Source organism: Chlorocebus sabaeus, chromosome X, assembly GCF_047675955.1.
Source record: "Chlorocebus sabaeus isolate Y175 chromosome X, mChlSab1.0.hap1, whole genome shotgun sequence".
NCBI lineage: Eukaryota > Metazoa > Chordata > Mammalia > Primates > Cercopithecidae > Chlorocebus > Chlorocebus sabaeus.
This window is the reverse complement of record NC_132933.1, coordinates 59,703,558-59,775,646: the sequence shown is the minus strand read 5'-3', so window position 1 is coordinate 59,775,646 and position 72,089 is coordinate 59,703,558. Positions and strand designations below refer to the sequence as shown.

The following is a 72,089-nucleotide window of genomic DNA, read 5'->3' as shown; positions in this document are numbered from 1 at the left end:
CAATAACTATTGAAGATATGCAATGGGTTAGACCTTCTGGAAAGTACAAAGCAATTAGAAGGTATTGTCTTTGCTTTTTAAAAACTGATAATTTAATTCATGGAGCAGGTCTAAAACACTTAAAATAAAATATGTAATGCAAGATTATAAGGGATCAAGGACTTAAATCATGTAAAAAAGGCTAGGTGTTACAGAAGTTTGGAAAAGGAACACTGAGTTACTCAAAGGAAACTCCACAGAGGAAAAGGGTGTTGCTACGGTCTGAATGCTGGTGTCTCCCTCAAATCCATGTGTTGGAATCTAATACCCAATATGGAAGAATTAATAGATGGAGACTTTGATAAATGATTGAGTCATAAGGGCTCCATTGTCATGAATGCGATTAATGCCCTTATAAAAAAGGCTCAAGCATGCCCTCTTGTCACTCCTGTCATGTGGAGACACAGCTAGAAGGCACCCTCCATAAAAGAGAGACCAAGTCCTAACCAGACACCAAATTTGTTTTTTGTTTTTTTTTTTTAAATTTATTTATTATTATTATACTTTAAGTTGTAGGGTACATGTGCATAACGTGCAGGTTTGTTACATATGTATACTTGTGCCATGTTGGTGTGCTGCACCCATCAACTCGTCATTTACATCAGGTATAACTCTCAATGCAATCCCTCCCCCCTCCCCCCTCCCCATGATAGGCCCCGGTGTGTGATGTTCCCCTTCCCGAGTCCAAGTGATCTCATTGTTCAGTTCCCACCTATGAGTGAGAACATGCGGTGTTTGGTTTTCTGTTCTTGTGATAGTTTGCTAAGAATGATGGTTTCCAGCTGCATCCATGTCCCTACAAAGGACACAAACTCATCCTTTTTTATGGCTGCATAGTATTCCATGGTGTATATGTGCCACATTTTCTTAATCCAATCTGTCACTGATGGACATTTGGGTTGATTCCAAGTCTTTGCTATTGTGAATAGTGCTGCGATAAACATACATGTGCATGTGTCTTTATAGCAGCATAATTTATAATCCTTTGGGTATATACCCAGTAATGGGATGGCTGGGTCATATGGTACATCTAGTTCTAGATCCTTGAGGAATCGCCATACTGTTTTCCATAATGGTTGAACTAGTTTACAATCCCACCAACAGTGTAAAAGTGTTCCTATTTCTCCACATCCTCTCCAGCACCTGTTGTTTCCTGACTTTTGAATGATCGCCATTCTAACTGGTGTGAGATGGTATCTCATTGTGGTTTTGATTTGCATTTCTCTGATGGCCAGTGATGATGAGCATTTTTTCATGTGTCTGTTGGCTGTATGAATGTCTTCTTTTGAGAAATGTCTGTTCATATCCTTTGCCCACTTTTTGATGGGGTTGTTTGTTTTTTTCTTGTAAATTTGTTTGAGTTCTTTGTAGGTTCTGGATATTAGCCCTTTGTCAGATGAGTAGATTGCAAAAATTTTCTCCCATTCTGTAGGTTGCCTGTTCACTCTGATGGTAGTTTCTTTTGCTGTGCAGAAGCTCTTTAGTTTAATGAGATCCCATTATGCCTTGATATTTGACTTTCCAGCCTCAAGAACTATGAGCAATAAATTTCCGTTGTTTACAAATTACCAAGTTTATAGTATTTTATTAGAGCAGAATGGAGTAAGGCAGTTGTTAGCTGGTGCTTTTAAAAATGGGCAGATTTGTAGTGTTGAGAAAAAGATGCATGACCAATCTTGCTGAAGCAAATGACGTTAGAAAATACAATGAAAATAGGAATAAGTGAATTATTTTAAGGAAAAAGTGACTCTGGCTTTTCCCTTTCTAGACAAAGGCATTCTATGCCAAGACATTGAGTTAAAGAAGACCTTTTCTTGCTATTCTTTAGTAAAGCCTTGTGCACACTTTGGATGTTGGTATCATAAAATCTTCTGGAAAGTGAAACTTGGATTCCAAAAAGAGAAAAGAAAAAACCTTTAGAATCAACAAAGGCACTGTGCAGGTCATTTAATTGGCAATTTGAAAATAAGAGTATGAGTACAAAATGTAATTTTATTCCTCCACTCCATTAATGAGAAAGCACCTTACTAGTTAGGGTTCTAATATAATTTTTTTAAAAATGACTTAATGGGTACAGTGTACATTATTCAGATGATGGATATACTAAAAGCCAAGACTTCACCGTTATACTATATATACATGTAATAAAATTGCACCTGCACCCCTTAAATTTATACAAACAAAAAATACCAGTCTATTTGTATAGGGATGGGTAATGATAGCTAATATTTAAAGATTGCACGCTATGTGCTGAGTTCTGCTCTTCTAAGTATGATTTGTAGATTATCTCATTTAATGCACACAGTCTTACAAGTAGATAGTATTATTAATATATTGTACAATAGTAGAAACAGATTGAGACTGCTTTTCCTTCAGTGACAGAAAATGTTTCCTTGTTATAATTTGAACTTGCTTTAATATAATTTCTACCAGCATTAGACTTGGCATATTTACATGAAGTCCATAGGTAGAATGCAAAGGATCATTGTGTTCTTCTTTCTTCACTTCTAGAAGACATGTCTTGTAAGTGAGCGTGTTCCTCACCAAATGATTGCTCAGTTTTTCTTAGGGATAGCTTGAACTTTACATTGATGACAGACATTATGTGTAAAGTGCCTAAATATTATGGAAGGATAGTTGAGAACTTTTCCAGTATTATGTTTCCCTTTTTGTTTCTAAGCATTTAATCCATAAGAAATCAGCTATACACATATTTAAGAGCTGAATCACAGCTTTATTAAGAATACATTATATTATCTATTGTTTCCTGGAAGTAAGAATAATATAATCAAGATGTTTTCAAAAAATTTATTAGATTCATGGAGTTATTTTTAGACTAAGCAGTCTCTCCGTGAAACATTGTATGTACAATTTTATAAATTAATAAAGAATAAACTATAAAACAAAATGTAATGTTATTTGTTATTATCTTGTTGAAAGTCAAAAGTCCCTTCTCTGAATATGTATCAAAATTGAATTTCACCAAGGTAAGTTGTTAGTTTAACATTATAGAAATATCAAGAAAGAGTGTGCTATCTTCAAGCATACTATCTTTCCACAAATAAATTTATCTGGGTATATCTACGGAATCAGATGCAAAGCAGACTGTACATACACATTCAGGTATATTGCCTACATGATATCCAATTGCTGTAAGCATCTAATTATTTCTTATCTAGAGGTTTGCTGTTACTTACACAAATTTAAAATGTTCTTTTAAAATGGGGAAAGAAACTAAATTTGTCTATGTCCATTCAGTACCATCTAATTGTCAACTCTTTGACAACTTCATTGAAGGCAGCAGAGTTGAATCACAAGAAACCTTCTGTCTATGGCTTATTTTGAAATACTTATGAAAGACAGCAGAAACAAACAGAAATCCTGAACAGACCAACATTGAGTAATGAAATTGAATCTGTAATTTAGAAATTTCCCAAGGGGTCGCGGGGGAAAGTCCAGCACCCGACAGACTCACAGCTGAATTCTACCAGACATACAAAGAAGAACTGGTACCAATCCTACTGTAACTGTTCCAAAAAATCAAGGAGGAAGGAATCCTCCCTAACTCATTCTATGAAGCTAGTAACAACCTAATACCAAAGCCAGGCAAGAACACAACAACAAAACTACAGACCAATATCCCTGAAGAACATAGATACAAAAATTCTCAACAAAATACTAGCAAACTGAATTGAATAGCACATCAAAAAGATAATACACCACAAGCAAGTGGAACTTATATCAGGGATGCAAGGATGGCTCAGCATATGCAAATCAATAAATGTGATTCACCACATAAAGAGAATTAAAAACAAAACCATACGGATATCTCAATAGATGCAGAAAAGCATTTGATAAAACTTAGCATTACTTCATGATAAAAACCCTAAACAAACTAGGCATAGAATTAACACACCTCAAAATAATAAAAGGCATATGTGACAAACCCATAGCCAACATCATACTGAACCTGGAAAAGTTGAAAGTATTCCCCTAAACAACTGGATTAATACGAAACAAAGATGTTCACTCTTAGCACTCCTATTCAACATAGTAACGGAAATCCTAGACAGATCAATTAGGAAAGAGAAAGAAATAAAAGGCATCCAAATTAGAAAACAGGAAGTCAAATTATCTCTATTCACCAGTGACATGATCTTATACATAATAACCCTAAAGACTCTTCCAAAAGACTCCTATACTTGAGAAATGAATTCAATGAAGTATCAGGATACAAAAGCAATGTATGCAAATCAGTGGCATTTCTATACACCAATAAAGGCCAAGCTTAGAAACAGTCAAGAGCTCAATCCCATTTATAATATCTACATCTTAAAAACTTAGGAATCCATTTAACTAAGAAGGTAAAATATTTCTACAAAGGAAACTACAAAATACTGAATTAAGAAATAACAGACACAAACAAATGTAAGAAACATTCCATGCTCATGGATCGGAAAAATCAATGTCATTAAAATGACCATACTGCCAAAAACAATCTATAGATTCAATGCAATTTTTATTAAAACACTGTTGGTTTTCACTGAATTAGAAAACACAATCCTAAAATTCATATCGAACCAAAAAGAGCCTGAATATCCAAAGCAATCCTAAGCAAACGAACAAAACTGGGCACATCACATTACCTGACTTCAATTTATACTACAAGGCTAGAATAACCAGAACCATATGGTACTGATACAAAAATAGACACATAGTTTAATGGAAAAGAATAGAGAACCCAAAAACAAAGTCACATACCTACAGCATACTGTTCTTTGACAAAGTTGACAAAAATAAACACTGGGGAAAGGACACCCTCTTCAATAAATGGTGCTGGCATAATTGGGTAGCCACATGCAGAAGAATAAAACTAAATCCCTATTTTTCAATATATACAAATTAAATAAAAATGGACTAAAAACTTAAATGTAAGACCTGAAACTAGAAAATTTCTAGAAGTAAACCTAAGAAAAAACTATTTTGGACATTGGCCTACGCAAAAAAATTATGACAAAGTCCTCAAGAGCAAATGCAACAGAACCAAAAATAGACAAATGAAACTTATTGAAAATGAATATCCTCTTCATAGCAAAAGAAATAATTAACAACGTGAAAAGGCAACCTACAGAATAGGAGAAAATATTCACAAACTATGCATCCGACAAAAGAGTAATATCTAGTATCTTCAAGGAACTCAAACAACTCAAGGAAAAAACCCACTAAAAAGTGGGCAAAGGATATAAACAGATATTTTTCAAAAGAAGGCATGTGAATGACCAAAAATCCTCAACATTACTATTCATCCTATAAATGCAAATTAAAACCACACTGAGATACCATCTTATACCAGTCAGAATGGCTGTTATTAAAAAGTCAAAAACCAATTTGTGTTGGTGAAGATGCAGAGAAAAGGAAATACTTATGCCTGGTTGGTGGAAATTTAAACTTGTAGAAACTTTCAAAAACAATATGGAGATTTTTCAAAAACTAAAAATAGAAATACCATTCAGTCCAGCAATTCTACTGCTAGGTATCTACCTGAAAGACAAAGGAAAATAAACAATCATATCAAAAAGTTACTTGCACTTAGATATTTGTCACAGTACTATTTACAGTAACAAAGATATGGAATCAAACTAAGTGTCTATTAATGGATAATTGGATAAACAAAATGTGGACTGTGTGTGTGTGCGTGTGTGTGTGCCTCTGTGTGTGTGTGTGTGTGTGTGTGTATACCTGAGTAGTGCCGTGGAGTACTACTCAGCTCTAAAAGATAATAAAATTATGTATTTTTGAGTAACATGAATGGAACTGGAAGCCATTATTTTCAGTGAAATACCTCAGAAACAGAATGTCAAATATTGCGCGTTCTCACTTAGAAGCAGGATCTAAATAATGTGTACACAAGGACAATAGAGAGTGAAATAATAGACATTGGAAACTTGGAAAGATGGGAGGGTGGGAGAGTAGTTAGGAATGAGAAATTAACTAATGGGCACAATGTACACTAGACAGTGATGGTTACACTAAAAGCCTAGACTTCACCACCATACAATATATTCATGTAACAAAATTGCACTTGTGCCCCATAAATATATAAAAAGAAAAATTTAAAATATCTTCACAAAGACTTCTTGTATCCAAATATTAACAATGGATATTTCAAGGTGGTAGTATTTTAGAGAGAGTTTGAGTTACTTATTTGTAATTGCCTATGATTTTTGATTTGTGATGTGGAATGATCTGTAAGAGTCTTTATTCCTTACAAACAACACCCACGAACCTAGCAGAAAGGAAAGAATCCTTGGCAATGCCTTCAAGAAGTAATGAAAAGTAAGGCTGTGCCAGATTCTGGTAACATTTTTTTTGCAATATTCCAAATTGGTGTAAGTGATTATGAAGCCTCTTATATCAATAAAAAAGGTGGGGGTGGGGAAATACAAATGGACAACAAACAAGTAATTATATACTCAAATTCACTATTACAATGAAATATCAGTTCTCGCTTATTGCACTGATATTAATTAAGTTAGAGTAGAATGCAGACACATTCTTTGTTAAAGTAACCAAGTTTATTAAAGAAAAAGTATACATATAGGAGAAGACTTATATTCCTTCACTGACTTATGCTTATATTATTCTTTTCTTTGAAGTATCAAACTGATAAATATTTTCTAGTCTAATGATTAGTTCAGTTTATTCTATTCTCATAATCTTCATATACAATGATGTTTTCTTTTATTAAATCTCTGTGACTTTGGTTTTAATTTTTAATTTTAGTGAAGGCTGATTTAAACAAGGTGGGAATTAATGATATTTAGAGAATTTACATTCTTACCAACAGTGTATAAGAGTTCCCTTTTCTCCACATTCTCAGCAGCATTTGTTATTACTTGACTTTTGGATATAAACTATTTTAACTGGGGTGAGATAATATCTCATTGTAGTTTTTAATTTTCATTTCTCTGATAGTCAATGATGTTGAGCACCTTTTCATATGTCTGTTTGACATTTGTATGGCTTCTTTTGAGAAATGTGTATTTAACGCTTTTGCCCATTTTAAAAATCAGATTATTGGATTTTTTTCCTATAGAGTTATTTGAGCTCCTTATATATTCTGGTTGTGAATCCCTTGTCAGATGGATAGTTAGCAAATATTTTCTCTCCTTCTGTGGGTTGTATCTTCATGTTGTTGACTGTCTCCTTCGCTGTGCAGAAGTTTTTAACTTGATATGATCCCATTTGTTCATTTCTGCTTTGGTTGCCTGTGCTTATGGGGTATTACTCAATAAAATTTTGCTCAGACCAATGTCCTGGAGAGGTTCCCCAAAGATTTTTTTTTTTTTTTTTTTGGTAATTTCATAGTTTGAAGTTTTATACTTTAGTCTTCAATCAATTTTGATTAGATTTTTGTATATGGTGAGAAATAATGGTTTAGTTTTATTCTTCTGCATATGACTATCCAGTTTTCCCACCACCATTTATTGAAGTAATTGTGTTTTCCCCAAGGGATGTTCTTGGCACTTTTGTTGAAAATGAGTTCATTACAGACATGTGGATTTGTTTCTGGATTCTCTATTCTGTTTCATTGGTCTAGGTGCCTGCTTTTATGCCAGTACTAAAATTTATATGAAACCACAAAAGACTCAGAATAGCTAAAGCTAGCCAAAACAAAACAAAACAAAACAAAACAAAACAAACAAAAAAAATCCCTGAAGTCATCACATTACTGCTGTATTATAACTTGAATTCAGGTAATGTGATTACTTCAGTTTCCCCATACTCCTCCCCACCCTCTTAGGCTAGCTTTAACTATTCTGCATCTTTCGTGGTTTCATATAAATTTTAGAGTAGTTTTTTCTATCTCTGGATGAATGTCCTTAGTATTTTGAGAAAGTTTGCACTGAATCTGTAATTTCTTTGGGTAGTATAGACAGTTTGAAAAATACTCATCCTTCCAATCCATGTACATGAAATATTATTTCATTTTTTGTTGTCCTCTTCAATTTTTTAATCAATATTTTATAGTTTCCATTTTAGAGATCTTTCCCTTCTTTGGTTAAGTTAGTTCCTAGATAGTTAATTTTATTTGTGGCTATTGTAAACAAGTTTACTTTTGATTTCATTTGAAGATTGTTCATTGTTGGCATATAGAAATGTTATTAATTTTTGTACACTGATTTTGTATCCTGCAACTTTATGGATTTTATCAGTTTTAATACTGTTTTGGTAGCGTCTTTAGGTTTCTTCAAACATAAGATCAGTTCATTTGCGAACGAGAATAATTTCACTTCTTTCTTTCGGATTTGGATGTCCTTTATATCTTTCTCTTGCCTGGTTGATGTAGGTAGGATTTCTATTACTGTATTAGCATGTTCACACACTGTAAATAAAGACATACCTGAGACTGAGTAATTTATAAAAAGAAAGAGGTTTAATAAACTCACAGTTCCATGTGGCTGGGGAAGCCTCATAATCATAGCCGAAGGCAAAGGAGGAGAAAACACGTCTTACATGGTGGCAAGCAAGAGAATGTGTGCAGGGGAACTATCTCTTATAAAACCATCAGAACTCATGAGACTTATTTACTATCACAATAACACCATGGGAAAAACCAACCTTCATGATTCAATTTCTTCCCACCAGACCCTTCCCACGACACATGGGGATTATGGAAACTACAATTCATGATGAGATTTGGGTGGGGACACAGCCAAACCATATAAATCTGCCTTTGGCCCATCCCAAATCTCAGGTCATCACATTTCAAAACACAATCATGCCTTCTCAACAAGTCTTCCAAAGTCTTAACTCATTCTAACATTAACCTAAAAGTCCAAATTCGAAGTCTCATCTGAGACAAGGCAAGTCCCTTCTGCCTGTGAGCCTGTAAATTCGAAAGCAAGTTAGTTACTTCCTGGACATGATGAGGGTACAGGCATTGGGTAAATATACCCATTCCAAATGGGAGAAATTGGCCAAAACAAAAGGAGCTAAAGGCCCCATGTAAGCCCAAAATCTAGCAGAGAAGACAAATCTTAAAGTCCTAAAATGATCTCCTTTGACTCTATGTCTCACATGTAGGTCACACTGATACAAGAGGTGGGCCCCCACAGCCTTGAGCAGCTTCACCCCTGTGACTTTTCTGGGTACAGCCCCCCTTCTGGCTGCTTTGAGTGTCTCTGACTGGCATTGAGTGTCTATGACTATAGGTGGATCTACGATTCTGGGGGTCTGGAGGGTGGTGGCCCTCTTCTCACAGCTTCGCTAGGCAGTGCCCCAGTGGGGACTCTGTGTGTGAGCTCCCACCCCATATTTTCCTTCTGCACTGGCCTACCAGAGGTTCTCCATGAGAGTGTTGCCCCTGCAGCACACCTCTGCCTGAATATTCAGGCATTTTCATGCATCTTCTGAAGTCTAGGCAGAGGTTTCCAAATCTCAATTTTTGATTTATGTGCACCTGCAGGCCCAACACCATATGTAAGCCACCAAGAATTGGGACTTCTGCCCTCTGAAGCAACAGCCTGAGCTGTATGTTGGCCTCTTTTAGCCACAGCTGAGATTCAGGGGACTAAGTACCAAGACTGCACAAAGCAGAAAAGCCATGGGTCCGGTCCAGAAAAAAGATATTTTCTCCTAGGTCTCTGAGTTTGTGATGGGAGGGAATGCTGTGAAGATCTCTAGCATGCCCTGGAGACATTTTCTTCATTGTCTTGTTAATTAACATTTGGCTCCTCCTTACTTCTGCAAATTTCTGCAGCTTGCTTGAATTTCTCCTCAGAAAATGGGTTTTTCTTTTCTATCACATTGTCAGGATGAAAAATTTCCAAACCTCTACTCTTCGCTTCCCTTTTAAACATAAGTTCCAATAACAAACCATCTTTCTCAAGTATAAAGTTCCACAGATCTCTAGGGCAGGGGCAAAATGCCACCAGATTTTTTTTTTTTTCCCTAAAGCTTAACAAGGGTCACCTCTGCTGCATTTCCCAGCAACTTTCTCACCTTCATTTGAGACCACCTCAACCTGGACTTATTGTCCATATCACTATCATCATTTTGGTCAACACGATTCAACAGGTTTCTAGGAAGTTCCAAAGTTTTTCATATTTTCCTGTCTTCTTCTGAGCCCTCCAAACTGTTCCAACCTCTGCCTGCTACCCAGTTCTAAAGTCACTTCCACATTTTTGGGTATTTTTACAATAGCTTTACACTCCACTCTACTGGTACCAATTTGCTGTATTAGTCTGTTCAAATGCTGCTAATGAAGACATAAGTGAGACTGAGTAATTTATAGAGGAAAAAAATGTTTAATGGACTTACAGTTCCACATGGCTGGGGTGGTCTCACAATCATAGTGGAAGGTGAAGGAGGAGCAAAAACATGTTTTGCATGGTGGCAGGCAAGAGAGCACGTGCAGGGGAATTGCCCTTTATAAAACCATCAGATCTCCTGACACTTATTCACTATCATGAAAACAGCACAGGAAAGATTCACCACCGGGTCCCTACCAGGACATGTGGGGATTGTGGAAACTACCATTCAAGATGAGATTTGGGTGGGGACACAGCGAAACCATATCAAGTATTATGTGAATAACAGTTGTGAAATTAGGCTTTCTTTTCATTTTCCAGATCTTAGAGGAAACATTTTCAGTTTCTCCCCATTCAGTATGATACTATCTGTGGGTCTTTCATATATGGCTTTTATTATGTCATGGTATGTTTCTTCTAAATTGATGTTTTGTCATTTTTTTAATCAGTAAGTAATGTTGAATTTCACCAAATGCTTTTTCAGCATCAACTGAAATAATCTTATGGGATTTTTCAAGGAAAGCGTCTTATTTTTAAAATAAATAAATTATTTAAAGTGTACTTGAGATAGCATCTTTCATTTATTCCTGAGTTAATTGCGTACAATCACTATAATATTGCAATGACATTCTGGAAATAAGTTCCAAGTACATCACCATATGCTTATTAGTAGCTATTACATGAATCTACTGACTTTGAGGGAAAGATTTTACTAATTTTTCACTGACTCTGAGATATTCATCTCACAGTATAACTGTGATTTATTTGAACATTTACAAATTTTGGCAAAATTCTTTTCTTTCCATTGCAGGCATCAATACGTTAAATTATATACTACAATTCAAGTAAAATAATGATGGTTATCAGTGTGCTTTCTGATACTGCCCATGATAGATAGAGTGAAATTACAGCATAAAGAGTAACCAGAAACCTATATTGTAAACTTTATTTGGCTGCAAATATCTTGCAGCAAATAAATACTAATGTGACAAATAGTTACTAATATAAGTAACACATGGAACATAACAGTCCTGGATTGTAGTATACCTGTAAAACCCTTTATAGCAGTTTTTTTTTTCCACCTTTTTTTTTTTTTTAAAATCAACCTTTGTTTCCAACGAGAAAAATTAAATTCAAATTAAATTAATTTAATTAAATAGCTTTAACTATAAATTTATTCCTAATAGAAATTAATACTAAGGAATAAGATTTTGTTGGCTAGTTTTGGAAGGTCAAATGCCATTGTATTGTCTAAAGTTTTTATCACTCTGTGAACCTAGAAAATCTGAGGCAGGTCTAAGTTAATTTAGAAAGTTTATTTTGCCAAGGTTTAGGACATGTCCATGACACAGCCTCAGGAAGCCCTGATGACATGTGCCCGAGGTGGCTGGGGCACAGCTTGGTTTTATACATTTTAGAGAGACATGAAACATCAATCAGCATGTGTAAGAAGTACATTGATTCCATCTACAAAGGTGGAGACAACCCAAAGCAAGCCCCTGCCCCCACGCTCGCCACTGGGGCTTCCAGGTCATAGGTAGGTGAGAGACAGATGATTAAATTTTTTTTAGTTTCTGGTAAGTCTTTCTAAAGGAGGCAATCAAATATGCATCTATCTGAGTGTTCAGAGGGATAACTTTGAATAGAATAGGAGGCAGGATTGCCCTAAGCAGTTCCCACCTTAGTTTTTCCTTTGTGATTTTGGAGGCCCAAGATTGGGTCTCTAATACGTTTTTCTTTCATAACCAATTTTTGTCTCCATTGAATATGTATGGCTTAAAGTTGATGAAAATACATTAAATAGCCTTTAACATTATTAGAGGGGAAAAAACCTAATGAGTAACAATGGAATTTGAGATAGTTGACTTCTAGATTATCACTGTTCTATGCTGGCTGAGTGATCTCAGAAGAAATCACGTCTCTTTATTTTCTTGTTTTGGAAAACACAGGAATAGCATAAAACCTAATTTCTTGGAAAAATTACTTAATCTCACTGGATTCAGAGTTCTCAGTTATTACTTGAAGGAATTGGTATAGACGAGTTGCTGTCAATTCTGGATGCACTTTCCTGGGACATATAAGAGATATCAATGCTCAGTTATATTTACCCAAATCAATTAAACCAGTCTCTGTAGGATGTGGTCTAATCAGTGGTTCTACAACTGTAATGTGAATCAGAATCACCTGAAGAGTTTGTTAAAACACAGATTGGTAGACCTCACTCTCAGAGCTTCTGATTCAGTAGGTTTGGGAGGGTGAGGCCCGCAAAGTTGTATTATCAAGTTCTCAGGTAACACTATGCTATTGGTCTGTGGACCACACTTTGAGAATGATTGGACTAGGCATATGTGTAAATGTGTCTTTCTTTCTTTCTTTCTTTCTTTCTTTCTTTCTTTCTTTCTTTCTTTCTTTCTTTCTTTCTTTTCTTTTTCTTTTTCTTTCTTTCTTTCTTTCCTTTCTCTCTCTCTCTCTCTCTCTCTTTCTGTGTGTGTGTGTGTGTGTGTATGTGTGTGTGTGTATCTAATCAGGTGAATTCTAATCTCAAAACTCATGGTATAGAAAACACCAATAAGGTTGCTTAAGTTCTAAGATACAGAGATTTTAACATAATAAGAGTTGCTAAACATCAAGATGATTTATATAGAAAAGAGACCTGTGGACAAATATCAACTTATTGGTGACTTTTCATTAAAAACTTGTTCTTATAAAGCCTTTTACAGTATTTTTTGAAAACTTTTTTTTTTTTTTTTTTTTTTTTACTGCATATATTGTTCTTCTTTTCTCCATAGATAGTTTAGTTGATAATCAGTGTCTCATCATTTGATAAGACCAATGGAAGATTTGAATAGTAGTCAGGTGCTTTCAAATTGCTTGAAGAGAATCTTATAAATTAGTAGTTCAGAGGCAATTCTGCAATAGTTTCAATACGTGGAATTGCAATAGTGCTGTAAGTACTGATTCTTTTACATGACCATGTATAAACCAAGGAGTATTCTGTATTTTTCAGTATCAATAAAGAGCCCAATTTTTTAGATGAACTATTTAAAGGCTTTTCCTTTGGTCCCTTATATTTTCGTTCCTTTCCTAGAGGCCCTCACTCCTCAGGCCTCTCACACCTCATGCCTTCATCCCCTCTCAGTTCCTCCAGCATGAGGACTGTCTCCCATTGTAGTGATGAGCCACTTCATCCCCTCTGAGTTCCTCCAGGATAAGGACTGTCTCCCATTAGTGATGAACCAGGAAAACATCTGAATGCATGCTGTCCCCAAAATAAACAACCTTGGGCTCAGGTTTGCCAGTCATTTTCTTCAGAACTTTATAGAGGTGGATAGCATTCCCTTGGGGGTAGCAGCCAGGTATACAGAGATGGCAGTACCTGCTGCTCTTCATTATTCTCGAGTCTCTGGAAAGGCCTCTGATGTAGTAAATGAAAGAAGAAAACAAGCTTCAACACATTTGTAATCACAATGTCAAAAAGGGCTTCAAAATCATTCTCAATGACATCGTCACAGAGAAATCTATCATAATCACTGTGAGAACTGGTAATTAACATAATCTTTTTCCCAGCATTCTTTAGCTGTTGAAGCCATTTTTCTAACAGATTCAGGACAACCATGTAAATATCTGCCGGGATCTCTTTTTATTTCTGGAAAATATATACTACAGTTTTCCTTAAAAGCTGACATTTTGTAATTGTGTTGAATACCAGCAAATATATCCTTCCAAAAATAAAAGGGTTTTTGACCACTGTTTGGTTTTGTTAAATAGTCCACCACTCTGGCACATTAAAAAGTTACTGGAAGGTCAAAGTAGTTATCATAAAACAATACTCTCCTGAGTGGCAAGCAATTCCAGTGTCCAACAAGAACTGCTTCTGTTCCTTCTTGTCATATGCCTTTGCCAGCACCTCTGGAGTCAGCATATTGGTGCCATGGCTTTCGCTGAGAAGAGTGCCATTATCTACAAATTTAATGAAATTCTCGTCTTCTAAATCCAGTGCCAAACCCTTGAAACAGAAAGACCAATCCTCTGGGGTCACATTGAGCATTTCCTTATCATACCTTTTCTCCTAAACTAGAAACTGGGCAAAGTTTTGTAAATGAGCAGGGTGCTTTGGAGCAGGTTGTAGTGACACAGACTGTAGTCTGAGTTTTAGCTGGCAGAGTCACTGGTGACTGGGAGAAACAGCTGAACCATGGCTGCACGGGGAGAAATGGGGAGTGTCTCAACCTGGCAGGGTGTGAGGAGCAGACAGGTGGGACACTGCCAATCAATCCTACGATTTTTGTCCTTCATTCTATTAAAATGATGTATCACATTAATTGATTTGTGCATATTGAACCATCCTTGCATCACATAGATAAATCTCACTATGTCATGATGGATGATCTTTATAATGTATTTTTGAATTTGGTTTCCCAATATTTTCTTTAAGATTTTTGCTTCATTATTTGTCAGAGATATTGCCTGTATTTTTCTTTTATTCACATGTCTTTGTCTGGTTTTGTTATAAGGGCAATACTAGGTTCATAGATGAGTTTGGAAATATTCTCTCCTCCTCTATTTTTCAGAATAGTTCAAGCAAAATTGCTATTTATTCTTTAAATGTTTGACAGAATTCAGCATTGAAGCCATTGGGTCCCAGATTTTTTTTTTAACTTCTATTTATTTATTTATTTATTTATTTACTTACTTATTTATTACTGGGAGATTTTTTAGCATGGCTTCAATCTCATTACTTGTTATTGGTCTGTTCAGGTTTTGGATTTCTTCCTGATTCAGTCTTGGTAGTGTGTATGGGTCTAAGAAGTTGTCCATTTTTCTAGATTTTCCAATTTATGGGCACATAGTTGCTTATAGTAGCCATTAATGATCCTTTGAATTTCTTCAGTACCAGTTGTAATGTCTTCTTTTTCATTTCCGATTTTACTTATTTGTATCCTCTCTCAGTCCGGGTAAAAGTTTGTCAATTTTGTTTAAATTTCAAACAAGCAACTTCTTGTTTTATTGATCTCTTGTATTGTTATTTTTAATTTCAATTTTATTTCTCCACTTATTATTTCTTTTGCACTACTAATTTTGGGTTTGGTTTGCTCTTGCTTTTATAGTTCTTTAACATGCATCACTACATTTTCTATTTGAAGCTTTCCTTTGTGTTTGATGTAGGCACTTCTATCTATAAACTTCGCTCTTAGTACTGCTTTTGCTGTATATCATAGGTGTTGGTGTGTTTTCTTTCCATTATCATCTGTATCAATAATTTTTAAAAGTTTTTTTCTTAATTTTTTTATTGGCCCCCTGGTCATTCCAGGAGCATATTGTTCAATTTCCATATATTTGTATAATTTCCAAAATTTCTCTTCTAATTGATTTTTGGTTCTATTCCAATGTGGTCAGAGAAGATGCTTGATATTATTTCAATATTTTGAATGTTTTCACACTTGTTTTATGACCTAACATATGGTCTATCCTTGAGAATAATCCATGTGCTGAGAAGAATAATGTGTATTCTGCATTCATTGGATGAAATGTTCTGTAAATACCTATTGATTTATTTGATCTATAATGACAATTAAATCCCATGTTTTCCTGTTGATTTTCTGTCAGGATGATCTGTCTATTGGTGAAAGTGGGGTGTTGAAGTATCCAGCTATTGAAGACCCCAGAGATTGGAGTCCATCTCTCCCTTTAGCTCTAATAATATTTTTTGTGTATATTTGTGCGTTCCAATATCAGGTACATATATATTTAAAATTGTTATATATTCTTGCTGCATTGACACCTTTATCATTATATAGTGTCCTTCTTTATTTCTTTTTATAGTTTTAATCTTGAAATCTGTTTTGTCTGATATAAGTTTAGGTACTGCAGCCCTTTTTTGGTTTCCAATGACATGGAATAGCTATTTCAATTTTTTAAATTTTCAATCTCGGTGTTTTTTTAATAGGTGAAGTATGTTTCTCGTAGGTAATAAATCAATGGGTGTTGCCTTTTTACCTATTCAGCAATTCTGTGTTCATTTGCATTCAGTGATATTATTGAAAAGTAAGAACTTACCCTGCCATTTTATTATTTGCTTTCTGCTTGTTTTGTGGTCTTCTCTTTTTTATTTCTTTCCTGCCTTTCTTTTAGTGAGGTGATTTTCTCTGGTGATATGATTTAATTTCTTCCTTTTTATTTTTGATGTATTTATTGTATTTTCTTGGTTTGATGTTACCAGGAGCCTTGCTATAATTAATATCTTATAAGCTATTATTTTAAGGTAAAAACAACACTTTTTGCATGAATAAACCACAAACAAACAAAAATAAAATTAATAAACACTCTATGCCTTAACTTCATCCTGTCACTTTGTAACTTTTTGTTGTTGCAATTTATATCTTATTGTGCTACTGTGTCTTGAAAAGTTGCTGAAGTTACTACTTTTTATTGGTTCATTATTTAGTCTTTCTACTTAAAAGTAGTTTACACACCACACTTATGGTGTTATATTTTGTGTTTTTCTGTGTACCTTCTATTACCAGTGATCTTTTTACCTTCAAATGATTTCTTATTGCTCATTAACATTCTTTTCTTCCTGAATTATGTACTCCATTTAGTATTACTTGTAGGACATATCTTGTGTTGATAAAAATGCCTCAGTTTTGTTTGTCTGGGGAAGTCTTTATTTCTCTTTAATGTTTGAAGGATAATTTCACCAGATATACTACTCTAGGGTGAAAGATTTTCCTTCAGCATTTTTAATATTTCATGCCACTCTCTCATAGCCTGTAAGGTTTCTAAAAAGGTCTGCTACCAGACATATTGATGTACCATTGTGTGTGTGTGTGTGTGTGTGTGTGTGTGTGTTTTCATGCTTCTTTTAGAATCCTTTCTCTATACTTGACCTTTGGGAGTTGTGTTATTACATGCCTTGAGGAAGTCTTCTTTAGGTTAAATCTGCATGGTGTTCCATAACCTTCTTGTACTTGAATATTACTACATTTCTCTAGGTTTGGAAAGGTCTCTGCTTTTATCATTTTGAATAAACTTTCTACTTCTATCTCTTTCTGTGCCTCACTTTCAAGGCCAATAACTCAGAGATTTGCCCTTTTGAGGATCTTTTCCAGATCCCCCTGGTGTGCCTCACTGTTTTTTATTCTTTTCTTTTTTGTGTGTCTCCTCTGACTGTGTATTATCAAATTGCCTGTCTTCGTGCTCACTAATTCTTCTCTTGACAATTTTGCTATTAGAAGCCTCTGATGGACCTAAGAAATAACACTACGCATATACAACCATCAGGTATTTGAGAAACCTGACAAAAAAAAAAAAAAAGCAATATGGGAACAATTCTGTATTTAATTAATGGTGCTGGGAAAACTGGCTAGCCATATGTAGAAAGCTGAAATTGGACCTTTTCCTTACACCTTATACAAAAATTAGCCCAAGATGGATTAAAGACTTAAATGTAAAACCCAAAACCACAAAAACCCTAGAAGAAAACCTGGGCAATATCATTCATGACATTGGCATGGGCAAAGACTTTATGACTAAAACACCAAAAGCAATGGCAACAAAAGCCAAAATTGACAAATGTGATCTAATCAAACTAAAGAGTTTCTGCACAGCAAAAGAAGTTATCATCAGAATAAACAGGCAACCTACAGATTGGGAGAAAATTTTTGCAACCTACCCATCTGACAAAGGGCTAATATCCAGAATCTACAAGAAACTTGAACAAATTTACAAGAAAAAAACAACCCCATCAAAAAGCGGATGAAGGATGTGAATGGACTCTTCTCAAAAGAAGACATTTATGCGGTCAACAAACATATGAAAAAGAGCTCATAATCACTGGTCATTAGAAAAATGCAAATCAAAACCACAATGAGATACCATGTCATGCCAGTTAGAACGGCAATCATTAACAAGTTAAGAGGGATGGGTGCAGTGGCTCACGCCTATAATCCCACCACTTTGGGAGTCCAAGGTGGGTGGATCACAAGGTCAAGAGATCAAGACCATCCTGGCCAACATGGTGAAACCCTGTCTCTACTAAAAACACAAAAATTAGCTGGGCGTGGTTGTACGTGTCTGTAGTCCAAGCTACTCGGGAGGCTAAGGGAGGAGAATCACTTGTACCCAGGAGGTGGAGGTTGCAGTGAGCTGGGATCACACCACTGCACTCCAGCAGGGCAACAGAGTGAGACTCTGTCCCCCCCCCCCCAAAAAAAATAATAAAATCGGGAAACAACAGATGCTGGTGAGGCTGTGGAGAAATAGGAACGCTTTTACACTGATGGTGGGAAAGTAAATTAGTTCAACTATTGTGGAAGACAGTGTGGTGATTCCTCAAAGATCTAGAACCAGAAATGCCATTTGACCCGGCAATCCTGTTACTGGATCTATATCCAAAGGATTATAAATCATTCCACTATAAAGACACACGCACATCTATGTTTATTGCCATACTATTTACAATAGCAAAGACTTATAACCAACCCAAATGCCCATCAATGATAGACTGGATAAAGAAAATGTGGCACATAAATACCATGGAATACTATGAAGTCATAAAAAAGAATGAGTTCAAACCTTTGCATGGACATGGATGAAGCTGGAAACCATTATTCTCAGAAAACTAACACAGGAACAGAAAACCAAACACTGCATGTTCTCACTCATAAGTGGGAGTTGAACAATGAGAACACATGGACACAGGGAGGGGAGCATCACACACCGGGGCTTGTCAGGGGGTGGGAGGCAAGGGGAGGGAGAGCATTAGGACAAATACCTAATGCATGCGGGGCTTAAAACCTAAATGACGGGTAGATAGGTGAAGCAAACCACCATGGCACATATATACCTATGTAACAATTCTGCACGTTCTGCACATGTATCCCAGAACTTAAAGGAAAATATTTTTTAAAAGCCTCTGATGCATCCTGCAGTATGCCAACTACATTTTTTAACTCCAGAATTTCTGCTTGACTCTTTTTAATTATTTCAATCTCTTTGTTAAATGTATCTGAAAAAATTCTGAATTCATTCTATGTGTTATCACGAATTTTTTTGAGTTTCCTCAAGACAGCTACTTTGAATGTTCTGTCTGAAATTTCACGTATCTATGTTTCCCCAGAATTTATCCCTGGTGCCTTATTTAGTTCACTTTTTGAGGTTATGTTTCCCTGGATTGTTTTGGATGTATGTATTTATTGTAATCTTCATAGTCTGGGCTTGTTTGTACCTGTCCTTGTGAACGCTCTCCAGGTATTCAAAGAACCTTGAATGTTGTATTCTAGGCTGTATCTGTTTTTATGGGGAGCCAAAACCTAGTAATGCTGTTGTTCTTACAGGCCCATAGAGGTAGAAGGTCTGGAAGAATTCTCTGAATAACAAGGCAGAGACTCTTGTTCTTTTCCCTTACTTTCTCCAACACAAAGAGTCTTTCTCTCTCTTTTCTGAGCCACCTGGAGGTGGAGATGAAGTGACACAAGCACCCCTGTTGTCACCACCCACAGGACTGTGCTAGGTCAGACGTGAAACCAGCAAAGCACTGAATCTCGCCCAACCACTTCCTTGGTATCACCTAAGTTTACTCAAAGCACTGAGGCTCTAGAATCAACAGGTGCAAAAGCCACCCAGACCTATGTCCTTTCCTTCAGGGTAGTGAGTTTTCGTAGGCTGTGGGTGGGTCCAGAGGAGCCATCTGAGAGCCAGAGACTACAGTCAAAAACCTTAGATATTTACATGGTATTCTATTGTACTGGAGCTGAGCTGGAACTCAAATCATAAGACACAGCCTTTCTCACTCTTTCCTCCTTTTTTTTTTTAAAGGCAGAGGACCCTCATTTTATGGCCACTGCCACCTCAGGCCCATGGTTAGTACTGTCAGACTACTACCACCAATGATTCCTTAAGGCCCAAGGGCTCTTCAGTCAGCTTGTGGTGAAGTGAATGCTGTCTGGCCTACGAGTCACCCTTCAGAGGACTGGGTCCCCTCTGGCCCAGGAAATGTCCAGAAATGCTGTCTAAAGAGCCAAATCCTGGAATTGAAGAACCCAAGATCCCACTTTGTGCTCTACCCGCCTGTGACCGAGCTGGTACCTAAGGTGCAAGACAAAGTCCTCATTAGTTTTCCTTTTTTTACTTTTCTGAAACTTAAGGATTCTCATCCAATAGCCACCACAGCTAGGATGCGTCTCATCGGAAGCTAGTAATTCTGAGTCTCACCTATAGCCCTCAACGTAGTACATGAGTATTGCTGCTGGTTATTTAGCGCCCAAGTGTTCTTCAGTTAGCAGATGATGAATCTTGCCAGGACTGGGTTCTTTGCTTCAAGGCATCATGTTTTATTTTCTGGCCCAGGGTGTGAATAGAAATGTCTAGGAGCTACGGCCTGAAAAGGGGGCCTCACAAAACTGAGCAGTGCTCTATTCTGCTGTGGCTGAGTGGGCATCCAAGATGCAAGACAACGTCCTCCCCACTCTTCCCTCTTGTCTACTCAAATAGAAAGGGCCTCTTTTGGAGCTAGGAGCTATGCAGCCTGGGGTTAGGGGAAGAATTATGCCAATACTCCCGTGGATGCCCCAGTTGGTGTCTCAGTATGTCACATGCCTTCCCAATCCACTGTCTCAGGGCCCAGTTCAGCCCTAGGTTTCGCCTAGGTGTTGTAGTTCTTGTGACTTTAACTGCCTTTTAAGTTTATTTGGGTCCCCAGAGCCCTGTTACATGTGGTGGTGATTCTTGCAGGAAATCAAATTCTGACCACTGGGATCAGTGATTGCCCTCTGGCTAGGACTGGTTTAAATGCCTTCTCTGTGAGTAGGCATCAGCTGAATTTGGTTTGGCTTTCCTTTCTGCTCTAATAGGACAGCGCTGAGTTCATTATCTAGTAATTGCTGTGACTTCCCTCCCCCAGCACCCACAGATGCTCTTCACAGCATGCCACTGCTAATGGGGGATGGAGGATGAATGGTGCCAGGGCTTCAAGCCTTTTTTTAAACCCCTTTAGTGCCTTTCTCAGTAATATGATATTACAACCAGGTACTGTGAGTGTTCACTGTATTTCTGTTCTTACAAAGGTGCTTTTGTGTGTAGATAGTTGTTAAATGGTATGCTTGTCGGGGGGGATGATTAGTGGAGCCTTGTATTCCTCCATTTTGCTCCATCCCCTCCTTTTTCTGTTGTTTTGAGTAAGGAACCCCATATTTTCCTTTGGCGCTGAGCCATAAAAATTATGTAGCCAATCCTGAACACAGTTCCTGGGATATAGTAGCATTCAATAATTTGTAGCATTATATATATATATATACACACACACACACACACACACACTAAGAGTAGATAAATAATAAAAGTTTTTTTTAAGTTTTAAAAGAACTAATAACCAATTTTATTTCATCCAAGCTATAATTTATATAAAGATAGAATAATGTTGGTAATAATGGTATGTATGATGAAAATTATGGAAACATAAATATGTATTCATAGGAAAAGATTGATATGAAACAAAAACACAGTGGTTGTGTAAAGTCATTTTTATTGTGCACAATTATTTTCCCTATTTTAAAAATGGTATGCCATATTTCTGTTTTATGGGACTGAAAATTCTCACTAATTAAGTAAATATTGACCAAGCACAGTCATTTTATACATAGCTTCACCTGATAGAAAAGGGCTAACTTAGTACCTGCAATGACATCAAGAAATTATGATGTTAAGAAATCAAAGCAAATTAGTTTCTTACCACTTGTTTGGGCTACTTATAAATCATATATTTTTTTATTTCAGAACAATTTAATAGAGATTTAAATATTTAGCAGTTCAAATGTTTCTCAATATGAAGAGATTTAGAAATAAAGAAACAAGGTCTGTCCACTTTGATAGATGTTCTACGAAGTGGTAAAATGCATAAACCTAAACCTTGGACTTGCCAAAACTTGCCTCTTGAGGTAAAAGTGGAAAATTGAAATCTGTGATTTAATGTTGTATTCCATTTAGGCTGAGATAAAAATCAAATTGAAGTAAAAGTGGAATGACATTGACAGTATAAAACTGTGCATTCATATTTCGCTCATTTTCTGCATTTGTTTCCCAAAGTCAAACTGGAAGAAAGCTTTTTGCAACATTGCTCAAATTTTCTCTCAGATTTCAAGCCATTCCAAGTATATTAAGGCCCTTAAATGCTTGCTGAATTTAAAAAGTGGTTGCATGTATGATGACAAAATGCCTGTGCTTTAAAGTCATCTCTGGGTTCTAATTTCCACTCAAATCATTGTAGGAAAAATTAAATGGAGGTTAGGCGCAGTGGCTTACACCTGTAATCCCAGCACTTTGGGAGGCCGAGGCGGGTGGATTACGAGGTCAGGAATTCGAGACCAGCCTGACCAACATGGTGAAACCCCGTCTCTACTAAAAATACAAAAATTAGCCAGGAGTGGTGGTGCATACCTATAATCTCAGCTACTCAGGAGGCTGAGGCAGGAGAATCGCCTGAACCCGGGAGGAGGAGGTTGCAGTGAGCCAAGATCACACCACTGCACTCCAGCCTGGGCGACAGAGTGAGACTTTGTCTCAAAAAAATAAAAATAAAAATAAAAAATTAAATGGAATAATGCTAATAGAACTGTTAGTACAGTGCCTGGTCCACTGTTGATGTAACAATAGATGCAGATGTAGATAAATAAAAATAAATAAATATTCCTATACAGAAATGTTCAAGTTCTTCTACTTCTTGCATAAATTCACTGGAAATTTTCTTTAATAGGTTTACTGTTTATTCGGATCCAGTTAGCTATTAAGTAAAATAATTAACTCAGCAATCGTACCTTATGGCAAATTGTACTGTATATGTCATACAAAAAAACATAGTTTATTATGTATTCTGCTGTTACCAATTTTATATTACACACATAAGAATTATATTTAAAAGAAAATCCTACTTTGTAAGCTCATTAATATTAGTAGATGGTTTAATGAATTATGTTTTTAATGCATTTAAACTTACTTTAGGTAATATTCCATTTTTAAAAATAATATTAATGTATTTTCATGCCTTATATGATGAGGCTAGCAATAAGGCAAAATATGTCTCTTAACTTAAGAAATGGATGTTGTACTTTTACTTCTAAATGCCAAATTAGTAAATTATCCTAAGCTTACAGTAAGAGGTTGTATTCATAGGCAATATTATCTTACCATTTCAGTCTCAATTTCTTAGAATTCTCACCTGTAATGACTCCGTTCATGACTGGATTTTCCCTTTTCTGAATACTGATAATGATCATCTATTTTATACAAAGTGAATTCAGAGTTATAAACTGCTGTTAATTCAAAGCAAGGCCCTATTCATGGTAGATGCACTAAGCAGTATATATTGTACAAATAGGTATTGTCATCTGTCCGAAGACAGCATTCCCAATAATGTCAATTTTATTGATATTATTTCCTCCTAGGAGCTTAAATTCTAACCATTAAAAATCACTTCTGGGTTTCAGATACTAAAAATGGAAAACAAACGGAGTTATCTTTAAAAGATTAATGTTGAATACTGTTCATATATAAGAGGAGAGGAAAAATTCTGAAGTCCCTTACACTAGCATGGTGTCCTTAATGGGATTAGCAATATTTTCCTATTGGTAAACACAGAAAGAACCAGGTTCCGAGAGGCTGGGATGCAGAATCTCAGAATAGTTTTGAATGCTGAATTATGCTTTTATAAACTTGTGGAAAAAAAAGAAGTTTTCTGATTAAAATATTTCTGTAAAATGAGCTAATAACTAGTCTTATATACACCTGTGACTTCAAGTCTTACTGTCAGAATGATGCAGTGATTTATAACCTATGACTCCCTGTTAGCAGTAAAGCTAAATTTACAGCCCTGCATTAATCATTTTGTTTCAACAGGCAAAAACACTCTTTAAGGTTGACTCTGTGAAACTAAGGAGACAAAGTATAAGTCAAAGGCATGCAAACTAAATGAATACAGCATAAAGTCCAAGGTAGAATATCATTTTTTTTTTTGGTGGGGGAAGAGAAATAACGGCCAGGACGTAATTACCCTAGGCCTATTTCTCAGACTTCACATATTCTCCAGCAGTTTAGGATGCAGTATAATGGTATAATCAGAAAATTCACCAACCACCAGAGAATTTTAGCTTAAGAGGAAATTTCCGTGTTATCTATTTTTATATAGCAAGGATATTAACCCTTTATGTGGCCTATATGTTGGAATTATTTTCCTGACTTGTCATTTCTTTTAACACTATTATAATGTATGTATATATTATATATATACTATTATATATAATATAAATATGTGCCTTCCCATGTGTACACCCACAGGGCCCTGGGTGTGTATATATATGTATATAATATAATATCTATTATAATATATAATATATAATAGTATATATACACACACACTCTATATATAGTATATATAATATACTATATATAGTACATATTATATAGTATATATGATATAATATATTATAGTATTATAATATAATATATCATACTATAATATAATATACTATAGTATACTATAATATAATATACTATATAGTATATATACACTTGGTATATATAACTATATTTTATATATAATATAGTATATATAATATACTATATATAATGTGTGTATAAATATATGTGTGTGTATATATGTGTATATGGGTATACTTATATTTTTGTGAAAGAAAATACAATTTTACATTCTCAAATATTTGTTTTTTACTTTAAAGCTTCTGAATTTCACATGACACTTAGAAATGCCTTCTTGTGGGTAAAACTAAAACATTCCCACACATTTTTGTTTACAAGTTTTGCTTATACATCGAGAGCCTAAATATCCTGAAATGTATTCTTATTTCAAAGTTAACAGTTTTAACTAATTTATTTTCAAATAGCTAATTGTGTTTAAAATATATATTGAAAAATGCATCCTTTCATTACTAATTTGAAATGCCAATTTTTTTATTTGCTATGGGAATTAACCTTGTTTTGTGTTTCTCTTTTATTCCATTGACGTGTATGTCTATTCCTCTTTTAGTACCGAATACTGTAACTGTTGTACGTTTACATTATGTTATATGACTGCTAGGGCAAGACCTATGTCCTCATTATTCTAATTATTTTTAAATGACTAATCTTACGCAATTTTTCTTTCAAGTAAAATCTAGAATTAATTTATCAAGTTCTGAAAAAAAAATCCCACTAGATTTGCACTGAAGTTCAATTTATGAATCAATTTGAAGAAACTTTTATTTTGCAATATTGAGTTATTACATTCAAAAAGCACTTTTGACATCTAAAGTCAGCTATTGCAAGTGGTCCTGAGTTCATTTTTGTCTGCTCTCCTTAAAATGATCTAGTGCCATAGTGCTACTAGCATGACTTGGATGTTTGTTGCCTCCAAATTTTATGTTAAAATGTAATCCCCAGTGTTGGAGGTGGGCCCTGGTGAGAGGTGTTTAGATCATGGGAGTGGATCCCTCATGAATGGCTTAGCACCATTTTTTCTGTAATTAGTGAGTTCTCATTATGAGTTCACACAAGATCTGGTTCTGTAAAAATGTGTAGTACCTCTCCCTTCTCTCTCTTGCTCCTGCTCTCACCATGTGATTAATTTGCTCCCCCTTCATCTTCTGCCATGATTAAGAGCTTCCTGAGGCCTCTCCAGAAACTGAGCAGATGCTGGCACCATGCTTCCATAAAGCCTGCAGAACCTTGTACCATTTAAACCTCTATTTTATATAAATTACTCAGTCTCAGGTATTTCTTAATAGCAATACAAAAATGGTCTAATGCAGATAATTGATAACAAGGAGTGAAGTGTTGCTATAAAGATACCTGAAAATGTGGAAGCAATTTAGAAATGGGTAATGAGCAGAGGTTGAAAGAGTTCAAAAAGCCCAGAAGACAGGAAGAGAAGGGAAAGTTTGAAACTTCTTAGGGTCTTGTTAAGTGGTTGTGACAAAAATGTTGATAGAAATATGGACACTGAAGTTCAGGATAAGTGCTTAGATGAAGATAAGTAACTTTTGGAGAATTCAAGTAAAGTTTACCTAGGTTACATCCTAGCAAAGAGCTTGGCTGCATTTTGTTCACATCCTAGTTTTGTGTAAGGTTTAACGTAAGAGTGATGACTTACAGTATCTGGTAAAAGAAATTTCTAAACAGCAAGACATGCAAGAGTGTCATGGCAGCTTTTAATAACCTTTCATCAGATATGAGAGCAAATAAATGACTTAACATTGGAACTTATATTTAAAAGGGAAGCGGAGCATAAAAATTGGGAAAATTCACAACATGGACACATTGTAGAGAAGAAAATTCAATTTTAAGTGGAAGAATTTAAAAGGGCTATGAACCTTTCATAATATTGACATGACGAAAAGGGAGCCAAGTGCTGATACCCAAGTCAAGGAGAAAAATGCCCTGAGGCATTTCAGAGATCTACTAGGCCACCACTCTCATCATAGGTTCAGAGGCCAAAGAGGAACAAATGATTTCAGGGGCCAAGCCCAGGGTGCTACTTCTCTGCTCAGCCTCAAGACACCACACCCTGCATTTCAGCTACTCTAACTCTATCTGTGGGTCAAGGAGCCCTAGAAACAGCTTGGGCTGCCACTATAGAAAGTGCAAGACACTGTTAGCCTTGGTGGTTTCTATGTGGTGTTAAATCTGCAGGCAAACAGAATACAAGCATGGAAGGGGCTTGGCAACTTCCTCCTATATTTCAGAGAACGTATAAGAAAGCCTGGTTATCCAGGCAGAATCCTGCCACAGGGGTGGAGCCTTCACAGAAAGACTCAACTTGGGCAGTGCAGAGGGGAAATGTGGGGTTGGAGCCCCTATGCAGGGTCCACACCAGGGCACTGCCTGGTGGAGCTGTAGGAATGGGGCTGCCACCCTCCAGACCTCAGAATGGCAGATATATCATCAACTTGCAAAGTCCGTGTGGAAGAGCCACAGGGGTGGAGCTGCCCAAGGCCATTGGAGCCCACCTCTTGCATCAGAGTGCCCAGGATATAGGACATGGAGTCAATAATTATTTTTAAGCATTAATGTTTAGTGCCTGCTCTGCTGTGTTTCAGACTTTTGTGGGGCCCATAGTTCATTTTTTGGTCAATTTCTTCTGGAATGCTAAAGTTTACCCAATGCCTGTACCACCATTGTACCTTGGGAGTAAATAACTTGTTTTGATTATACAGGTCCATAGGTCGAAGGAGATCAGTCCCATATGAGATGAGGACTTTAAACATGATGTTGGAATGATTTAAGATGGGGGGGGGTGGCGATTGGAAATTGGCAGGAGATCATTTTATCCTGCAATGTGAGAAGAACATGGATTTAGGAGGCCAGGGTTGGAACAATATGGTATGAATATTTGTCCGTTCCAAATCTCACAGTGAAATGTAATCCCTAGTGTTGAAGAGGGGGCCTGGTGGGAGGTGTTTTTATCATGGGGGAAGATTCCTTAAGAATGGCTTAGCACCATTCCCTTGGTGATGACTGAATTCTCACTTTGACGTTTCATGAGATCTGGTTGTTTCAAAGTATGTGGCATTTTTACACTCTCTCTTTTGCTCCAGCTCTTGCTAGGTGACTCTCTACTCCCCATTCACATCTAGCCATGGTTGTAAGATTATGGAGGCCCCCACCAGAAGCAGATGCTGGCATCACACTTGCTATATACCCTGCAGAACCATGAGCCAATTAAATCTGTTTTTCATTATAAATAACACAGTCTCAGGCATTTCTTTATAGCAAAACAAAATATGGCCTAATACACCTGGTGACATAAATTAAGAGCTTTCTTTTTTCTTTTTTTTTTTTTTTTTTCTGTGCTCTGAAACAGTTAAAATAACAGTAATTTTCTATTCCTTGAAAGTTTCTATTCCTTGAAGTCAATTGGAAAATCATTGCTTCTATTTTCTTTTGTGAAGTAAAATTTTATAATCTTATATTCTTCTACAATTTCAGCTAATTTGGGTTTTATTATTTTTACCTCTCATCGAATGGATTTTTTGATACAATTTATTGTTTTAAATTTTAGTTAATTAAGATTTGTAAATTTCTTGATATAGCATTTTATATTGTAGTCTTGGTTTTTTTTTTTTTTAATGAGATAAAAGCATACAAATTTTATTAGTTTAACATGTACATAGGAATATTCACAAAAAATGTGAAGCTCGAAGTGGTCAAAGCAAGATGCTTTCATACTATTTAGACAAGGAATGATACATTTGAGAAGAACTGACAGGACAAGGATGATATGGGTAGAGACAGTAAATTTCTAGAGAAGTCACTGGGAGATATATGTGGTGTGGTGGGGTATAAAACTAGTGGAAAATAAAGATTACTTCAGTAAGTATATTTATTCAGGCCCATTGCAGCCCCAATTTCCCAGTATCTGGTGATAAGGGCTATTTTCTCACTGGTATGGGGAGGGTATCCCTCCCAGATGAAGGATTTTTTAAGGTTTGCTGAGTCTAGGAAGAGACAGGTCATCTAGCCCTTTCTAAAGTTTCTTCAGTGTTTTTCAACTCAAAATAATCAATATACCAATTTGGTATACTTGGGAATGGCACACTCTTCACTTCTTCAAAAGTCTTCCTTGACTGTTCAATTTTATCCAGTACAAGTTTTGTTTTGATGCAATAAATGTCTTAGAAAGTGTCACTTCCTGTTGTGCAAGTGAGGAAAACAGGACTGAAAGAGAAGTGACTAGGCACAAAATTCACGAGTACCTAGAGCTGATGTTGGCGAGATTCCTGAGTTCTATACGAATTCCTCCATGCTGCATTGATAAGAGAAGTTGAAACTAACTAGCATGGTTTACTATACTGACAGCCTTACTTACTTGTGGGCTTCTCTATGGCTTCTTCACCTACAAAATGAAACCATAATACTACAAAACTATGGGGTAGCTGTGAGGGTTAAATGAGTTAGTAAATGAAAAGTGGCAGTTTCTGGCACACTAGAGCCTGCTATTCCTTTTATTATTATTATTATTATACTTTATGTTCTAGGGTACATGTGCACAACGTGCAGCTTTATTCCATATGTATACATGTGCCATGTTGGTGTGCTGCACCCATTAACTCATCATTTACATTAGGTATATCTCCTAATGCTATCCCTCCCCCCTTCCCCCACCCACAACAGGCCCCGGTGTGTGATGTTCCCCTTCCAGTGTCCAAGCGTTCTCATTGTTCAATTCCCACCTATGAGTGAGAACAAGTGGTGTTTGGTTTTCTGTTCTTGTGATAGTTTGCTAAGAATGATGGTTTCCAGCTGCATCCATGTCCCTAAAAAGGACACAAACTCATCCTTTCTTTATGGCTGCATAGTATTCCATGAAGTGTATGTGCCACATTTTCTTAGTCCAGTCTGTCACTGATGGACATTTGGGTTGGCTCCAAGTCTTTGCTAGTGTGAATAGTGCCACAATAAACATACGTGTGCATATGTCTTTATAGCAGCATGATTTATAATCCTTTGGGTATATACCCAGTAATGGGATGGCTGGGTCAAATGGTATTTCTAGTTTTAGATCCTTGGGGAATCACCACACTGTCTACCACAATGGTTAAACTAGTATACAGTCCCACTAACAGTGTAAAAGTGTTCCTATTTCTCCACATCCTCTCCAGCACCTGTTGTTTCCTGACTTTTTAATGATTGCCATTCTAACTGGTGTGAGATGGTATCTCATTGTGGTTTTGATTTGCATTTCTCTGATGACTAGTGATGATGAGAACTTTTTCATGTGTCTGTTGGCTGCATAAATGTCTTCTTTTGAGAAGTATCTGTTCATATCCTTTGCCCACTTTTTGATAGGGTTTTTTTTTTTTCTTGTAAATTAGTTTTAGTTCTTTGTAGGTTCTGGATATTAGCCCTTTGTCAGATGAGTAGATTGCAAAAATTTTCTCCCATTCTGTAGATTGCCTGTTCACTCTGATGGTAGTTTCTCTTGCTGTGCAGAAGCTCTTTAGTTTAATTAGATCCTATTTCCCAATTTTGGCTTTTGTTGCCATTGCTTTTGGTGTTTTAGACATGAAGTCCTTGTCCATGCCTATGTCCTGAATGGTATTGCTTAGGTTTTCTTTGAGGCATTTTATGGTTTTAGGTCTAACATTTAAGTCTCTAATTCATCTTGAATTAATTTTTGTATAAGGAGTAAGGAATGGATACAATTTCAGCTTTCTACTTATGGCTAGCCAGTTTTCCCAGCACCGTTTATTAAATAAGGAATCCTTTCCCCGTTTCTTGTTTTTGTCAGGTTTGTCAAAGATCAGATAGTTGTAGATGTGTGGAATTATTTCTGAGGGCTCTGTTCTGTTCCATTAGTCTATATCTCTGTTTTTGTACCAGTACCATGCTGTTTTGGTTACTGTAGCCTTGTAGTATAGTTTGAAGTCAGGTAGCATGATGCTGCCAGCTTTGTTCTTTTGACTTAGGAGTGTCTTGGCAATGCAGGCACTTTTTTGGTTCCATATGAACTTTAGTTTTTTCCAGTTCTGTGAAGAAAGTCATTGGTAGCTTAATGGGGATGGCATAGAATCTATAAATTACCTTGGGCAGTATGACCATTTTCACAATATTGATTCTTCCTATCCATGAGCATGGAGTGTTCTTCCATTTGTTTGTGTCCTCTTTTATTTCATTAAGCAGTGGTTTGTAGTTCTCCTTGAAAAGGTCCTTCACATCCCTTGTAAGTTGGATTCCTAGGTATTTTATTCTCTTTGAAGCAATTGTGAATGGGAGTTCATTCATGATTTCGTGCTCTGTTTGTCTGTTATTGGTGTATAAGAATGCTTGTGATTTTTGCACTTTGATATTATATCCTGAGACTTTGCTGAAGTTGCTTATCAGCTTGAGGAGATTTTGGTCTGAGACGATAGGGTTTTCTAAATATATAATCATGTCATCTGCAAACACAGACAATTTGACTTCCTCTTTTCCTAATTGAACAACTATTATTTCTTTCTCTTGCATGATTGCCCTGGCCAGAACTTCCAACACTATGTTGAATAGGAGTGGTGAGAGAGGGCATCCCTGTCTTGTGCCAGTTTTCAAAGGGAATGCTTCCAGTTTTTCCCATTCAGTATTACATTGGCTGTGGGTTTGTCATAAATAGCTCTTATTATTTTGAGATATATTCCATCAATACCGAATTTATTGAGAGTTTTTAGCATGAAGGGCTGTTGAATTTTGTCAAAGGCCTTTTCTGCATCTATTGAGATAATCATGTGGTTTTTGTCTTTGGTTCTGTTCATATGCTGGATTACGTTTATTGATTTGCATATGTTGAACCAGCCTTACATCCTAGAGATGAAACCCACTAGATCATGGTGGATAAGCTTTTTGATGTGCTGCTGGATTCAGTTTGCCAGTATTTTACTGAGGATTTTTGCATCAATGTTCATCAGGGATATTGGTCTAAAATTCTCTTTTTTTGTTGTGTCTCTGTCAGGCTTTGGCATCAGGATAATGTTGGCCTCATAAAATGAGTTAGGTAGGATTCCCTCTTTTTCTGGAATAGTTTCAGAAGGAATGGTACCAAGTCTTCCTTGTACCTCTGGTAGAATTGAGCTGTGAATCTGTCTGGTCCCGGACTTTTTTTGCTTGATAGGCTATTAATTATTGCCTCACTTTCAGAACCTGCTATTGATATATTCAGGGATTCAACTTCTTCCTGGTTTAGTCTTGGGAGAATATATGTGTCCAGGAATTTATCCCTTTCTTCTAGGTTTTCTAGTTTATTTGCATAGAGGTGTTTACAGTATTCTCTGATGGTAGCTTGTATTTCTGTGGGGTTGGTGGTGATATACCCTTTATCAATTTTTATTGCATCTATTTGATTCTTCTCTCCTTTATTCTGTGTTAGTCTTGCTAGCGGTCTATCAATATTATTGATCTTTTCAAAAAAACAGCTCCTGGATTCATTGATTTTTTGAAGGGATTTTTGTGTCTCTATCTCCTTCAGTTCTGCTCTGATCTCAGTTATTTCTTGCCTTCTGCTGAGCTTTTGAATGTGTTTGCTCTTGATTCTCTAGTTCTTTTAATTGTGATGTTAGGGTGTCAATTTTAGATCTTTCCTGCTTTCTCTTGTGGGCATTTAGTGCTATAAATTTCCCTCTACACACTGCTTTAAATGTGTCCCAGAGATTCTGGTATGTGGTATCTTTGTTCTCATTGGTTTCAAAGAACATCTTTATTTCTGCCTTCATTTTGTTATGTACCCAGTAGTCATTCAGAAGCAGGTTGTTCAGTTTCCGTGTAGTTGAGTGGTTTTGATTGAGTTTCTTATTCCTGAGTTCTAGTTTGATTGCACTGTGGTGTGAGAGACAGTTTGTTATAATTTCTGTTCTTGTACATTTGCTGAGGAGTGCTTTACTTCCAATTATGTGGTCAATTTTGGAATAAGTGCGATGTGGTGCTGAGAAGAATGTATATTCTGTTGATTTGGGGTGGAGAGTTCTGTAGATGTCTATTAGGTCCACTTGGTGCAGAGTTGAGTTCAATTCCTGGATATCCTTGTTAACTTTCTGTCTCGTTGATCTGTCTAATGTTGACAACGGGGTGTTAAAGTCTCCCATTATTATTGTGTGGGAGTCTAAGTCTCTTTGTAGGTCTCTAAGGACTTGCTTTATGAATCTGGGTGCTCCTGTATTGGGTGCATATATATTTAGGATAGTTAGCTCTTCTTGTTGAATTGATCCCTTTACCATTATGTAATGGCCTTCTTTGTCTCTTTTGATCTTTGTTGGTTTAAAGTCTGTTTTATCAGATACTAGGATTGCAACACTTGACTTTTTTTGTTTTCCATTAGCTTGGTAGATCTTCCTCCATCCCTTTATTTTGAGCTTATGTGTGGCTCTGTACGTGAGATGGGTCTCCTGAATACAGCAAACTGATGGGCCTTGACTCTTTATCTAATTTACCACTCTGTGTCTTTCAATTGGAGCATTTATCCCATTTACATTTAAGGTTAATATACTTATGTGTGAACTCGATCCTGTCATTATGATGTTAACTGGTTATTTTGCTCATTATTTGATGCAGTTTCTTCCTAGCATTGATGGTCTTTACATTTGGCATGTTTTTGCAATGGCTGGTACTGGTTGTTCCTTTTGATGTTTAGTGCTTGCTTCAGGAGCTCTTGTAGGGCAGGCCTGGTGGTGACAAAATCTCTCAGCCTTTGCTTGTCTGTAAAGGATTTTATTTCTCCTTCACTTTTGAAACTTAGTTTGGCCGGATATGAAATTCTGGGTTGAAAATTCTTTTCTTGAAGAATGTTGAGTATTGGCTCCCACTCTCTTCTGGCTTGGAGAGTTTCTGCTGAAAGACCTGCTGTTAGTCTGATGGGCTTCCCTTTGTGGGTAACCCGACCTTTCTCTCCAGTGGCCTTTAACATTTTTTCCTTCACTTCAACTTTAGTGAATCTGACAATTATGTGTCTTGGAGTTGCTCTTCTTGAGGAGTATCTTTGTGGCGTTCTCTGCATTTCTTGAATTTGAATGTTGGCCTGCCTTGCTAGGCTGGGGAAGTTCTCCTGGATAATATCCTGCAGAGTGTTTTCCAAGTTGGTTCCATTCTCTCTGTCACTTTCAGGTACATCAATCAGATGTAGATTTGGTCTTTTCACATAATCCCATATTTCTTGGAGGTTTGTTCATTTCTTTTTACTCTTTTTTCTCTAAACTTCTCTTCTCACTTCATTGCATTCATTTGATCTTCAATCTCTGATACTCTTTCTTCCAGTTGATCGAGTCGGTTACTGAAGGTTGTGGATTTGTCACGTAGTTCTCGTGTCATGGTTTTCATCTCTGTCAGGTAGTTTATGGACTTCTCTGAATTGTTTATTCTAGTTATCCATTCGTCAAATCTTTTTTCAAGGTTTTTAGTTTCTTTGTGCTGGGTTTGTAGTTCCTCCTTTAGCTCTGAGAAGTTTGATCAACTGAAGCCTTCTTCTCTCAACTCGTCAAAGTCATTCTCTGTCCAGCTTTGTTCCGTTGCTGGCGAGGAGCTGCATTCCTTTGGAGGGGGAGAGGTGCTCTGATTATTTGAATTTTGAGCTTTTCTGCACTGCTTTTCCCCCATCTTTGTGGTTTTATCTACCTTTGGTCTTTGATGATGGTGACGTACAGATGGGGTTTTGGTGTGGATGTCCTTTCTGTTTGTTAGTTTTCCTTCTAACAGTCAGGACCCTCAGCTGCAGGTCTGTTGGAGTTTGCTTGAGGTCCACTCCAGTTAGGCTACTCCCAGTTAGGCTCTACCAGTTAGGCCACTATGGGATTAGAGACCCACTTGAGCAGGCAGTCTGTCCGTTCTCAGATCTCAACCTCTATGCTGAGAGAATCAGTACTCTCTTCAAAGCTGTCAGACAGGGACATTTACATCTGCAGAGGCTTCTGCTGCTTTTTGTTTAGCTATGCCCTGTCCCCAGAGGTGGAGTCTACAGAGGCAGGCAGTCCTCCTTGAGCTGAGTTGGGCTCCACCCAGTATGAGCTTCCTAGTCTCTTTGTTTACCTACTTAAGCCTCAGCAATGGCAGGCGCCCCTCCCCCAGTCTCGCTGCCACCTTGCAGTTAGATCTCAGACTGCTGTGCTAGCAATGAGGGAGGCTCCGTGGGTGTGGGACCCTCTGAGCCAGGTGCGGGATATAATCTCTTGGTGTGCCGTTTGCTAAGATCCTTGGTAAAGCGCAGTATTAGGGTGGGAGTGACCCGATTTTCCAGGTGTTGTGTGTCACAGTTTCCCTTGGCTAGGAAAAAGAATTCTCTTACCCCTTGTGCTTCCCAGGTGAGGAGATGCCTTGACCTGCTTTGGCTCTCACTCACTGGGCTACACCCACTGTCCTGCACCAACTGTCCAACACGCCCCAGTGAAATGAACCCAGTACCTCAGTTGGAAATATAGAAATCACCCATATTCTGTGTCGCTCATGCTGGGAGATGGAGACTGGAGCTGTTCCTATTCGGCCATCTTGGCGCCCCCTCATCTCTTGGTTTTTAAATTCTTCATATGCAGTTTCTCATTTCTAAATTTGCTTAAGTATTATTTTATTATTTTTCTGAGTTAGATCAGTGTATTAGTCCATTCTCATGTTGTTAATAAAGGCATACCTGAAACTAGGTAATTTATAAAGGAAAGAAGTTTAATAAACTCACAGTTCCAGATGGCTGAGGAGGCCTCACAATCATGGTAGAAGGTGAAAGAGGAGCAAAGGAACATCTTAAATGGCATCAGGCAAGAGAGTGTGTTCAGGGAAACTACCCTTTATAAAACCATCAGATACCCTGAAATTTACTCACTATCATGAGAAGAGGCTGGGAAAAACTCATCCCCATGATTCAATTGCCTCCTACCAACTCCTTCCCATGACACACGAGAACTATGGAAGCTACAATTTAGGATCAGATTTGGGTGGGGACACAGCCAAATCATATCATTCCATCCCTGACCCATCCCAAATCTCATATCTCATATCTTCATATTTCAAAACTAATCATGCCTTCCCAAATGCTCCCCAAATTCTTAACTAATTTCATTATTAACTCAAAAGCCCGTAGTCCAAAGTCTCACCTGAGACAAGTAAAGTTCCTTCTGCCTATGAGCCTGTTAATTCAAAAGCAAGACAGTTACTTCTTAGATACAATTGGGTACAGGCATGGTAAATATACTCATTCCAAATGGGAGAAATTGGCCAAAACAAAAGGAGCTAAAGGCTCCCTGCAATTCCAAAATCCAGCAGGGAAGTCAAATCTTAAAGCTCCAAAATGATCTAATTTTACTTCATATCTCACATCCAGGTCATGCTGCTGCAAGAGGTGGGCTCCTGCAGACTTGGGCAGCTCCACCCATGTGTTGTTGCAGGGCACAGGCCCCCTTCTAGATAATTTTATAGAATGGCATTGTCAGCAGCTTTTTCAGGCCCACGGTGCAAGTGGTCAGTGAATCTACTTTTCTGGGTTCTGGAAGATGGTGGCCCTCTTCTTACAGCTCCACTAGGCACTGCCCCAGTGAGGACTCTGTGTGGGGGCTCCCACCCCACATTTTCCTTCTACGCTGCCCTACCAGAGGTTCTCAATGAGAGCTCCACTCCTGCAGGAAACTTTTGCCTGGATATCCAGACATTTCCATTCATTCTCTGAAATCTAGGCAGAGGTTCCCAAACCTCAGTTCTTGTCTTCTGGGCACCTACAGCCTCAACACCATGTGGAAGTTGCCAAGGCTTAGGGTTTCATGCTCTGAAGCCATGGCCTAAGTTGAACACTGGCCTTTTTTAGCCATGGCTGGAGTGGTTGTGATTCAGGGCACCAAGTACCTAGCCTGCCCACAGCAGGGGGACCCTGAACCCTCCCCAGGAAACCATTTTTTCCTCCTAGGCCTCTGGGCCTGTGATGGGAGAGGCTGCGCCAAAGGTCTCTGAAATGACTGGAGACATTCTCCCCATTGTTTTAGTGATTAACATTCAGTTCCCTGTTATTTATGCAAGTTTCTGCAGCAGGCTTGAATTTCACCTCAGAAAATGAGTTTTTCTTTTCTATTGCATCACCAGGCTGCAAATTTTCCAAAGTTTTATTCTCTGCTTCCTCTTGAATGCTTTACTGCTTAGAAATTTCTTCTGACAGATACCCTAAATAATCTCTCTCAAGTTCAAAGTTTCACAAATCTCTAGCACAGGTGCAAAATGCCACCAGGCTTTTTGTTAAAGCACAACAAGAGTCACCTTCACTCCAGTTCCCAACAAGTTCCTCATCTCCATCTGAGACCACCTCAGCCTGGACTTTTTTGTCCATATCAGTATCAGAATTTTGTTAAAAGCCATTCAACAGTCTCTAGGAAGTTCAATACTTTTACATATTTTCCTGTCTTCCTTTGATTCCTGCAAACTGTTCCAATCTCTGCCTGTTACCCATTTCCAAAGTCTCTTCCACATTTTTGGGTATCTTTACAGCAGTGCCCTACTACCTGGTACCAATTTACTATATGAGTTCATTCTCACAATGCTAATAAAGACATAAGCGAGACTGGATAATTCATAAAGGAAATTGTTTTAATGAACTCACAGTTACACATGGCTAGGAAGGCCTCACAATTGTGGCACATGGTGAAGGAGAAGCAAAGGCACATCTTAGATGGCAGCTGGCAAGAAAGCATGTGCAGGGGAACTGCCCTCTATAAAACCATCTGACCTCGTGAGCCTTGTTCACTATCATGAGAACAGCATGGGAAAAACCCACCCCCATGATTCAATTACTTCCCACTGGGTCCCTCCCATGACACATGGGGATTTTGCGAGCTGCAATTCAAGATGAAATTTGGGTGGGGACATAGCAAAACCATATCAATCAGTCATGGGTGAATTTATTTTTACAGAAACAACAATTGCTTTTGGTTTATGTATCAATTTTATAAGATTGTAACTATTTTTTTTAATCTGAAATAACTTGTTCCTATTTTTGTTGGGTCATTTTGTTGTTATTTTCCTAAATTATTGAAAAAGATATTTGGTTCGTTAATATTTCAAAAATTACAGAGTGATTAAAATTATTGGTTTTATACTCAACACAGTTTTAGATACTTAAGTAAAAATTTTTTGTTCCTTAAATTGCATTAACAATGACAAATATATATAGACTGACTCTATTGAATTTACCTTGAGGCACTATGGTTATTATTAATAATAAAAACATTAATAAATAATTTTTGAGTGTCAATTATATTCAAGCATTACTTATTTTACTTAATCTTTTCAACAGTCAGTGAGATGATTTAAATTTATCGGTCCTCATTTATACATAAATAATGAAATACTTAGAGAAAGAAAGGTACTTGCTCAAAGTGATGCAACTAGTGAGTAGCAGAGCTAAGAACCCAAGACTTTCTGACTCCAAAGCTCACAATTTTAACTAGTACTTTTTGCTGCCAAGTCTATTCAAATGACATAATTATATCAAGATGGGAAAAGGAGATAGGGCAAATATATATTGAGAAGTTATTTGGAAACAATATATGCTATGCATTTTCCATTTGTTGTCTTTTAAATGCAGCAATATGATGTGCTTGATTGACCTCATATTAATATCAGTATAATCTTTGAAATTGTTCCTACTATCCTATTGACATTAATCTAATTTTATCAAAATATATAGGTCTTTGGAAATACTTTCAACTTGAAGGAAGAAAACTTTCTGTCTGTTACTTCATCTTACTTTTCTCTGATTGTATTATAAATGAACAAAAATGCTTCTTAGGACAACCTGAATAAAGTCAAGTTAGATGAAACTGGGGACATGGGAATTGTGAAATATTATTCAATCTTGAGTGCTTGATAAGTGAATATGTGTGCGCCAAGGAACAGAATATAATAAATGCCTTAGGAAAGCTAATTTTTAAGTAAAGCTTAAAGAATTCAGATGAAAATGCTACAAAAAAAAAATACGGTAGAAAGGAAAAGTATTGAAGAAAGTGGAATTAGGCAGCTATTGGCATTCATCCCAGTAAATTCTAAGTAAATAAAAGGGTGGCAAGCACAAGGTGGTAAAATTAGAATTTAAATAAGAAGGATTATCAAAGACTCAGCACACAGAATTAATAAACTGTATCAAAGTATGCATCAAGGACAGAACTAGGTGAAGTATATCTATAAAATAAGTAAAGATAAAGCTTAACAATGTATTAAAAATACTATGCAGTACAAGGTATATTGTACCTTTGGCTAACATCCAGAGTCTTTGGGCCATATAAAGAACAATCATAAATAATTCTGAACCTATGTTATAAAATATGAGAGCCACTAGCTATATAGGGCTATTAAACACTTAAAATGTGTTAGTAGCTGGCATTAATTGATGTGTGCTGGAAGTATAACATACACACAACACTTTGAAATCCCAGTAGAAAAAAACAGGACAAAATATCTCCTTAATATTTTTATTTAATTAATGTTGAAATAATGTTTTAAATATATTGGGTTATAATATATTATTACAATATGTTTAAAAATAATCTTTTTTTTTACTTTTTAATATGGCTAATATGTTACTTGTATTACATCTCTGTTGAACAACACTGTCCTAGGCCAACACACACACACACACACACACACACACACACTCAAACAAAAAAAACCCCACAAAAATAATACTATCAATTAACTCTGATCCAGTATCTAGGCTTTATTTTCAATGATATCTATTAAAGATTACTATTTTAGAGTTTATTAAGGCTCTCAGATTACACAAATTATCTTTTTACATAGCTCAAATCAAAAATTATTAACACTCCATTATATATGTCTACATAATAAAAAAACAATTTATTGGGGAAAAAATAAAATGGAACAGATGGTTTTCACTGGTATGACTCAATAAACAAACTAGATTCATCTACAAAAATATTAAAATTTTGCTTTAGAATTATTGCATTTGATTTAATTAATGATAAAGTATGACATGTAATGATTAAATATTTATTTAATTTGAAATAATTTGTCAAAGCCTTCATAATAATTGAGCATAATGTAACATTGTCATCAGCTCTGTTCTTTCCCTACTTTATATTGGCCACAAAAAAAGAACATGCAATTGGAGAAACAATCAGGTTTCATTCAGTGGCCAAAGAATGGAGAAGTAGAGCTCACGCTCAAAAGGCACCTTCTCTTTAGGCAATGGCAGGGAGTTATAAAGGCAATGGGAGTTATAAAGAGTAAGATGCAGGGTGAGAGAAGTATGTCGACATGTATGGAGAGGAGTTCCAGGAACACAGGCATAGTTCATAAACATACTACTTTATACATCACATGTACACAAAATGTCAGGGGTCTTCCCTCAGGGGAGAGTTTTCAGTATTATCATGATATATTAGTGACTTAAAGATAACTGGAAGTCACCTGCTATGGTATGCACCAGTTTTGCCTGGGTCTGGACTCCCTCCGATATCTGACAGAGGGTCATGAGGCCACGTGTGACACTCAGGTCATCTGGTTTTCTTTAGCATCTGTGCCTACAGATAAAAATACTAAAGAGAAACTGTTGAAGACCAGGCTGTCCTGATAACAATACTTTCTATTTATTTGTTAAGGGTTCAGGCATCTGTTAAGCATGTTAATGAAAGCCAGGTTTCTTCTTAAGGTAGATTACATTATGACTAACTGAAACTTCCTTTGTTGGATTTTCAGATATATCATACAGGACCATATATCCTAGTCTTCATAAAGTGGATATTTGTCTTCGCAGCATCTATTCTATCCCTCCCTCATTTTGTGGCAGCCATGAAATTTGGATGGGATTGATGTTCATCATAGGGATGAGCACTGAGAGCTATAATCCAGTTAGCATAATCTCACTTCCTCTGCAATACCAATTAAATTATGTATAGTCAGTAACCCTGATCCAAAATAATAAATGTGTAGTATTTTTCTGGGCACCATGATTGGTTCAGATTGGTTCAGAATAAAATACAGGACTTTCCTACAAAGATGTAGCATGGTGATGTAAATTCTGTAACTGCTATAGCCATTTTGCTACAATGATGAAGAATAGCCTGAAAACAATTGCAACACATGGAGAGTGGCAGCATTGAGAAAAATCACAGAAAAACTAAGCTAGAGGCCTAATAAAATTATGCCTGAAATCTTACCTCTAGGCTTTTTCAACTACATTTTGTCAATACATTTCGTTCATTGTTCAAAACAATTTGAGTTTGAGTTTTCTGTCCCTTGCAATCAAAAGCATTTAAACATGAGTATTTATAGTTACTATGTGTTGGAAACATTTCAAATTCTCTCTTACTATGAAATATACATTATTGCTAACCATAGTCACCATGGAACTTTAGAACTTCTAACTGTACCTTTGTACCCACTAACCACCCTGTCTTTATCCCCTCTTCCCACCCACTCAGTCTTTCAAATCTCTGTGATAAATACCCCACATACCTTGATTTGATCATTACACATTCTATACGTGTAACAAATACTCATGTGTACCCCATAAATATGTAAAATACTATGTATCAATTTAAAAAGAGATTTTAAAAACTTGTAAAAAGCATTTAAACTAAAATATCTATAGTTTTTTCTTAATTTATTTTTATATTTTTTGTAAATATTTATCTGGCTGTTTGATCTAATTTCTAACTAGTCTTTCCCAATATCAGAGCTTTCTGTATTTTCTCTCTGCCCTGTCTTCTTCATTTTAATCTCCCTGTTCTTTGTAATTTGGAATGAATATTCACATATAAAAATATTTGTTTGAGATGTAGTTAGAAGACCCTCAGTCAATTACCATTTGACATGACTATATTTAATCTTTAGATTCCTCTCTCTCTCAAAATTTTGGTCAGTCGTGGTGGTCTGTTCATAATTAGGCAACATTTTGCTTGAGTGAATCTTCATAACTGAAGAGTAACATTATGATAGTTGAATTGGCTTTTTGAGATGGCAAAATACATAGTTTGATATTATTGTTTGCTTATTATCAGATTTGATTTTTATATGTCACTGGGATTACTATGAAATTCATTTTTATGTCTAATAAAATGTTCAAAACATTAGACTTACCAAGTCTTTCTTTGAATCCAGTTTTAAGCATGTATATCCATGCTAATACAGATGTCTTTCTGTCTATATGCTCATATCCTTTCTCTTGCATGTAGTCTTACACATTCTATCTATAGCTCCAGTTCTATGCCTCCCTGAGCTATGTTTTTTTAGTCCATGCAAACTCACCTGATGCTGCTGCTACTCACAAATGACTCTTCTGTTGCCATCAGTCTCTGTTTGTTATTAGCCGTACATGGATTCAAACATAGAAGTCAATTTTTTATAGTATATTCAATATATATTGTGAAGCATTATTTATATAACCCACATAATACTCGACAAGAATGAATAACAGTAAATACAAGAAGTATTATATCCTACAGGAAGTTTTGTGGCACTTTGCATTAAATGATCTCGTAACCATTTTCACACACTGTGAATGATCTCTTTTTACTTCAGACACCATTAGAATGTTTACAGCTTAGCAGGAATCATGAACATTAAGAAAATACAGATAAATACTTAAAGCAATTGGATCAGAGTCAGCACTGGAACATCATATAGCCATAACCCGGGTCTTCTAGATCTGTACTGTCTAATACAGTAGCCCGTATCCATATGTAGCTATTAAGCATTTGAAATATGGCTAGTCCAAATTGAGATTAGCTGAAAGTATAAAATAAACACTGTACTTTATAGACTTAGTATGAATAATAAAGAATGTAAAATAGCTCAGTAGTACATTTTATTAATTTCAAGATAAAATGATAATATTTCAGTTATGTTGGGTTAAGTAAAATTATTAAAAATTTATTTCACTTGCTTCTTTTTATTTGTTTAATAATACTATTAGAAAATACAAAATTATATATGTTTTTTCCATTATATTTTTATTGGACAGTGCTTTTCTATGGCATATTGAAATGGCCCAAGCCTTTCAATAGATATCCACTGCTTACAACTTGAAGCCTGAAGTCTGTATATGCAGCCTCTAAGTCACAGTAATAAGAATACTGAAGCAAGAAAAAAATCCTAGCAATAATCATGTGAGACTGAGGAATCCTTTTATAAGTTCCCCAGGTTTTAAGAACAACTGTCTTATAGTCATCCTCAACACACATTTTCATTTTCTTCATAGGTTTTCAAACTAAAGAACACCACTGAGGGATTGTTATAAAAGAAGCTTGTACCCGACAGGCAGGCTCTCCCTGACTTAGAGTTGAAAACAAAACTACTTAAGCAACCCTCCTTTACAACTTTACAACTATGGCTTTTTTTGGGGGGGGGGGGGAACGAAGTTTCACTCTTGTGGCCCAGGCTGGAGCACAATGGCGTGATCTCGGCTCACTGTAACCTCTGCCTCCCGGGTTTAAGTGATTCTCCTGCCTCAGCCTCCCATAACTATGGCTTTAAAAAGCACCTTGTCCATCAAGTAGGCTATAAGCACAGAAAATTGAGGTAAATGCCCTATACTGAAGTGTACCAACCTATATATACACATAGTAATACATATTACTTTACCATCACAGATATAGTTTAGAGCAACAAAATATTTCCCTAGAGAGATATCCTCACTCTATGACAAACTTTGCCTTAAACACAATCAGAATGGACACAGTAGACAGAAATAACAATTAACAAGAAATAACTCTCCAAGTAAATAAAAAATAAACTTGGAGAGAGAGCAGAGCAAGATGGCCAAATAGAAGCCTCCAATGATTGTTCCTGTACCACAGGAACACCAAATTGAACAACTATCCACACACAAAGAAAGTTCTTTCATAAGAACCAAAAATCAGGTGAACAATCACAGTACCTGCTTTAACTTCATATCAAAGAAATACGTAGGAAAACAAAGGGTAGGAAAGACAGTCTTAAATAGCCTCCACCACCCTTCAACCCCTCCTATGGCAGTGGCCATGTGTTCCAGAGAGAGAATCTGTGTACTTGGGGAAGAAAGAACACAGTTATTGTGAAACTTTGCATTGGAGCTCAGTGCTGCCCTGTCACAGTTGAAAGCAACATTTGGCAGAATGCAGTTGACACCCATGGAGGGGGCGTATAGACCAGCCCTAGACAGAGGGGAATCGCCCATCCCAGTGGTTGGAACCTGAGTTCTGGCAAGCTCTGCTGTCAAAGGCTAATGTACTCCGGGGTCCTAAATAAGTCTGAAAGGTAGTCTAGGCCACACGAAATGCAAATGCTGGGCAAGTCCTGGTGCTGTGCTGGGCTCAGAGTCAGTGAACTTGGAGTTCATGAGACCTAGTGAGATAGGAGCCAGGATGGCTAAGGGAATGCTTGGGTCACCCCCTGCAACCCCAACCCCAGGCAGTGCAGCTTAGAGCTACAGGAGAGACTCCTCCCCTCTGCTTGAGGAGAAGAGAGAGAACAGTAAAGTGGACATTGTCTTTTAACTTGGATACCAGCTCAGACACTGTAGGATAAAGTGACAAGCAGAGTTCCGAGGCCCCCATCCAAGGCCCTAGCTCACACAGGGTATTTCTAGACACACTGTGGGCCAGAAGGGAACATGCTACCTTGAAAGGAAGACTCACCCTGGTGGGATTCATGACCTGCTGACCAAAGTATCCTTAGGCCCTGAATAATCAGCAGGGGTAGCCAGGCAATACTCGCTGTAGGTCATGGGTGATAGAGCTGTTCTGGCTTCAGGTGTTACCCAGAACATTCCTAACTGTGGTGGCTAAAGGGAGACACTTCTTATGCTTGAGGAAAGGAGAGAAATGAGTAAAGGGGACTTTGTCGTGCAGCTTAGGTACCAACTCAGTAGCCTAGTGGAGTAGAGAATAGAGCAGGCCCATTGAGTCACCAAACATAGACCCTGGCTCTTGGACAGCATTTGTAGACTTGTCCCAGGCCAGACAGTTACCCACTACCCTAAAGGGAGAGACACAGGCCAAGCAGCATTCACCGCTGACTGACTGAAGAGCACTCGGGGGTGAGTAAATGTCAGCAGTAATCAGGCAGAACTTGTCATAGGCTGGGGTGATGGTGGCTATGGGGAGAGACTCCTCTGCTTGAGAAAAGGAGAGAGAAAAATAGGGAAGACTGTCTAGTGGCTTCAGTGCCAGTTCAGCTGCAATAGAATAGACCAACAGGTAGATGTCTAAGGTTCCAGACTCCAGTCCCTGACTCCTGGATGACACCTCCAGACATGCCCAGAGCCGGGGGAAACTCACTGTGCTTAAAAGAATGGCACAAGCATGGTTGACTTTAACACCTGTAGATGGTAGAACCCTAGGGCCTTAAGAGAAGATAGGGGGTAGCCAGGCAGTGGTCACTGCAGTACTTGGGTGAGACCCAGGGTTGTGCTGGCTTTGGGTCTGACCCAGTTCAGTTTCAGCGGTTATGCCCACAGAGTTGGTTGTATTACTCTTTTCCCACCTACGGGCAGCTTAGCATAGAGAGAGAGAGACTTCATTTTGTTTGAGTAAAATTAAGGCAAGAGAAGAATAGTTTCTGCCTAATTCAAGGAATTCCTAATCCAAGGAATTCTACCAGATCTTACCCAAGACCACCAAGGCAGTATCTCTATGAATCTTTAAGAGCCACAGTGTTGCTGGGCTTGAGGTGCCCCGTAAAGTAGATATAGCTGCAGCAAACAAAGTCTTAGTTCATAACATCCAAGTCCCTTTGAATACTTGGAAAGCCTTCCCAAGAAGGACAGTTACAAAGGAGTCTAGACTGTAAGGACTAAAATAAATACCTAACTCTTCAATGTCCAGACACAGACAAACATCTACAAGTATCAAGATAATTCAGGAAGACATAACCTCACCAAATGGCCTAAATGGAAAACTGAGCGCCAATATTGGAGAAACAAAGATATGTGACCTTCCAGACAGATAATTAAAAATAGCCATATTGGGGAAACTCAAAGATACTTAAGACAACATGGAGAAGGAATTCAGAATTCTATTACATAAATTGAGTAAAGAAATGGAAATAATTAAAAAGAATCAAGTGGAAATTCAGAGCTGAAAAATTCAAGTGACACACTGAAGAATGCATCAGAGTCTCTTAAGAGCAGAATTGAACTAGCAGAAAAAATAGCGAGCTTGAAGTCAGGCTATTTGAAAATAAAGAGTCAGAGGAGACAAAATGAAAACAATTAAAAAGAAGAATGAGGCATGCCTAAAACATTTAGAAAGTAGCCCCAAAGGGCAAATATAAGAGTTATTGGCCTTAAAAAGGAGGTAGAGAGAGAGAGATCAGGGTAGAAAGCTTATTTAAAAGGATAACAGAGAACTTAACAAATCTCAAGAAACATATTAGTATTCAAGTACAAGAAGGTTTAGAACACCCAGCAGATTTAATTCAAACAAGATGATCCCAAGACATTTAATAATCACACTCCCAAGGGCCAAGGATAAAGAAAAGAGTCTGATAGCAACAAGAGAAAAGCAACAAATAACACACAAATGAGCCCCAATGCTATTGGCAGCAGACTTCTCAGGAGAGTCCTAGTGCTAAACTAGGCTCAGAGCCAGTGGACTTGGGGGAGCACATGACCTACTTCAACACAAGTGGGTATGGCTGAAAGAGTGCTTTTGCCACATCTCACCCAATTCCCAGAGGCGCAGTTTGTGGATTCAAAAGACCCTTTCCTTCCACTTGAGTAGAAGAGAAAGAAGAGTAAACAGGCTTTGTTTTGAAGCTTGGATACGACATGAGTCACAGCAGTATAGTAAAGTCATGAGGCCCCCTTTTTAGGCACTAGCTCCCAGATGACATTTCTAGACACACCCTGGTCCAGAAGGAAACCCACTGCCTTGAAAAAAAGAACCCAGTCCTAGAAGGATCCATCACCTCCTCACTACAGTGATCTTGAGTCCCGAAAACCCAGTACCAATACCCAGGTAGTATGTCGTGGTCCTGGGTGAGACTCTGAGACTTGCTGGCTTCATATGAGACTCAGCACATTCCCAACTGGGATGACTATGGAAAGAGACTACTTCTGCTTCAGCAAAGCAGAGGCAAATGTAAAAGGAATTTTGTCTTTCACCTTAGGTACCAGCTCAGTCAAAAAGGTATAGAATACCAAGTGCCTTTCTTCTTAGAAGGCATTTATAGACTTGTCCTAGGCCAGAGTGGAGCCCACTGTCCTGAAAAGCCAGTCCCAGGCCAGGCAGCATTCACCTCAAGCTGACTGAAGAGACCATGGGCTTTAAGGCAATATTGGCAGTAGACTAGTAGTACTTCCTGTGGGCCACTGGTGGTGGCCATGGGGTGAGGTTTCTCTTCCTGTGGAAAGTGGAGGAAAGAATGGGAAGTACTGAGTTTTGTGGTTTAAGTACCTGCTCCGATTCAGTACAATAAAACACCAGGTAGATTTCTACGGTTTTTAACTCTAGTCCCTGGACGCTGATCACACCACTGGGTTCCTCCAGGGCCTGGGGGAACTCATTATTCTGAAGTAAAAGACAAATGCCTGGCTGGCATCATCACGTGCTGATTGTAGAGCCCAAGGGCCTTGGGTGAACATAAGGAATAACCAGTTAGTGGTTACAGTGGGCCTTGGGCGAGACCCAGTACTGTGCTGGCTTCAGGTCTGACACAGTGAAGTCCTGGGGGTGGTGGCCACAGGAGTGTTACTCTGTCCCCAGGTCTAGGTAGCTAAGAAGAGAAGGTGAGACTCTGCTTGTTTGGGAGAAAGAGAACAAAAGACTCTGCCTGATAATCCAAATAATTATTTGCATCTTATCAAAGATTATCCAGGTGGTGCCTCTAAGACTTTCCAAAAAACACTTTTTTACTCAGCTTGGGGTGTCCCCTAGTGCAGATATGGTTTAGATCACAAAACCCAAGTCCTTTTGAATACCTGAAAAGTCTTCCCAAGAAGAACATGTATTAATACAAACAGGCACAGACTGCAAAGACTACAATAAATACTTAACTCTTCAATACCTAGATAGAGATGAACATCGTAGGCATCAAGAAAACATGACCAGGAAAATATGACCTCATCAACTGACCAAAATAAAGAGATAATATTGGAGAAACAGAGATATGTGACTTTTGGGACAGATAATTCAAAATAGCTGTGTTGAGAAAAATCAAAGAAATTTAAGATAACACAGAAAAGGAACTCAAAATTTTATTAGATATATTTAACAAAGATACTAAAATAATTTCTTAAAAAATCAAGCAGAAAATCTGAAGTTGAGAAATGAATTTGAAACAATAAAGCATGTATCAGAGGATCTTAATAGCAGAAACAATCAAGCAGAATAAAGAATGAGTAAGCAGAAGAAAGAATGAGTGAGACAGGCTATTTGAAAATACAGTGAGAAGACACAAAATAAAAAAAGAATAAAAACAATGAAGCACACATACGGTATCTAGAAAATGGTCTCCAAAGAAAAAACCTAAGAGTTATTGGCCTTAAAGAGGATGTAGAGAAAGAGATAGGAGTAGAAAGTTTATTCAAAGGGATACTAACAGAGAACTTCCCAAACTTAGATAAAGATATCAATATCCTAGTACACGAAGGTTATAGAACACAAGCAGATCTAAGACAAAGAAGACTACCTAAAGGCATATAATAATCAAACTCTCAAAGATCAAGAATAAAGAAAGGACACTAAAAGCAACAAGAGAAGAGAGACAAATAACACACAATGGCACTCCACTATTTCTGGCAGCAGATTATTTAGTGGAAACTTTACAGGACATGAGAGAGTGGCATGGCATATTCACAATGCTGAGAGAGAAAACTTTTACCCTAGAACAGTCTATCAGTGAAAAATATATTTAAAACATGAAGGAGAAATAAAGAACTTCCCAAAGTAAAGCTGAAGGATTTCATCAACATCAGACCTGTCCCATAAGAAATGCTAGACAGTAGCTCAACCAGAAAGCAAAGGATGTTGTGAGCAGTAAGAAATTATCTGAAGGTCCAAAATTCATTGGTAATATTAAGAAAACAGAAAGACACAGAATATTGCACAAGTACATCTGTGGTGTGTAAACTACTGTTATCTTAAATAGAAAGACTAAATGATGAACCACTAAAAATAACTACAACAACTTTTCAAGACATAAACAGTACAATAATATATAAATAGTTACAACAAAAAGTTTAACAACAGGGAGACGAAGTTTTTATTTGTTTTGGTTTTGCTTGCTTTTTATGAAAACAGTGATAAGTTGTAATCAGCTTAAAATAATGAGTTATAAAATATTAATAGCAAACATTATGGTAAACTCAAATCAATAAACACAAAATGGGTGAACAAAAAGTAAAATGCAAGAAATAAAAGCATACCACCAGAGAAAATCACTTTCACTAGAAGGAAGGCAGAAAATAAGTAAAGAGGGAAGATAAAACCACAAAACAACCAAAGAACAAATAAAAATAGCAGGAGTAAGTGGTTAGTATAAATAATAACATCAAATGCAAATGAACTAAAGTTTTCGATAAAAAGCGATAGAGTGCCTGAATGGATGAAAAAGCAAGACCCTTTGATCTGTTGCCTGTAAGAAATATATCTCATTTATAAAGACATGGAGAATCTGATAATAAAAAAAAATGAAAAATGACATTCCATGCAAATGGAAACCAAAAAGAAGTGGGAGCAGCTTTACTTATATCACACACACACAAAATACATTTCGACACAAAAACTTCAAGAACAGATGAAGGAAGTCACTATGTAATGATAAAACAGTGAATTCAGCTAGAGGATGTAACAATTTTAAATGTATATGTACCAAACATTTGAGGCCAAGGTGGGTGGATTGCTTGAACCTAGGAGTTTGAGAGCTAGGGGAACATGGAGAAACACCCCTCTACAAAAAAAGTGTGTATATATATATACACACATATGTGTATATGTGTATATATGTGTGTGTGTGTGTGCGTGTGTATATATATAAAAAATTAGTTAAATGTTATATCACTCATCTGTAGTCCAAGCTACTTGGGAGGCTGAGGTAGGATGATTGCTTGAGCCCAGGAGTTGGAGACTGATGTGAGCTATGATCATGTGACTGCACTCCAGCCTGGGTGACAAAGGCAGACCCTGGCTCAAAAAAAAAAAAACTAGAATTTTATGTTTCCTTAGAATAAAGCCAACTGACAAACACAGATATCCTAAGACCCACCCTCAAAGTATTCCAGTACTTTTCTACTAGCTATCCTCAGTGCTTAAAAACCTTTCCCACCCTTTTTTTTTTTATAGCACAGTCAAGTTCAGACTGGGTTCTGACCTCCCTTCATTATTGCAATATTCTTGAATAACGTCTTCCTTACCTGTGTAACTTTATCCAGTGCAATTTCTGCTTTGACACTAATTCATATAATTGTTGAGAAGAATAAATGAGCTAATATACATAAGGCATTCAGTACAGCGCTTGGTCAATATTAAGTGCTCAGTAAATACCAGTTATTTTAAATACTACAATTGATGTAACTACTCACATATTGGCTGACACTTTTATTATCTGTAAAAATGTTTTCATTTTAGAGTACTGAATTAGTACTCATTCACAACAGCACATGTATTTATGTAGGTTTTTTTCTAGAATGTAGTATATTTGTATTTTAAAATTTAGTATAGATTCGGGAAGCGGATTTCAAACTTCCCAAAGAAGGTCTCTTCAATAAGAAGAAACCTCAACAACTGGTCTTAGAGAGTGGATTGAGTGAAGAAGTTATAAAGGAGTTCAAACTAAATTCCCAAACTTCTGCTTGAACAAGGTTAGCTCTACTTTTATTTGTTTTGTTAGCGGTGGCAGAGATCTGAGTTATCCCAATTTACTGGTGGTGAATCCATATACATCTGCAGCAACTTCAATTCTTGATTCCTCAGAAGAAAGAATTGGACTGAGGGGCATATATCATAAAAAGAGACCAAGGCAAGTTTCCTAGCAGAAGTGGAAGTTTACTTAAAAAGCTTTAGAACAGGAAAAAAAGGAAAGTTCACTTGGAAGAAATCCAAGAGGGTGCATGAAGGTTAAAGAGAGAGAGGGTCAAGTGCCCCATTTAACGATGATCCTAGGACTTTAATTAGCTCGCCTCTTTCCCATGAGTCTTCCCTTCGGGTGGGCTGCCTGCATGCACAGAGCCCACCTTACCCTTGTGAAATGAGCATGTGCAGCGTGTTTATGAAGTTGCATGCATGCCCATCTGAGGATTTCTTCCCTTTTCCCGTGGAGTGTATCCAGAATATCATGCTTTGCCATTTTCGTCTCTTAATGTGCATGCCCAGAAAGTTTCTTCTCCCTGGGGTCTGCCTTTAGTTAACACTTTAATGTTAATATTTGTGGACCATCAGGAAATGGTCTCTCCCTGGTGCTGGCTGCCAATTTATTACTTTTAGAGAGGCAATGCAATAACTGCTGAACCAACACCTGACATTTCTAGAGGGTAGTGGGAAGAAGAGCCCTCTCCTGCCTGACTCATTCCTAACTACCTTTAACCTTTTACACCTCAAGAGCCAAGACCCCTGAATTTTTAGGGGAGAATGAATGAAGGTCAGTTTTCCATAACTGCTTCCCACAGACAAAGGGGTGGTAGTGGTCCTGTGGGTCTTGGTCTCTCTAGCTGTCAGGGCAAGAGGGTCACTCCATGCACTGGTGAAAGCAGTATCCAGCCAGGTGCAAGAGAGACAGGGGCAGGATTTTGCCTCCTTCCTGTAAAAGGATGCCTCTTGATTATTGGGGGAATAGTATCCCTCACTGAGGATTATCTGGAGCTTAATGGCCTGAAGGTGAGAGGAGATAAACCAGGTTATTAGATTAGAAGACATGGACCAAAATGAAATAAGGGGGTGAGGACAGCTCTAAAAATCCCAAGGCTGTTGACACGCCCAGGTAACTGGTGGCTATGGTTATGCCTGCTAAGACTTTGGTGCATAGGGCTTGGCTTTGATTAGGTCCTTTGGTCTTATTTCCCCCAAAAAAGCAACCTCTGGGTTATGGGGACACCATTTACCTCCATCACCTGGAAAGATTTGGATGATAATTGCCCAGAATTAGAATATTGATCCAGATTTTTACATTACTCATCTCTCTTGTTTCTTCTGAGCTGCAGCCAGAGATCACTGGTTGGTTCATAGGAATAAGTGGGGTTAGGCTAAAATGCAGACAAATATTTAAAAACACCTGATGAGACTAGAATTTAACAACAGGTGTACCATAACTTTTGAAACATAATTGGTCTCCTCCAGTCTTTATTTTTGTTAAAAAAAGAAAAATAATTATAAGACTAGTTTGTTTATAAAATAAACTTTAGTCTTATTATACTTGGCCTGGCTATTTCCACGAAGCGCAACAGGAATCATTATTTTTCACATAGGCTTTTTAAATTTGTTTTGATGGAACTTTGTTCCATAAGGAATCTCAGGTAAGACTTTTTAAAAGCTGAGCTCATCCATAGGTTTGTACCCTCAAATGCCTATGAGTTTAAATTCCTCTCCTCTTGAGGTGCCAAGATAACTTGGGGCACCCGGGCCTGTTAGAAACTGACATTCTTTACTTACCACAGGTTAGCAATTCTGTACAGAGACTGTGTAGACAAGTTATGAGGCTAGTTTTTCAAAGGGGCTTTTACTGTCTCTATAAGCCTTAACTAAGGTTATGACATAACCACAAGTGTATGAGGTATTTTCAAAGAGGTGGCGAGCAATTTTTACAAGACTCAGGGTCTACAAAGGTACCTCTGAGAAAGGAAAATTCAAGAAGGGAGATCAGAAGTTGTTCATTGAGGGACAGGGAATACAGGGATTTTTACCATTTCTACAACTGGTTTGTACAGAGTGGAAAGCCAGAAATCAGACTGGTAGAAATTTTAATCTTTTATTTTGGAGGGAGGGGATGTCATTTGCCCCACCCAACAGGCTTATCTCTGTAGTGCTTATTCTACTCTTGGTTACAAAAGACATAACAGGCTAATCTGAGGACCTCCTGCACAGGGGTACTGGATTCTAAGACAGACTCTTGTAATTTCCTCCAAGTTTATTTTTAAGTCAAGCAGTTTAAGATTTAGGGAAATTAAACTTTTCCCAGTTTTAGGAAATGCATCTGAGGGCCATGTCCTGCAGTATGAAGATGCAATTTCCCATCTCCCACTGTGAAGAGAGAACATAGGAGACAAAAGAGGGAAAAGGAAAAAGAAGGTATCCCCTCTTTCTTCCATTGTTGATGGGGTATTCCTCATCATCCTGAATTCCAAGCTCAACCAGTCTTACCGTGTACCTTTGTTCTCATCTCACCACAATTACCCACTTGAGAATAGAGGAGATCCTTTTATCCCTGTTCCCATGGTAATCTGTCAGCTTGGGACAACAGTTCCTGGGCTCCATACTTAACCAGCCTTTGCCATGCACCGTCCTAGCCTTTTGTCTCTGTTCTATGGATCTCTTGCATATGTGACCTTGGACAAGCCCTGTCTCCAAGACCTTATAGTAACCCTCACTTGAAGTATTTTAGTAATAAAATGATCATCACTTTTCCTAGAAGCTTGTTTCTCTGTTAACTGCCACAGGGACTGGAATTCCCTCCCTTAGAATATGACTTTGAAGGCCTTGCTGCATGTTGAAATGGGTATGGAACTAATTAGAGAAATGGAGGCTATAGGAGCAAATGGAAGGAAGCAAGATGAATGCTCATGAAAAGCCTTCATATGCTTGCAAAAACAGCAGCCCTTGGATTCAAGAGATCGTTTGTTTGCCCTCCGGAACAAAAAGTCACGCAAAGCAGTAACCCTCAAAGTCTTAGGGCTTGAGTTTGGAATGTCTCCTCTTTCCAAAGCCCTACTAGCTTAAAAAGCAAGGGGGTGGAGTCCTTAAAGGGCCAGAGTGAAGGCCTATGCAGGCGGACAACCTGCTTTTCAAAAACTGTCAGAAAACTTAGCACTGGGGCATAACAGCAATGAAAAGCACATGGTGAGTTGTAAAAACTGGCAGGGCCAGAGTTCCAATTTGGTTCTGTCCTGGAAAAGAGGTGATTTTAGTTGAAAGAAAAAGCAAGGAAGAATTAAAGTTCACTGGAGCTAGTAGAAATAAATATAAACCTCAGGGAATATCTACAAGGAAGCCCACACGTTTACTGCCACACAAACACATAGAACTGTGGTGAGCAAATAACATGGAATGTGTGTTTAAGAAGTCTAGTGGCATGCAAAGTGAAAACAAAGAGGCAGATTTGCCCTCGAGGTAGAAGGTCTGGCAACCAGTGTGCAAAGCCATTTCAGAACACACATAGAGAAACCAAGAGACAGAGAGAGAGAGAAAACATTCATGGGGGTCAGATGTCTCCAGCCAAATAAGATGAGGGATAGAAATCTCTTGCCACTAGAAAGGTATCCAAGTCACGTGCACCAAATATGTTAGCAGTGGCAGAGATCCAAGTTACCCACAGTTACCACCGGAAATCTGTACACGTCTGCAGCAATTTCAGTTCTTGCCTCCTTAGAAGAAATAATTCGACTGAGGAGAATAAAGCAGAAAAAGAGACTGACACAAGGTTTAGAGCAGGAGTGAAAGTTTATTTAAAAGGCCTTAGAACAGAAAAGAAAGTTCATTTGGAAGAGATCCAAGAGAGTGCACGAACATTGAAGAGACAGAGGGTCAAGTGCTCCATTTAATCATGATCCTAGGACTTTTATTGGCTTGCCTCTTTCCCATGGGGTGAGCTGCCCGCATGCACAGAGCCCATCTTACCCTTGGGAAGTGAGCACGTGCAGTGTGTTTATGAAGTTGCATGCGTGCCCATCTGAGGCTTTCTCCCCTTTTCCGGTGGAGTGTACTCAGCAGATTATACTTTGCCATTCTTGTCTCTTAATGTGCATGCTCAGGAAGTTTCTTCTCCCTGGGGTCTGCCCTATTTGATACTTTAATGTTAACAGGTATGGACCATCAGGAAATGGTCTCTCCCCAGTGCAAGCTGACAATTTATCACTTTTAGACAGGCAATGCGATAATTGCATTAGTGATAACCACTAAATAACATATTTAGTGGTTGAGGGGAAGAGCCTGGTCCTGCCCAATTCATGCCTAACTACCTGTAACAGTTTTATATATTGGAGTTCAAAGTACATTATTCTGGAAGACAAAAGTACTGACAGTTTCTGCTACTAAATATCAACCTGCACAAACATTTGTTAGGGGATGAGAATCCAAGAAATGATGCTTTTAATAATCTTTCCAGGGATTCTGATGAATAGTAAATTGGATAACTGGTAGAAAACTTAGGAACATGGACTTGGAATCAGATGCATCTGGGATCCCTAAGTTTAAATCTACCCACTTAAAATCTGTAGAGTACCTTTCAGTCCATCCTGGGTATCACTGCCAATGACCTGCTTTTATGCAATTTACGTTCAATTGCCCATGGTCAATCAGATATCCATACCCCCTTAGTGTTACTAATCCCACTCCCCTACAGCTGTCTTTGCGGGGATGACTATTGAGAACCAGTTCATTTTCCCTTCTCCCCATCCCAAGTCTGCTGCTCTGATATGGCTGACAATCTTTCTGCTAATTGCTTTAGACATATTGATATTTCTCTAATTTAGTAGTTCCCAAACTTTGATACACATTAGAATCTCCTGAGGGTGTTTTAGAATTATTGACTCCCAGGTTACACTCTACATCAACTAAATTAGAATGTCTGGTGGTGGATGTCCAGGTAGCAGGAGTTGTAAAATACCCCTAGGTAACTCCAATTTACACAACAATTGGAAACAACTGCCCCGACTGGGGGCCTGATGTGGGTTATTTTCCAAGTGTTTCAGTCAGCTACTAGTCCTTGAGCTAATTTTAATTCGAGTCAACAAGCAGCTGGAAAACTTAAGAACTTCAGTGAAAGAAAAAAAAAAAAAAAAAAAAAAAAAAACTACAGCCCACCTTTCAACAGAATCTCAGCAGTCCCATCACAGTGTCCCTGACATGCCCCTGCCCTGGTACTGAGAATTCTCCATATTCCATTCCTTGCATCAAGAGCAATAATTTGTTAGTGGAGAACGTGTCTCTGGGAAGACATCAAAGAGAAGATGACATTTGGAGTAGCCTGGAAGGATGAAAAAGATTTTCATAGGTGCAGATATAGAAGAAAAGAGCCTTATAAAAATTGGCAACAGCCAGAGAAAAGGTATGAAGCTATTGAAGTGAAGAGCACAATGCTGTATGTTTTTATATTTTATCATTATTTCTCAGAGTAAATGTGAAGGACTACTGCATCAAAATCCCCTGCTGGTAGAAAACAGACATCTGTATTTCTACCAAACTCCGAAGATCATTCTGGAGTTTGACCTTTACCCAAGAGACAGTTGTATACCCTCCTCAGTGGGAAAATATGTTCTCCCTCCTGCAGACTCGCTAGCTGCTATGTAACCCCTACGTCGGTATTTTCTGCCCCCTTGTGGATAGAGTTGGGAACTATCCTTTCCTTTCCCATTCAATTGACTGTGAACGGCCTTGGAGAAAGCACATTATCCTGGGGTCCTATGCCCAGCAAACAAGATCCGTAATATTAGAGAGATTCTTGGAATATCTCTTTTGTTCTTCTGTATTCTTTTAAAAATAAATATTTTCTTAGCTATATCCAAGGAGTCTGATTCTACAGCCTGCTTGAATTACATTCCTGTGGTAGAGGATGGGGGATTTTGAATGGTAGGCCCCACATAATGTTCTTTAGGAATGGAGATATTTTGCTGGGGAGTAACTTGCTGGAAGCAGGATTTTGAGGAGATGAACATGAAAGAGGCACACAGAGTGGATTCGATGAGAGAAAAACAAGATAGAGACAGGACCCTCCAGGATAGAGACAGAATAATGTGGGGAGGTGGAGGGCAGAGAGATAAAGAGGAGCAGTTGTGGGGAAGAGTAAAAGAAGAGAAGGAAAGATGGTAGAGGAATCTTAGGAAGATGAAAGATGATCAAAAAAGACTGTATAGGTGGATAAGTGAAAAATAAATATGTTGCAACACCCATTGATTCCATATTTGTACACAGCTGGTTATTGGAATTCTTTCTGGTAATGAACCATGTTTTTATGTCTTTCCCATGTATTATGAAACTAAGGAATAATACAACAAATGCTTATTCTGTGATACTAAACCATTTGTGTCTTACAGGAATGCCCTGAAGCTGGTAGAGATAAACACAGTGCTTCAGTAAATAATGAATTAATTAGATTATCTAACAGTAAGATATTGAAAACATCCTACAGCTTTAAGGTTACTAAAATGCCATTTCTTCTTATCTGACACACCAAAGATGACACCATAAGGACAATTTTTATCACAGGTTGTAGGTGGGATAAAAATGAGTATTTTTTAGATCAGTAGATGAATCAGAAATAATCCTTTTTAAGAGCAAAATTTAATTAAGGAAATGTATTGTATGTCTCTAAATAGTTAAATAGAATTCTCTCCTCCCCAAAAGATTTCATGGCCTTAATGTCCAATACAAATCACATTTAACATTCTACATCTGGATTTTTTCCCACATGACTGAAAAAATCTGTTGCAGGTATTTGTCCAAAGTGTGGTATACGACCATCTGCATTTCTCCTTTTTATTTTACTCCCAAGAAAATTTGTCCTTAGAAGTAAAATATCTATCAGCAAACATGATTTTAGGTTGTCTTTTTCAGGATGTTGAAAATGATATCCTCACTTCTACCTTTTCTTTATAACTATCATTAATGAAGCTTTGATATCATTTGACACCCAAATCAACGTCACTAATGAAGCTTTGGTATCCTTTGTTACTAAAGTCAAATGGTGTCGTTAATGAAGGTTTGGTGTCATTATCCACTTTTCATGGATAATTTAGTTAATTGTATAATGATTAACTTTTTGATTTCAGAAGTCATGATAAGTCTCATATTACCTAGAAAGCATAGATGTTATTGGTGGATTAATGGCAGCTTTAAAAAATGCGGACTGCAAGATAAAATCATTGGTACTTAGGCTTCAAGAGAATAATGATTTCTAAGAAACCTCAAGGTTAATTCGATAGATAAATGGCTATCATATAGTATCGCATAGTATTTACTATGTGGCAAACACTGTTCTAAGAGCTTTATACATTTTTACTTATTTAATCATTGTAATAACAACAAGACATTGGTATTCAAATTATTCTCACTTTCACAGATAAGAACACTGAGGCAAAGGGAAGTTAAGCAATTTGCCCTATGTCAAGCAGCTACTAATTGGCAGAGGTGGAATTTGAACCCAGACAATCAGATTCTAGAATCCATGCTATTAACCACTATATTGTATCACGTCTTGTATAAAAGTACCTGGAAAAGAAAACTGTTGGAATAGTGGTAGAATGCTAGTTAGGATTTTGTTTTTGCCCTTTCACAAATATTACAGTGGCTTTTTTTTTTCCTACAGAGAATGTGTTTTCTTGCAATGTGGTGTAACTACATTTCCTGCTAGAGCTGACTCTGATATTATCTGTACATAATTCTGAGCCTTCTGAACATTATTATGTGACCTGGTGCTGAGTATGTAGCATGGTATCATTTAAATTCTGGGTTCCTTAACCTATGTTCTTTTTTTGCCCTTTCTAAGCTGTTGGGAGTCATACAACTCCATAGCACTCAAAGTGAAAATTCTATTTTACACATTCATTAGAATGCACTCAATTGTTTAAGTACTAAAGTTTAAATATTATGAGTCAAGGTCACCCTTTTATATATTTGTTGCAATATTAAGTGTGTGACAGACATGAATGCCCACATACCGTTGTAGTTAATTTCTTAAAGAGCTAAAAAGCCATAATAAAATTATTTTGTGTCTTAGCTAGCAAGGAATAATCTGTTACTGTTGGTATGAAATATACACTAGATATATTTTCTTTGTTGATGATACTTAATATCCATTATTATAGTTCATCCTGAGTATAGATCTCATTTGCTGAATTCAGAAGGATAATTTTAAATAAAACTTTAAAACTGGAACACTTAGTCAACATGACTTTGTTTCTGAATAGTATGTTTTGAAGAAATATATAAAAGAAAATGAGAGGATAACAATATCAAAGATTCATGTTTAAAATATTTTCAGTGTGTGTTTTGGACTCATTCCAGACATTGTTCAATTTTCTACATTTAACTTGTGCTAAACATATCTTAAACAAAACTTTATAGTCATTTTATCTTAAGCGCACACAAATGCTTTCTGGCTTTGCTTTGTATCCCGCTCAGGCTTCTTCACCTACCTTCCTTCCAAAATGTTCTTCCCATCACATCAAATTTCTTAAGCAGCAGGTTTACCTGACCTCAGCTTACCTGTTAGAAGGAAGAAAGTGGTCAATTAAATGTATTCATTAAGGTGTGGTCAATGACTGAAATGCTTTAATATGTTAGCTTTCTCATAAGTATTTGCATTTTAAAAGAATTTCATTTTAACTTGGAGAAATCTCTAATACTAGAATTGCTACAAAAATCTATTTGTCAAGGACAATTTTTCTGGTGTACTACAAACTACTTTCTCCAGGAAAGTACCTCAAATGTTGTTTCTCTTATAAAGCAAAACTTGATATTAACAGAGACCACTTTTTTCAAGATTTTTCAAGAAGCATGTATAGATGCTAAAACCCTTGAGCTGTTACACATTTGAGAATGTTTTATTGACTTTTACAATAAACATCATTCTAGATGGATACAGAATTATTGGGCTACAGCATTTTATACTGATTTGTTCTACTGTTTTCTTAAATCCATTCTCAATGAGATTTTTGAGACCAGCCATGGGGTTTCACTTTGTAAGTCAACTATTTCCTTTGTTGAAATAATTGTTTCTTTGTCCTTGAAGTTCAAAGATTTTATAAGAATATATCTTGTTCTTAATGAAACACGTGGACACAGGGAGGGGAACATCACATACTGGGGCCTGTCGGGGGTAGGTGGCCAGGGAAGGGATAGCATTAGGAGAAATACCTAATGTAGATGATGGGTTAATGGATGCAGCAAACCATCATGGCACATATATACCTATGTAACAAACCTGCACATTCTGCACACATATCCCAGAAGTGTAACTTTTTTTTAGAAGAATATATCTTGTTCTTAAGCATTTTCTAACAATTTTTCCAAGTACCCTTTTGATCTACAAGATTAAGTTTCCTTTATTTCTGAAAAGTTTGCTTTTGTTATGTCTTTCAATTTGGGGGTAATTTCTACTCCATATTTCAAAAATATCAGTTATTACATGTTAGATCTCTATCATCTGTCTGCTATATAAATCATCTTCTTTTGTATCTAGATTCAAGTTCCAATTCTGCCACTGACTAGCTATATGGCCTTAGACCTGTTTCATACCCCCTCTGAGCCACTTGTAAAATGTAGCTAATAATAGTATCTGCCTTATTGTTTCATTGTGAGGTTTGAATGACATAATTGCATAACCACTTAGCACCGTGGCCAATAGCTGATAGTTGTATTAGCGATTATTATCCAAGACTTCAAACACAAAATTGAGATAATTGGATATTTACTCTATTAGATTTATTATTAGGGGAGGTTAAAGACCTGTCATTGTGAAAAATATCTCAACATAATATACTTTCTTTAACCTTCCAATAAACAGAAAGAGCAATCGACAAGAAAGTCTCATTTTCTAAGCAGTTTGGTTAGTCTTTATTTAAATAAACTTTATTTTAATATATGAGCTTTCTTAACATAATTTCTTCACCCCGTTTTACTACCCCTTGCTTTGTGAACTCTTTAGGGGCCCTGAGATTAAACACTTAGAAGGAGACGTGAATGCCCTAACATTTTGAGACACTAAGCATAGTTAGTCACAACTAGTCACATAAGGTTAGAGTGAGATGGCAGTCCTTGAAGCTGGAGAAAAGTGTTAGTGAACCCCAGAGCATAATGCATAATTTAGATGGTATTTTAAACCCAGACTCAAATTAATCTGGATAGCTAGAGTACCGTGGAAAGTCCTCAGTCTTTTTTTCCTTCCTTCAAAGAGTTTCTTGAGTAATTGCCGTCTTGGTTGTACAACTGCAAATCTGGTGTAGGTAACAAACATCCTATTGAGCTTAAGTTCTGGGAGTCAAAGTTGACAATAGCCTGGCAAGAACTTCATTGGGAGGGAACGCTCAGCGTCGTTGTAACAAGAGAGTCCATGAGCAGGACCATTTACAGATTCAACGCCAGAGAAGAATTAAAGCAACAATGCATTGGGCACTGCTCCGATGGCTATAATCAAGAACTTTTCTTTATTGCTGGCATGGGCTCTTAACTCTACTAAGTACTCTTATTCTTTTCCTTTTTTTTTTTTTTTTTTCTATAGCCTCTACTTTTACCTATATATTTGCCTCTGAAATTATTTGGGAGTGAGGGTGGAAGTTGTGCTGAAAAAAGATTTCATTTTTTTTCTCTGCTGATTAAATCTCTTAGATCTGTCTCTGATTGACCACTATAAAATCTAAAAATTATAATCTCCATGAGGACAGGGACCGTATCTACTATATTTACGTTTATATTCTTAATACCCAGCACAGTGCCTGGCATCTGATATACACTCAGTAAATATTCTCTGAATGGATGAATGAGTGAATAAGCAAACAAAGACTTCCTTTGTTATGTGCTTATCAGCCTTATGTGTCATTTGTATATAATCCCTATTGTTATCTATCTTGAATAAATTTGTTCTCTCCCTGATACAGTAACTTTTCTTTTAAAAAAAGAAGTAGATGAATTAGAAATTTCTTTTAGTGGGCATTGCTTAAATATTTCTTATTATATTGTAATCACTAAGCTGTGATAAACATTTAGAGTTTGTCTAAACATAATTAATAAATATATATAATGTCTTGGCCTCAGTTTCCCAAAAATAAAAGCCAGAGGCAATAGCTTATTTTAAACTATGATCCAGGGAGCAGGAATGAGGGATGGAGTTTGTGAAACAGGGAAGGAGGGAAAGCCAATCCAAGAATACCTTATGAAAAGTGGCCACTCCTAGAGGTGATTGGTTGCTCGCTGTTGCTTAACTTTGTGAGGAGGCTTAGGGAATGCTTCTCAGAATGGTCTATTCAGGGAAAGATACAAGAAAGCATTTATCCATAGAATTTCATTTCTCATCAGTCAAGGCCTAATCTGTGAAGCATTAAATTGCCCTGCACTTTCAGTTTGCATTTGTCTGAGTAGTGAGCAAGTTCTCATCGTGGCCTGTGCTGTGGTGTCAGAGAAGCACAAGGCAGGAAGCAAGAGGCATTTAGCACAGGCTTATGGTGAGATGCTGTCAGGTATCACCTACACGAAGTTTGTCAAAGTCCATGGGGAACTGATTACTGCAAAGATGGCTGAAATAAGAGGTAAGGTGAAGAGATTTGAAGTAGTGCATCAGAGATTTTCCATGCAAATAGTAAAATGACTAATCACTTCTAAATATGTCTTGAATAATATGTTTTAGATATCATCATTGAACTCTAAAATAATACTTCGGCTACAATTTGATATCTGAATGCCATAGCTGTCTCCAAATCACACACAATTTACTCTGGTGTTTTGACATTAGCAAAGTCTCAAGATTGAATTGTAAGATGATAGACAATTAAATTATATTTTATATTTTAAGGGAGAAAAATTGTGAAAACAAACTATATGTAAAACAAAATAGAATTTAAAGATTAGGGGCTGGGCATGGTGGCTTATGCCTGTAATCCCAGCATTTTGGGAGGCCAAGGTCGGCGGATCACCTGAGGTCAGGAGTTCGAGAGAAGCCTTGCCTTATGGTGAAACTCCATCTCTACTAAAAGTACAAAAATTAGCCGGGCGTGGTGCTGGGCACCTGTAATCCCAGCTACTCGGGAGGCTGAGGCAGGAGAATCACTTGAATCGGGAGGCAAAGGTTGCAGTGAGCCAAGGTTGTGCCATTGCACTCCAGCCTTGGTGACAAGAGCTAGATTCCATCTAGAAAAAAAAAAAAAAATAGGACACGCTGCTCTCCTAACAAAAATGACACAACTTTTTTGAGGATTAGTCTATTTGTAGGTATTTAATTGAAATTAGATTTTATCTGGAAATATTTATGTTTAGCATAATAATTACATTGTATCTCAAAACAACATTTAGATACTCCAGTGGACTTGCAAAATAAAGTTAGTCTTGCTAACATTCAAAGGCAAATCCACAAGGAAGATGACTTGATTCTTCTATCTCTAGATAAGGTTGCCCATAGGAACCTTATGCCTGTCATGCCAAACATGGATAGAAATAATGAATTTAATCACATCATAATGACTAACAGAGAAACTTTGCCTGAGCATTGCTACCAGAGGTCATGATCAGTATGGCTGTGCTCTCTAATGCATTTATTCATTAGAGTCAGATCTAGATGAGTTATAATCACGTCTCTTTTCTCATGTAACCCTAGTCTGTTGACATAAACTTTATTTTTAAATGTTGATCCTAAACCAATTCCAGGAGCACAAAATACCTTAATTTTCATTTTACTTCTCAGCATGTCCTTTAAGGTACATCCAAGCTATCAGAGAAGAGCATGTACTTCGGCTGAATATCAAAATGTCATATTACACTTCAAGGAAGACACAAGTGTTCATGTAGACTGTGACTACTTTTACATCGGAACTTACTAGTGAGTTGTCAATTCGCTGAAGATCAACTTCCATCGTAAGCTGCATACTGACACATCCAGACCCCAGGAATGTGGCAAAATACATGTACCCTGTGAGTGCCATTGAGCTGCACTGTTGCAGTTGGTTGCTGTGGGGAAAAGGCACAAACTGCACTCTCCACAGTTACTTGCCTATGCTGCTCCAGCTGAGAGTTACCCTGTCTCCCTAGTGCCAAGCCCATGGTCAGCAGTATTCTGAAAGCCTCGCCTCCAAATGTCTGTGTCCTGCCTGGGGCTGGGGCTGATGCTGTCTCAGCCAGGTCAAGGAGGGAGAGGGGAGCCTGGGTACTTTCATGTGCTTCGAGGACAAATCCCACTGCTCCTGTGGGTGCTGCTGTGGGACGAAGATGTGAGCAAAGCACACTCCCCCTAGCTACCTGCCTCTGTCGTTCTAACTGAAAGGGGTTCCACATTCCCTGGTAGCAGACCCACAAGGAAACTGATACTGCCCACACGTGAGCATTTCACCAGCAGGCTGGGGCCATTCTGCCCATGCCTATTATAGCCAGAGCCTAAACACACTACCAGGAAAATTGAGGACAGGTTCCCCAAGTATTCAAACATGCCATTCAGGGGCCTGGAAACTGAACAGTCTAGTTTACACCACTGGTACCTAAACAATCCTCCTGGAATCTGATGTTGGGCCAATCAAACCTGCTGATATCACCATAGCTATCACACACCCACATATGCCACAAGCAGGCCAGGGGACTGGCCCAATCAACTGTCACAGCCACTGCCAACACCAGCACAGACCGCTTGGGTTCCAGTGGATGGCTCCACCACTGCTACTGCCATCACCCATATCACACCAGCTTCCCAGGGGCCTGGGAACCTTCACACATACCTAGCCTACTGCTGTCATTACCAGCATCCAAGCAAACCACCTGGAGGCCCAAGAATTGGCCACCATGTGATACAGCAAAGCAATGCTAAGAGGAAAGTTTATTGCAATATATGCATACATAAAATAAGTTAAAAAATTATGAATGAACAATCTCACAATACACCTCAAGGAATTAGAAAAGCAAGAACAAACCAAACCCCAAATTAGCAGCAGAGAAGAAATCATAATGATCAGAGCAGAAATAAATGAATAATGACTAAAAAAATATAAAGGATTAATAAAATAAAAAGTTGGTTCTTTGAAAAGATACACCAAGTTGATAAACTCTAGCTAGACTAACTAAATGAAGAAGGGGGAAGACCCAAATAAGCAAAATCAGGAATGCAAAAGTAGACATTACAACTAATACCACAGAAATTTTAAAAGATTATCAAAGACTATTATGAACAACTATACACTAACAAACTAGAAAACCTAAAGGAAATTGATAAGTTCCCAGAAATGAACAACCTACCAAGGTTGAATCAGGAAGAAGTAGAAAACCTAAACAGACCAATAATGAGTAGCAAGATTGAATCAGCAACAAAAAGTCTCCCAATAAAGGAAAGCCAGGGACCAAATAGATTCACAGCCAAATTCTACCAAACCTACAAAGAACTAATACTAATCTTCCCGAGAACTATTCCAAAAAAAATTGAGGAGGAAGAAATTATCTGGCCGGGCGCGGTGGCTCACGCCTGTAATCCTAGCACTTTGGGAGGCTGAGGCGGGCGGATCACGAGGTCAGGAGATCGAGACCATCCTGTCTAAGACGGTGAAACCCCTTCTCTACTGACAATACAAAAAAAAATTAGCCGGGCGTGGTGGTGGGCATCTGTAGTCCCAGCCACTTGGGAGGCTGAGGCAGGAGAATGGCGCGAACCTGGGAGGTGAAGTTGCGGTGAGCCGAGATCGCACCACTGCACTCCAGCCTGGGATACAGAGCAAGACTCCATCTCAAAAAAAAAAAAAGAAAGAAATTATCTATAACTCATTCTATCCAGCCAGCATTTCCCCGACCCCAAAACCAACAAGGGCACAATGAAAATAATGAAAACTACAGGCCAATATCCCAAATGAACACAGACACAAAAATCCTCAGCAAAATATCAGCAAACTGAATCCAACAGCACATTAGGAAGATAATGCACCATCATCAAGTGGAACTTACATCAAGGATGCAAAAGTGGTTCAACATATGCAAATAAATACATATAATATATCACATTAAGAGAATGAAGGACAAAAACCATAAGATCATCTCAGTAGATGCAGAAAAAACATTAGATAAAATTCGATATTTCTTCATAGAAAACCCCAACAAACGAGGCATAGAAGGAACATACCTCAAATTAATAAAGACCATTGGTGTAGTTTGGATATCTGTGTCCCTAAAATCTCATGTTGAAATTTGTTCCCTAATGTTGGAGGAGGAATTTGATGGCAAGTGTTTGGGTAATGAGGTTTTATCCCTCATGAATGACTTGGTGCCATCCCCAAAGTAATGAGTGGGTTCTTGACCTATTAGTTTACACCACCACAACTGGTTGGTTAAATGAGCGTGGCACCCCTTCCCTCTTTATCTGTTTCTTACCCTCTTGCCATGTGATGTCTGCTCATCTTCCTCTTCCATCATGATTGGAAACTACTTAAGGTCCTCACCAGAAGCAGATGCTGTTGTCATGCTTCGTATACAACCTGCAGAACAATAAGCCAAATAAACCTTTTTTCTTTATAAATTATCCATCCCTGGGTATTTATCTATAGCTATGCAAAAATGGACTAAGACAGTCCTATGTGACAAAACCCCCATTAACATCACACTGAATGGGATAAAATTAAAATCTTTTCCTTTAAAAACTGGAACAAGGTAAGGATGCCAACTTTTACCACTCTTATTCAAAATATTTCTAGAAGTCCTAAACACAGCAATTAGATAAGAGAAATAAATAAAAGTCATCCAAATTGAAAAGGAGTAAGTCAAATTGTCCCTCTTTGGTGATGATATGATCTTATATCTAGAAAAAGCTAAAAACTTAATACTAAATAACTCAGATTTAATAAAGAATTCAGTAAAGTTGCAGGAAGCAAAATCAAAATACAAAATCAGTAGCATTTCTACACACCAAATGATCTAGCAGAGAAAGAAATAAAGAATTCAATACCATTTACAATAGCTATAAAAGTAAAATACCTAGGAAAAATTTAGCAAAGGAAGTGAAAGATCTCTACAAAGAAAAATACAGAAAACTGATGAAAGTAATTGAAGATGACACACACAAATGGACAAACAGCCCATGTTCATGGATTGGAAGAATTAATATCATTAAAGTGGCCATGTTGCCCAAAGCACTCTACGGAGTCAATGTAATTCCTATCAAAATATCAAGGCATTCTTTCACATAATTAGAAACAAACAACTCTAAAATTTACATAGAACCAAAAAAGGGCACAAATAGACAAGGCAATCCTGAGAAAAAAAGACAAAAGTGGAGGCACCATTTTATCTGACTTCAAAATATGTTACAATGCTATAGTAACCAAAACAGCATAGTATTGATACGAAAAATAGACACATAGGCTAATGTAACAGAATAGAGAACCCAGAAATGAAACCACATGTTTACCGTCAACTGATCTTCAACAAAGGGGACAATAATTCACATCAGATAAAGAAACCCTCTTCAATAAATGGTGTGGGGATAATTGGATAGACACATGTGAAAGAATGAAACCAGACCTCCACCTTTTACAATGTACAAAAATTAACTCAAAATGAATTAAAGACTTAACTGTAAGACCTGAAACTATAAAAATACTAGAAGAAATCCTAGGGAAAACTCTTCTGGACATCAGTCTAGGAAAATAGTTTATGACTAAGACCTCAAAAGCACAGGCAAAAAATAAATATATATATATATCTCCATCCATCCATATGGGACTTAACTATAAAGCTTCTGAATAGCAAAATAAATAAATCAACAGACTGAAGAAGTAGGTGTTGAATGGAAAGAAACACTTGCAAACTATGGCTCTGACAAATGGCTAATATCCAGAATCGACAAGAAACTCAATGAACCCAACAAGAAAGAAGTAAGTAACTCTATTAAAAAGTGGGCAAAGAACATGAAGAAATACTTCCCTGAAGAAGACATACAAGTGGCCAACAAACATATTTAAAAATGGTAAACATCACTAATCATCAGATAAACTAAAATTAAAACTACAATGAGAGAGAATCCTACTCAAATCAGAATGGCTATTGTTAAAAAGACAAAAAGGAAATGATGTTGTCAAGGATGCAGGAAAAAAGGGCGCTCTTTTACACTGTTCATGGAAATGTAAACTAGTAAAACCATTATGGAGAGAAGTATGGAGATTTCCCCAAATACTAAAAATAGAATTACCATTTGATCTAGCAATCTCACTACTGGGTATCTACCCAAAGATATAGAAATTAATATATTAAAGACATACCTGAAGTTACATGTTTATTACAGCACTATTCACAATAGCAAAGATATGGAACTGACCTAAGTATCTATCAAAGGGTAGATGAAAAAAAAATGTGGCATACATACATAGTAGAATATGGTTTAGTCACTAAAAAGAATGAAATTATGTCATTTTCTGCAGTATGGATGGAACTGGAGGTCATTATCTTAAGTGAAATAACACAAGCACGAAAAGACAAGTATCACATGTTCTCATATATATGTGGGAACTAATGTATTTTATCACACGGAGGTAGAAAGTGGAAAGACAGACAGATAAACACTGGGAAGGGTGAGTCGGGGAATAGGGTGGATGAAAACAAGTTGGTTAATAGGTACAACTGAATAAAACATTGAATAAATTTAGTGTTTGATAGCAGAGTAGGGTGATTATATTGAAAAAAAAATGTACTGTACTCAGGTGATGGACATACCAAATACCCTGCCTTAATCACTATGTGTTATATACATGTAATTAAATTTTTCATGTACTCCCATAAATTTGTGCAAATAAAAGAAATGATTTTGTGTGCATGCATTTGCAATGGATTCTGTATATGGTAGTTGATTTCCTTCATGGCACTGTGATTTCCCTCAGCTTAATTGAAGAAATCCAGGCAGAGACTTCCCTGCCTCTCACCATTCTACTTAAGAAATGAAATTAATAAGAACCCAGTGTTTGTGGCAAAAAGTGGAAAAGAAGGAACAATTATGTGGTGCATTTTGGCTATTTAAAAGCAAATCCAGAAAGGTGGTGGAAATAATACAGAATATAGAGCAAAAACGTGTAGGCTCTATGTCAATTCAAACAGGCTAAGTTGTTACGTAAGAAGAATAAACTCCAAAATCTCAGTGGCTTAAATAAAATAGCAAAGGCTTATTTCTTACTACTGTTACTTATCTACTGTAGGTTAACCACAGATACGTTGGGAAACCAAAAGTTGAGGAACTCTGTCTGCTCCCCACAATCATCACTCAGCCTTATGAAAGCTCTGTCAAATCAAAATGCTTTCAGCTTAATACAAAATTCCAGAATCCATTGCAACATTGGAAGACAGGGCTGGGAAGTCGAGCATGAACATTTCCATGGTTTGTCCTGAAAGAGATATATCACTTTTGATCGTTTTACATTAGGCAAAACTAGCCATATGTTCTCTTCTAACCTCAAGAAGGTATGAAAGTGTAATTCTTCATGTACCTGGAAGAAAAAGAGAACTGAATACATTGGTGGGTGCTAATATTGGCTCCCACAATTTTCATCATGACTACCACTTCTGGCTGTATATCCTTGGGAACATTAGTAAATCCTGTGGAGCCTCAGATTCCTCATTGTAAAATGGGTATAATAATTTTTATCTTGTAGTAATTTATAAGTATGAAATGAGATACATCTTTAAAGAATTGGACAGAGAGTCCCACACATAGTAATTATTCAATTAATCATAGTCATTTAAGTTCAGAGGAAAAAAGTCAGCTCTTATCATTTAGTCTTGAATTACCCAGGTTTATTATCTATACAGACAAGATTCACTATCTTTAAGCCAAATATTCCCATCACTGTATATTTGGCCTGAAAATATTGGTTTTTATAATGGTTTCTATCTGGACCTTCTAGACCTGAGAAAAGAGAATTTATGATCAATCAAAATACTACTACTATTGGCATAATTATTGTTATATGTTAAACATAGCAAAAAACTTGTTGCAGACCAAGTCTGTTCACATTAGTAAAAAAAAAAAAAAAAAAAAAAGTCTATTTTTAACATATGCATAGTAACTGTACATGTATGTTTTTGCTGCTTTGGGGATATATCGGTTTGATTAATTATATCCTCAGTATCTTTAATGGGGTGGTTAATATTCCATGTTTTAGGTTTACCTTGTATTTGTCAGAATCTGTGCATGGTATCTTGTCTACCACTTCCTTTATTATAAAGAGCAAGTAAGATGGTGATCTGTATATGACAGGGATCGAATATATGTTGACTAACTACTGGTGGCGTGGCTTCTCTAGTTCTGATTAATAAAACTGACACACTTATTAAGCATTAAGACTCAAATCATTTTAGATGGATACATTTCTAAAATGTCCATATATCTCTACTTTTTAAACAGGATAATGAAAATACCCTTTGATGATCCTTTGCATTTCCTCAAATTTAAACAACTCAAATTTATCTACCATATTCTTATGATCCAAGACAACTCTTCAGCCTTTATTTTTTTTTGAGCCATATATATAAACAAGGCATCTTTATCAGACTAGACTATCTCTATCTTCTGTTTCCCCTTCCAAACCAAGTCCAGTTGTCCTTCCTCCAGTTTTCTCTACCCATACTCCAATCTAGAAGACTTACATTCCTAACGTCTTCTGTCCTATTCCATACACTCAATCAGTAATCTCATCCTACTGATACTACTTTCTGAATGCGGCTTACTTCTTTCCTTCTACTGGTTTAATCTGCTCTCGCTGTAATAGCCATAATACTGCCTCCTAACTACACTCTGCCATTATTCTTTCCTTTTTCAAATCATCTTTTCTACTGCTACTAAAAGCATTCTGATTTTTTTTCTGATAGTATTTTTTATGATACTTTCACAAAGATTTTAGGACATAAACTTGTGTGCCTTCTCAAATTGCATCATCACCTTTCTTTCCAAACCTGTTCACCCAACTCCTAGCCTGCACAGACACCCCTTTTTTAGAATGCACTGAGCTAGCCACAATCCAAGTTAAAGCTCCAGTCTTGTGTAACTATCACATCCCTCACTCCAAGAGTAATTGCAGTAATCCATTCTTCCATTAATGAGTATGAATGAAATGTGATACCATACTGCATGATCTGGCTTCCTGGGTGGCCTCTGAGTGACCGGATGATGCAATCTGGAAGTATGGGGTGTTATTTCCGCATGAGGTGAACTCGACAAATAACAGAGTAAGAAAGAATAACACTTCCTCCCCTCTCCCCTTCCCTTCTGAGGACTACTCAGAGAAGCAAGCTGCCTTTTTAAGCTTTCCAGAGAAATCCAGCAGCAGCAGTGCCATAAAAACACACCTGCTGAGAGCAACCTGCTGTGCCTCCTCACAAGAAGTGGTGAAGCAGAAGCCAGCTCAGAAATTCATTGCCTCACACTGCTTCTTACATTGCTTTGCTTTTGTCCCCCTTTTATTCTTCACCCTCAAATCCCTGGACTTGCCCTCCAACATAAAGTGTCAACACAGTAATCTGGCCTCAGGCTCTGCTTACACAGAACCGTGGCTAACACATAGGTAAAAATAAACTCAAGCAGTACAAATATTAAACAGTAAAAAGTAACTTTCCACCCCAAAACCAAAAGTTGTTCCCTGGATCCTCATTTTCCTTCCACAGAGTTATCCACTATTAGCAGTTTGTGTGTGCCCCTCTACAGATAGCATATAATCATATACATAAATATTATATAATGGTATATGTATACATATGTATGAATATACCATGTTACAAAAATAAAAATAGAATATGCCCATCACACCTTGCATTTTTGCGGATTGAAGTTTGTAGAACATTAATCTGATTATGTGAATCTCAAAAGGTTCAGGTGGCTTCTTATTATCCCCGAATAAAATTCAAATTCCCAGCTTTGAAGGTCCTCCAAGCTCTGGCTTCAATCTATGACTGTCTGCATTCTTGCCTAGTTTCCTGTCCTCATGTGCCCTTCGCTTAGCCACACCTAGTGCCTTGCTATTCCCCATACAAGCAATGCTCTCAATTATCCATATATTTATGCATGCATTCCATGTGCATAAAATATTCTTTCAATATATGTGCATTTATTGATTGAATGAATCATCATGGTCAACTAATGACTGCAGTTTGATGTTCTTTCTAAAATTTAGTTTCCTTCCTCTCTCTTCTATGCAGTTAACTATCAATTTTCATAGCTATAGATGTGTCTGTTTTGGACAACATCCACTGATACCACTAAAATAGCTGTGTACTCGAAGGTAAGGTAGGTATAAAGTTTTCAGAGGAAAACAAGTAGCCAAACTAAGTAACCAGGATAACTTTAATTTTCTATTCAGTTCTGCTCATCTAAGAATATAAACCCAGACACTAAAACAGCTAGTTTCTTCGCCATCTCTATTTTCAAGTGATTCATTTAATTCTGGCTTTCACTTACGCTCTCGGTTGCTGTTTCCGTTAG

The 72,089-nt window shown here is 37.3% G+C and overlaps 1 pseudogene; it reads right to left on the bottom strand.

The window, feature by feature from the left end:
- Positions 1-13,146: 13,146 nt before the first annotated feature.
- LOC103232955 (5'-nucleotidase domain-containing protein 1-like) lies at positions 13,147-51,101 on the bottom strand (annotated as a pseudogene).
- Positions 51,102-72,089: the final 20,988 nt, after the last annotated feature.